Source organism: Catharus ustulatus, chromosome 3, assembly GCF_009819885.2.
Source record: "Catharus ustulatus isolate bCatUst1 chromosome 3, bCatUst1.pri.v2, whole genome shotgun sequence".
Classification (NCBI taxonomy): domain Eukaryota; kingdom Metazoa; phylum Chordata; class Aves; order Passeriformes; family Turdidae; genus Catharus; species Catharus ustulatus.
In genome coordinates this window covers 94,165,627-94,232,392 of record NC_046223.1, presented here as the reverse complement: position 1 = coordinate 94,232,392, position 66,766 = coordinate 94,165,627, and the positions used below count along the sequence as shown (strand labels likewise).

Below are 66,766 nucleotides of genomic sequence, written 5' to 3'. Positions count from 1 at the left end.
ATCACTTCTGTTCACCTAGAACAGGAACATGGAGCAGAGCAGCTGAAAATGCTGCTGCTTAGCAAAGTCAGTAGGAAACACCTGGGGCTTTCTTTCTATTCTGCATAGTCAAGGCTCTTAGACAGGTAGCCTTGTGAGAGGCCCGAGTCGTCTTAGGAGAGGCACTTAGCTGTTCTGTGTGACTGCTGAGAGGGCTGGGAAGGCTTCATCCTGCTGTCAAGGAACACAGTAACGTGGCTGCAGCTGGTCTAGCTGTCTCCTGTGCAATGCTGCTGTGTTTGGAGGGTTCACCCAGAAAACTGAAGACTTTAATTCAGTTGCATGCTCAGCCACCAACAGCCATTCCCAAGGAGCAAGCCCCAAGCATGGGCAAGGCTCCCAAGGCTGATCACTTGGAAAATCCTTTTTATATTTTTGCCTCTTGCAATGATTGGTTCCACAATTTACTTAGATGATTCAATCATGTTTATCCCCCAGACACCTATTTTCAGGAGAGCAATTTCTAAATTGTATTGTCTGCCTCATTATGAAATACCTTCAATTTTTCTGAAAAATCCCCTCTGGCCTTGCCATCTCTTGCTCTGTTTTATGGGTTTTGAGATTAGGCAGGAAGAATACTCACACCCCGCAATGTGTATTATTCAGAGGTTTACAAATATGCCCTGTTTTGTTCTCTGTGGTAGCAAAGTCCAATAAAAAGGCTGGAGAATTTCCATCCTTTCCTCTCTCTCCACTAGAGATTCTTTAAAAACTATGTTAAGGAACTGGTTTAGGTACTGTCTGTGGAGATTGCGTATGCGTAAAAAGTCAGAGGTAGCAGCATATCTCTGTTGGGTCTGACTGAGATACAGTTCACTTGTCCCTCCCTGAGCTGTGCTTTGCATTGGTAGCTGGAAGGGTGTTGATAACACACCAGTGTTTTGGCTACTGCTGAGTAGCACTGTCCCTGTAACATTCTTTCCCCTCCACCAAGGGGCTGGGAGTGGGCAAAATCCTGGGAGGGGATGCAACGAGGCTAACCGACCCAAATTAGCCAAAGGGATATTCCATACTATGTTGTCAGCTCAGCTATAAAAGCTAAGCAGGGGGAGGAGGAATGGGATGGGGCATTTGTTATTCTGCAATGTTTGCCTTCTAGAGCTCAATGTGCTGAAGTCCTGCTTCCTGGGAAGTGTCTGAAAGTTGCTTGCTGATAGGAAGTAGAGACTGACATTTCCCTTTGCTTATGCACGTGCAAACTTTTTTTCTTTTAAATTTATTTTTTTCTTTAGTAAACTGCCTATCTCAACATAGGAGTTCTTTTCCATCTTATTTTCTCTACCCTGTCCCACTGGGAAGGGGAGTCATAGAGTGGCTTGGTGGGCACCAAGGTCAAGCCAGTAGAGTATTTTTGGCAGCCTTGCTTCAGACAAGATAAAGGCAGTTATTTATTGCATGCTATAGTAAATAGTAGTTACTGAGTAGCAAGCTCCTGTGCAGGACATTGAGTTTGTCAGCTGCACTGCTTATCTTCTGTGGACGATGAGGGAGTACACCTCCTTCTCCCTGCCTGAGATTGATGTGAATGCTTTTGTAATGTAGTCTCCTATGGTCTTTGCTCATCCTTATGCAAGCTGCAATAATACTAGCTAATACTGTTAATCATACTAACTAATACTGTTGGTATGCTATGGGGTTCATGAAATCCAGCATCATCCTGGTGTAAGAGAAAACAATCTTTAGGTGAGGAGCTATTGAAATCTGCCCTGAGGCATCCAGTTCCTGGGTGGCAGGGTTTGTGGAAGGATTTGGGCAAGTTTTTAGGTGGTTATCACCTCCCATTACACACGATTTTACACCTGAACAGGTAATAAACTCTGACAAACTGATCTGTCAAATGATCGTGTCTAGCCCACACCAATGAAAACCAGCAGCTTCTTGCCCTGTACTGGGGCCTGGCATGTGCCTTTTGAGCAATTGCACAGTACTTTCAGAGGACTGTAGTTGGGGCAGGAACCCAAACTGCATTTGAGGACACTGTGGCTGAGTCAGGGACCCAGTATAGCAACTGCAGTAATTGCTCCAGCAGTGAAAACAAAAAATGGACAAAGTGAGTTACAGGCCCATATCACCAATTAGTAAGGGAGGAGGAGGATGAAGAAGCAGAGGAAAAAGCAGCAGAAGAAGAAGCAGAAGCAGAAGAAGAAGCAGAAGAAGAAGCAGAAGAAGAAACAATAGGAAAGGAGGAGTTAGATCAAGAGGCAGGTCCTTCAACAAAGAAATTGCCTTGAGGTAAATTAAACAGGAAACCACAATTACTCAGTCCTTGACCTCATCAGAACTGTAAAACTTGTGAAAAGATTACAGATACCAGCCAGGTGAGTGGATTTCTGCCTGGCTACTTTAATGCTGGGATAGTGGTGATAACAGTCAGCAGTTAGAAGGTCATGAAGCCCAAGAGCTGGGAACCCTTTCTAAAGATCAGGAAATTGAAAGAGGAATTGGAAAAGAAGGAGCAATTTGCTGCCTCTGTAGAAGGCTTCTCTCAAGCATGAGGGCAAGATATCCGTTTAAGGAAGGTCTTGTAAACTCCTTAGGGAAGTGGACCACTGCAGATGAAGGTATCCAGTACCTGAGAGAATTAGCAGTGCTGGAAGTTTTCTATAGTGATGTAAAAGGTTGCAGGTCCCTAAAGGATCAGAGGATGCTCCTTGCACAATGGCCATGTGAAGGAAGGTGCTTGAAAGTGCTGTTGTATCATATTCCAGGAGCTTGGTAGCAAATAAATACACCAGCCATAGCCATGGTGTCCTGGCTCTGAAATGTGGAATAAACTCTGGGTATTTCCTCATCCTGTCAAGCCCACACCCCAGCTTTTAGGGGCAGCCCAAGAGATCAGTCTTCTCCTGCCTGGTCAGAGGGAATGGAAGCACAGGCCATGTGGTGAGCAGGAGATTGGTAGCCTGAATGAAGTCAAGCCACCTCTGAGTGCTCTCTACCAGACATGTGGGAACTTCAATATGGGCTGGAGTCAAAGGCAACCAAGTGAGACACTGTAACTCCCATCCATGAACTAACTCATCGACTGGAGAGCCAAGGAGTGACCAGCAGGACCTGCTCACCCTTTAACAGTCCTATACAGCTGGTGCAAAAGTCTATTGGGGAATGGAGGCTGACAGATTATTGTGGCCTGAAAGAAGTCATGCTGCCTCTGAGCACTGCCATGACAAACATGTTGGAACTTCAGTGGGAGGTGGACTCAAAGGCAGCCAAATGGTGCCACAATTGATATCACTGGTGCATTTTTCTCAGTCCCTCTGGCAGCACAGTGCAGGCCACAATTTGCTTTCACTTGGAGGAGTGTCCAGTACACCTGGAACCAGCTGTCTTGACCAGCTAACAAGAAAGAAACAGAAGCTTTTCTAGGCCTTGTGGGGTTCTGGAGAATGCGTATTCCAGGTTATGGTCAGCTTGTGAGCCCCCTCTATTGAGTGACCCCAGAAGCAGAACCACTTTGAGTGGGGCCTTATAAAACAACAGGCCTTTGAGCAGATCAAACTGGAAATATGTCGTGTGGTAGCTCTTGGGCTGTTTGGACAAGACCAGCCATTCAAAATACACTCTACACTGCAGCTGGGGAGCAGGGCCTCACCTGGAGCCTCTGGCAAAGGACTTCAGCGGAAACACGAGGTTCACCATTAGGGTTTTGGAGCCAGAGTTATCGAGGACCAGAAGCCCACAATACTCGAGCTGAAAGAGCAACATTAACAGCCTGTAAGGGGGCTTGAGCTGCCTCAGAAGTTGTTGGGACAGAAGCATGTCACTTCTGGGGCATCCTACACTGGATGTTTTAAGGAAACATCCCCATAACACCTCACACAACCAGAGCTACATGGAGTAAGTGGGGTGACATTGATTACACAACAAGCTCAAATGGGAAAACCCTATTTCCCAGGAATCCTAGAAGAGCTTAGGACTGGCCAGAAGCCAGAGATTCTGGAGCATTGCCTGAGAAAGTGACTCATGCCCAAGAACCACCACCATGTAGCTTCCACTTTCTGAGAAGTGCCCTAACCATAAGGGTCTCATAATAACTTTGAAGCTAAGTCCCTCTTGAAAAATATAAAGTGACCACAAGTGCACTTGGTGGATAGTCTGTTGGACCTACACAGGTCGCTTGGTGCTCCCTTCTGTCTGGAGAGGTTTGTGCTGAGATACCTGGGAAACCTGGGAGGTCAAATGTGGGGGAAGTCTGGAGGTCAGACCCTTGTAGAGGACAACAAATGAGCAAGGATCTGATGCCTCAACCCGTTTTGGGAAAAAATGTCACCATAAAAGGACTTTTGTCACTCCTGATCTACACAACACATTGCTGTAAGTCTGCAAAAGCCTAAGTTCACATTAAGATCAGTGGCACAAGCAATGTAAAGCTTCACCTGCTGCCCCATGGCTCACAGCCATCAGCACAGTGAACGTTTGGCATGTTGGATCCAGCTGCTTCCCAGCTTCACCCTCTCTTCAACACCAAGTCCTGATGCTTTGACTGAGGCCCTTCCTGTTTTACCTCAGTGATGTTTCATTCTTTTTTGGTTTCTATCTGCCACACAGGAAGAAGCAAAAGGAGGATGGCACCCCCAGCTTTTCTTGGGAAAAAGGAATTGCTTGGCTTTCTTAGCCTAGAAAAGAGTTGCCAGCTGCATGTCCAAAACTGGTAGCCAGACACAGAGCAGTTCCTGCCTGCCTTGCTGTGTGCCAAAGCTAATGAGGTAAGAATATGAAAGCATTCTTTGGCAATCAGTTGAGGAAGGAGAATCTCAAAATTAGAGAAGTTTTTTTAAGATTTTCTTTTTAAGATAAAATTCTGCAAACATAAAAGGGCCTTCCATTCCAAATTACATGCCAGGCTTATCTTGCCTGGACCATCAGGTATCACAAACACTGCTAAACTCTCCCTGCTAGCCACATCTTTTCTGACTTTTTCCTGTTCTACCCACTCTTAGGTTGCCTCCTGACTATCACCTCACTTTATTAGGGTGGGTTAACCCTTTGGTAGGTTGTTTTCAGCTTCTCACCACTCCTATATGTCCTGCTGGTCTCAATTTCAGCTGTCTATTCTGAATAAAAGCAGAATTTCCTTTGCCTGTCTCCTTGCAGACAATTTGCAACTCACTCTCTACACCAGACCTGTCTTCTGCCCACATTGAAATCTGAGCTGCCAAATAAACTGGACTTGGACAAACTGGAGCTTCTTAGCACCTCCCTCTTTTCCTTCTACGTTTTTTTTTTTTTTTTCATTAAAAAAGCTTTTTTTCAACAAAAAAAACCACACACAAGCTTGTAACTTGTGCACTCTGTCCTCAAATCTAGGCTGCATAAGCCTTGCAGTTTTCCTTCATGATGTTAAATAATGAGGCATTTTAAGAGGACTTTGTGTGGCTCATGCCCATGTCCAGCTTGCCAGGCTTTTTGTGTATCACCACCTGGGTTGTGGAAGTAGACACAGCCTCCCACTTTGCATCCCATGGGTGTGGGGCTGCTGACATGGAGCTGCAGAGGGGCAGGCAGGCAGGGTAAAATCAGGAGGCAGAGCTTAGGAGCAAAAGGAGCAGTCAGTCAGGTAGGAGACTCGACCACGGAGATGTGCTGCCTGGGGAGAGGAGGGGGCAGGAAAGGTGTGGTCCTGAAGGAGAAGGTAAGGCTGGCAGAGAGGGAAGTAATGACGAAGCTCGCCTTTTTCCATGGAAGACATCTATGCAGTTCCTCTTGACTAGGTTTAGCTTTGCTTCTTTTTGCTTCTTCCCAGGAGCAGGCAGAGCTCCTGGGAACACTGGAACAGAGAAACTGGGATATGCTGGGTACATGTGATGCAGTTTTGTTTTCCCTTTCCTATCCCCACAGAAATCATCAGGCAAGTTTCAAAACTGGGAACTTGGTGCTACCTCAGTGTTTCCTGCCCCATTGAAAGAGTTTTTGAAAGTAGCTGCTAAATCACCAGTTCCTGTTGCAGGGCCTGTCATAGCTGCTGATCTCCAGCTGGAGGTATGCCATGAAGACACAGCAGTCATGTTCAGTGATTTCTGCAGTGTCTGTAACGTCCTCTTGGAGGCATGTGCCACCTGTGGTGTCCCAGGACACAGCCCAGAGGTGTTTTTTCATGACAGGTATTGGAGAATCTCCAGTCTGGCTGATTTTTGAGCCAGTGGGCTCCACCAGTAAAAGTTGTTTACAAGGAAGTAGCTAAGACAAACCGAGTTTATACACGTGCTGTATTTGTTGATTGGAAAACATAGGAAATGGGTGGGGAGGGCTCTATGTCATCTCCGTCAAGCTCTAGGCACAGCAAAGGAAAGGTTGTAAAGACAGTGCAGTTTGATTATAAAATTTATCATAATGCTTTACACTTTAATTGCAGTTAGAGTATCAATCACCACCTCACATCATCCTGTGGGCACTTTTAGATCCGCATTGTACCTTTGGTTGCCATATATCAGCTGTGAGGTGTTGTGGCATGTTGTGGCAACAGCAAATGTACTTAGCACCGAAGTTTTGACACACGACCAAACTCTGTTGGCTGCATCAGGACAAAAGGAGATAAACACTCCCTTTCAGGATGAAAGCAGAGCTGGAAGCAATTAACCATTTTACTGATGTCCTGACAACTGGTGTGCCTGGCAGATGATCCCCTCTGGACAGCATGGTCCTGGACAAAGTGTTCCTCTCCCCAGGACAGCATCTTGCTGTGGTATATCTTGAAAACTAATACAGAGTTTTGTACAAACATAGAAGGCACTCAGTGAGAAACACAGCAGCCTGCTGGGATTTTCCCTTGTTGCACAGTTGTAATCCTCTAAGTTTCCTTTCTGTTCTGTGGATTTTGATTTTCTAAGGCAGGATGAGAAATGTTTTGTCCTAGCACTGTGTTGGGGCTCAGGGCAAGCATCACACTTTATCAGTTAAAAGCAAGGCCAAACATGCCATGTTTCTGGAAGCCAGAGTCACAACTGGAGGGGCTGAAGTGGGATGCCTGGCTACCTTCTCCCTTCCTAACCATGCCACCTCTTTGAGTCCCTGTGGCCTGAGTGGGAATGGTCAGATACTGATGACACCACATACGCTGTGATGAGTGGAAGTGGAAAGTCAGAATTAATTTCCAGGGACATGTGGGCACTCCCTTCTGGAGCTCTGCATCTCTGGAAATGGCTGCATCCCTACCCCACAAGAAGTTGTGGGATGCGTGCCAGTTGGGCTGCACTGGAAGTAAAGGGAAAAATACAAATGTCTGAAATATGTTTTTTTGTGCCATTCTCTGAGGAGGCCCGGACAGATTTTTTTAAAAATAGTGAGTGAAGTTGTTGTCTAGAAAAGATTATTTTAAGAGCAAAAGCAAACTGCATTTAAAAGGGGAATTCACCTCTTCACCTCACAGGGTTGTTCAGGATGTGTCATGTCCGGAAGCACTGGAATGTTACATGTTTTAATTTGGACTATGGCAGTTTTACTCCCAGCAATTGTGTGGGAAAACCAAACTTTGGAAGGGGACACACTGGTCTGGACTACTCTTTAAACACACACAGAGGTCTGCCCTGCTTATGAGGCATCTACAGAGCACACCTGCCTGGAGGGCTCCTGGCTGGAATGTCGTAGGCAGCCCCACCACTGGCTTCAGCTGCCCTTTGCCCCTTCCCAGTGGGAATGCAGCAGGGATGGAGAGGAATTACCACTGCTCTGCTGTGTGACCCCACCGGGAGGAGTTCATGGGCTAAACCCACGAGTAGCAACTTGGGCATAAATCCACAGAGGATTTGGACCTGGAATACTGCTGCAGTTCTGGCTCCTTTTCCCCTTTATTCCACGGAGAACAGCTGTTTTCTCTCCCACCTCACTGCAATGCCTCTTACCTTAGGAGGACACCTAGGGCTGGTCCTGGGCTTAGCAATGAGCTTCGTCCAACCTCATCCCCACACCTTGAGCACACCCCAGCGAGGGCCCTGCCCGGCTGTCTGCTCTCTGTGCCAAGGTTATTTCATTTCGCTGGCAATGGTAATGCTGCCGAAGCCCAGGGATCACATCGGAGTTTATATTGCATTGCTCTGGTTCACCCTGCCAGGGTGAGAAATTACAGGCAGGAGTGGTTTGTGCTCAGTGGTCCAGTTTGTGTCTGAGACAGAGTACAACTGAGTACATCTCCTGCTCTCCACAGTCTGGGGGATCTGGAGAGCTGGCTGCCAACTTGGCCTGCCTCCACTAACATCCTATGCCATCCTCTGTCCTACTGCTCTTTAGAATCAGATGCCTGTAGCTGATGCCAGTGGGATGAATAACGCACAGGAACACTGCAGAGTGGGATGAAAGGTAGGAAATGTGGGTGATGCCAAGTCTTGCTTCCCCTCAGCAGAGAGGTATATTTTTTGCTGGAAGGCTTTCCTGTTTTTCAGTAGACAGCTGTGTGATGGTCTCTGGGCATGGAGTCCCAGTCCCTTGCAGTGCCAAGAAAAACACTCTAAGTTCTTGGCCTCCGAATGCCCATGTGGTGAGTAAGCTGGCAAGGATTAGATGTCCAGCTCTGCCTGTGCATGCACGGATGGGAACAGACAGGAAGGAATATAGGCCAATCTAGAAAATGGCTGAAGGGAAAGAAGAAACCTAATTGAAAAATGCTGGAGAACTCGAAGTTGTCTTGGCACAGATGCTTCCCCAGCACAAATCAAAGAGTAGGAAGAAAATGGAATCTCTCAGGATGGTAACAGGCTTCTCTCCTTCATTCTTTCCTCCTCCCTGCCCCCAGTCACTTCTTCTGAACATGATCTGCCAGAGCAACACACAGCAAGCAACTCCTTACTGCCACACAGACTGGCTGTAGTCAAGGCACTGGATAGTAAGGCACTCCTTAAGATCTTTCATCAAAATCTGTGTCATCACCCTGTACCATCAGATAAAAATCTACTGACTTTTGATCTAATTGCCTTTAATAGGAGCTTGGAATTTTTCCAGAGTAAGAAAAATTGTTGCTGCTTAAATATTTTATAAACTATAGCATTTTTCTGGCCAGAACACAAACTCTTAAAAGTCAATGATGAGGAGCCATCATGCACCAACACTTTTTTTTGAGCACAATGTGGCTCGCGGTATTACTTTAACTTTCCTTTACTGGGAAGTGAAGGAAAATTTACTTAATTTCTCACTGTCAGCATGATTTTAGTTTTCCCTTTGTGTCATGTCACAGGGGTGTAACTTTGGAGTAACTTTGAGATATGTAACTAAATTACATCACTAAATTAACATTGTTTTCAAAGACTGAGAGAAGTTCTTACAGCCATTTCTTGCTTAACATAAGCCATAGTACCTTGCCCAGTTGTTCAATTCATAGCTAGCATTTACAGTTCCCCTTTTCTTTGGGAAAGACATTGCTTTATTCAAAGGGAGACACAGTGCTGCTACACAAACTGCAGAAACTTGCATTTACTGTTCCCACTGCTCTGCAGAGTGAATCCTCATACTTGAGAGGGAATGGGCAGAAAGTGCTGTAGCCTGCAAAGCTTTCCTGACTTTACCTGTCTAGGAGAATCTTACAAGAAGGAGTTTCCCATTTCTGTCTTATTCCAGGGAACACTGTATTGGGTTCACACAGCCCTGTGTTGGTATTGGGCAGGCTATAGGGGTGGCTTCTGTGAAAAGCTGCTGGAAGCTTCCCCCATGTGCAATAGAGTCAATGACAGATGGCTCCAAGATGGACCTGACTCAGGCTGAGCCCATCATCAACAGTGGTGGTGCTTCTGGAATAGTATATTTAAGACACAGGGAAAAAACTGCACAACAGCACTCAGCTGGAAGAGGAGAGTGAGAATATGTGTGAGAAACAACTCTGCAGACACCAAGGTCAGAGAAAGAGGAGGGGGAGGTGGTGTTCCAGGTGACAGAGCTGAGATTTCCTGCAGCCCGTGGTGCAGCCCGTGGTGAGGCAGCTTGGCTCCTGCAGCCCATGAAGGTCCATGCAGAGATCCACCTGCAGCTCCTAGAAGAATCCCCAGCAAAGCAGATGAATGCGCAAAGGAGGCTGTGATCCTGTGGGAGATCCACAATGGCACAGACTCCTGGCAGGACCTGTGGCTCTGGGGAGAGAGGAACTGAGGCTGGAGCAGATTTGCACCACTCCCAGAAAGGCAAGCTGCTTGCAGAGCTCTGTGCACACACAAAGGAAACGCATTTTAAGGATGTAGGCCATGATAAAAGCGTGTCTGCAATAATCCAGAAACCAAGACATTTGACCATAAATAGTCTGACACAAGAGAAAACTGGCATCAGAGTTCACAGCATCAAGAGCTCTGGAGATCACAATGGGATCTCCTAGCTGAAAACTGAGTGGAAGGCATGAGACATGCTACTGGGGCTGAACTGTGTCCAACACAATGATCACTGAATGTGTCACAGTTAAAGTCTTTGGGCAAGGAATCAACCACAATTCACCTCGGGTGCCTGATACTTCTTCCCCTCCCTTTGCTCACATGATTGTTGGAAAGGTCATCATCTCCATGAAAGCACTTCATGACTGCAGAACTGAAAGTCCTGTATGCATAGCCCAAAGGAGCTCCTCACGCTGTCTGCAAAAGGTCGACCAGGGCTTGAGGCTTGCACTAGGGTTTGCTTCTCTACCTCAGAGTGGGCACAGACAGAACAGAGCCACCTCAAAGTTGTACTATTCAAAGATAGTGGCAAAGCTTGCCCCTGTACCTGCAGCAACTCTGGTTTGCGCTGACAGCCTTCCCCACACTGTAAAGAACAGGCTGGATCACATACCTGAACTCCTTATCTAGTGAATGTACAGTGCTTAGACATGCATGTCTCAGAAAACAACAGCAGCTCTGTCTTTGATCTCACTCATCCCTTCTGGAAACACATATACAAGAAGACAGGAGGGAAACTTCCAGCCACAACTTTTAAGGCATCATGACAAAATGTTCTCTAACTTACAGGACACATAGTTGGCCAGAAGGGTGTTTCAATGTTAACTGAAAGGGAATAAGGTATTGATGCTGTACCAGCAGAAAAGCATTCCAACCATTTTTAGGGGTCTTCCAAGCATAGTGGCTCATGCTGTTCAATCAGACAGATGCAACCTTGACAATAGCAAGGCCTGCTTTGCTGTAGAAATGTCAGACCATTTGTCTGAGTCCTGAGTAGCTTCATTGTGAACAAAATGAGTCTGGGTGAGTTGCACTTGCCAGGTACGTAGCTCCTCCTTTGCTGAATCTGAAAATGTGGGTTCAAGTCATGCAAGTGACCAACACATACTGCAAATTTTATTTTTATTTCCTTATTACAGAAACTAAATTAGCATATGCCTACATCTTAATTAAAACAAATTCACCACTGCAGGAAAAGAGTATTCTTTTTATTTTCTAAAGCACACCTGTGAACACAGAACAAAGTGTAATTCAGTACATAAAAGCTTCTTGGTGCACCTCTCACTGCAGTTTCTCCATTAGTTCTTTCAAAAAAATCATTACATCTTAGGTATTTATACAGGCTTCCTTTAAGCTTTGCATCTTCTACCCCTAATGCAATTCACCTTTAGAAATCAGTTAAGAAGTTAAATCAAAAAGGCCCTTAAGTTTGCTTTATTTACAGATGCAATGTCTGAATTTAAATAGTTTATAGTCACTCCCAGCACCGGCTTCCAATTCAAAGGATTAGTGCATTCCAAAATTTCTCTTTAAACTGTTTACTAGAGGGGATTAAGCTACAGCTATGTAGGTAACCCCAGCCACCTACATAAATTACCTTACAGAAAATAAACATACTGACAAAATTATTTATAATTAGCAAGATGACGAAATGAGAAACTCAACCTTCATGAAGAATGGGCAGAATTTTGGTTTTGTGCTACAGCTGTTACCAACTATAGGAACAGCAGCAATGTGGGAGAAGAGCAGTCGAACAGGCTGAAGTCCAGAGCAGGTGTCTCTGGTTCCTTTGTGAAGAGAGCTGTATGTCCAGCTCTATTTCCTCCTCTCTTTCGACACATCTCCCGTTACTACTTTTTTTGTGAAATCATCAGGCAGATTTCTGAACTGAGACAGCATACAGCTTATTTTAGAGGGGAAGAAATTAACTGTGCATCTGCAGGCAGGCTGACTTGCATTATCTGAATAAAGACAGATCTGTTCCTCTGAGTTTTACAGTTTACAAGTGGATGCAGGTCTTGTGGCAACTGAGAAACTGCTGTAAGATTAACAGCTGGGATGCACATGTATTTGTCTGTTCTAACATACTTTCAAAACCCAAATTGAAGGAAGAAGTATCTGTGATTCAGGTAGATCCAGAAGGATTTTTTTTTTCTTACACAATAAGGTAAATTACTCAGCACATTCCAGGTTAAAAAAATTACAGTAAACATTCAGTAACTGGAATGCATATAATATACAAGTACCATTACATTTACAAAGCTGTTCATGACAATTTTTCTTTCTATATTAAGCATAAAAAAGTTACAAGCTAATTCACAATAACCCTAGTTACAATGTTATTAAAATACATTGATGTTAATCATAAAAATATTTTACTATTTACATGTATATTGTATAAACCTTAACAATAAGAATATGCCTATTTTAGGATGCCTCAAACCAATATTTAGGCAGATTGGCCCATTTTATAGTGCAGTATCCCTGTTTTGGTCTTCACACCATGAAACTTTACCAGATTCACAGTATCTTTGCTAGTGCTTTGCTAAAAGGCTTAATCTTTTTATTATTTAAGAAGCATTCATTCATTTATTCATTACAAAGAGTCAGTTTTGTTTCCACTTTGTTTCTTATTAAATCCTACCCCTAATAGTTCAGGACACTCTGCTTGGCCTTGAGCAATTTGGTTGCATTTCCACATAAGGCTGTAATTAATTTCATCAGTTATCACACTGTCTTGCTTGTAGTCTGGATGCTGTGCGATGAATTCCCTCATCCATCGAGCAACTGTCATTAATTCTCCTGTGGGCAAGAGGAAATTAAATTTCACACTTTATACATCTATTTTAGCAGCAGAACACCTAGAGTTCTGTGCACTATAAACACAATTAATGAGTAGCCCATGCTTTCAGGACAAATGCATTCCTATACTTTTTTGTTTTCAAATACAGGTAAAGTGCAGGCATAGTTAAGCTGACATGTCCCTGATGGTCTAAAAGCCACTTATCTGGTGCAATTTTCCAACTTTCAGATGTTCCAATAACATAATGCAGAAAGAAGTAGCAACTGGAACAGGTGCTATCAACAGATTGTATAGCAAAAGGTCTTAAACACTTCATTTAACAAAGAATCTGGCTGAGATGAATCAAGAGACACCTCTGCACTACTAGATTTATATAAAAGAAGGTCATAATTGATCCATCCAACTGAGCTGCTAGTTTTGATCAGTCAACCTTGGCTTACTATTCTTTCTCATTCTGGCAGATACTTTAGCAAAAAATAGGTTCCCAAATATATCAACTTCTGGTTTGCTTCACTCTACAGTTCTTGGGCTGGTCAGCAGGTTCCTAAATGTCCCTGGCACATCTACACAAGGTTACTGAATGACACACACCACTTGCAGGAGGCTGGTATCCTCATGAAGTAGCAGCTGGGGGCTGTCTGGACACCAGTGTCTGGCTGTTGAATCTTGCTACTGAATGCAGCACATGCAAGCAAATCTTAACTACTGTAAGTTTAAGGTAACTCTGACAGTTAGGACATTAAGATGGGCTGATGGGATGCTTAAAGAGCCTAGAAAAACTTTCATGGCTAGCTACTGGAACATCAGCTTCATTGTGAGAGTGGAAAGAGTCAAGGGCTTCCACTACAGAAGTCTTTGGTTTAAGAATATTATAAAAAGCAAGAGAAATCAAGTTAGAGAAAGCATGAAGGAACACACAAATAAAAAAGTAGAAAGAATCCAACACTATTTAACAATATTCTAGCAGTGGTTTTGAATAGACGCACATGAAGACAAATCAGAAAAATTGCAGAAAGTACCAGAGGAAAAAAGAGAGTAACACAGGTTACTAGAAATCAAAATGTGCTTCAAAAACCAGAAGTAATGCTTTAAAGGAATGAGGCCAGAGTTTACACTTCTACATACGAGGGCAGAAAAAAATTACTCAAGAGGCTTTATTTGTTGAAGACACTAAAAACTCAACATGAAAACTTTCTGACGCTAATGAGATGCAGGGGGTCTGCAATAAAGTCAGTGGAGTCAGGAGATGAGTGGAGTGAAGCTTAAAAAGAGACGTTTGAAGTGCAAGCCGTGCAGGCATCAGTGCTGGAGCAGCTGGGGAGTGTCCAGTGCACACCAACACAGACACCTAGTGGCCAGGCAGCCCAGGCACTCCCCATCCTTGCCCCACCATATCCCTGCACACCTTCACTGGGAGCACAGCCTGCAACTCCTGAAAGTACGTACAGGAGTGTAGCACCACTGACTGACAAAAGGTGTGAGCCACCTTCCAGGCAAGGAGAGGCAAAGGGAATTTTAAATTCAGGAGCAACCATATACTGGAGAAGTCCACACAATTATGAGAAGTGAGTAGATAACATGATCCTACAACACAGGAACTAGAATCATGGAATAACTGTGTAGAGCATTTAAACATGAAAAACTACAGAATTATTTTTTTCAAAAAGCACATAATAGAACTTTGACATTTCTTATTGTATTACTTTAGGGGGACCAGAAGTGTAACTGCTTCAAGAAAGGTAAGGCAATGATAATGGAAATTACACCTGTGAATGCTGATCAAGCTCTCCAATTACTGTGCTGCAGGTGGCCAGGAGCCAGGAGAGCACACCAGGACAAGGACCACTTGATCCTGCCACCTCAGTACTGCTTTCATTAATATTTGGTGGTGGTCAGCAGCTGCTGCCTAGCAAGTCTCACTGAGTGGTGGCAGTCACACACCAGCTATACAGAGACCAGCAGGGTAATAATACCTTGCTGTGCTGCACGAGAAGAGGTGACTGAAGCTCAAATGCATTGTGCCAGGGCAAGGTTACAGCCACAGCAGCTAAGGTGTCAGTGGTCTTAACCCACGTGTTCATCATTTGAGAAATGTGAAATATGGCCACTCTTTGTGGATATGACTCATACTAAACAGGCTGCAGATCAAGAATGTTTGATTTAAGATCCAGAGTAAACTTGAATAATCCAAAGCTCACAACTGAGAAATATCATGGCACAATAATACAATACCTAAATGCTTTTTTACTGTGGATTCTAGTTCTTAAGAAGCCTCATTTTGAATTATTTTCAGTTCATAAGAGCTGAACTATAAACCCTATACTCTTATCTACCTTGCTCTCACAGATTTTAGGTCTGTGTAAATACAGGAGCTGACTTTTGCAATGACTGCAACTTTGCACCAGGTAGCAAAGTTTTGTTTGGTAGGGAACACCTGCAGCTGGGGTTGGACCCAGGTCACTAGGCCTTAGGGAGAAGAAAAAGACTCTGTTAGAGTTATGGATTCCTTGTTTTCTCAAGACCATTTCCCTGAAGGAAAAAAAAATAACTTAACCAACAGACAAGGCAATGTTTAAAAACATGTTACCATTCTAAAGAACTGTTAAAGTAGTGAATTACCAGATAAGACAAAATCCCGACTTCCACCTCAGCTTTAGAAAGGTTTTTACCTAGAAGATTCTACAGCAATCTTCAAGAATTAAAAAGGAATGCAACACTTCAGTTTAAAACTCGGGGTGGGGGAAAGAGAGGGGGAAGAAAAAAAATTCTTGACTTATGAGGCTAAAATTAACCATCTAGCTAAATTTACATCAATGCAGTTATACAGGGGGTTTACACAGAAAAAGTTTAAAAGCTGCTGCAGACTGAGCTAAGCTCACAGTTCTGAATTAAATTTAGCTTGCATCTTTTACTCATTATGCTGCTGCATTTTAAGAAGAAACATAAAAAGTCATTACACACCGGTCTTGAAAAACATTGCAACATGGGAAAGACAGTGGAAGAGCCTGCTCTGCCTTGAAGGAGTTCTGCTACTTACAGAAGGACTTTTGTATTAGTGAGCTAAAAATCTAGGTCCCATGGTCTAGCAGACCTGCGTTTAGACTTATGAATGCTTTGAAGTCACACCAGTAATATCAGGCAAGCTATCAGACCCAGCCTCAAATACTCTTACAACACTCAAGTGACAGGGCAAAGTGGAGTAGTGTTATGTTTAAACTATTCCAAAGTGGACAATACAGAGGAAAAAGCAGCAGTAAATGGTGCTGAAAAGCAAAATTGAGGACTGGATATATACTACCCTGTAAACCATGACTGTTACTCTTATCAGTTACTCCTAATTTAAGTTCTAAAATGGATCACTAAACACTAAAAATCAAAAATAGGACAAGATTTAAGCCAGAGAATACACTCCAGTCTCTTGCCCTAATGATTCCGTGGCTAATGAGACATCCACAGCTCCCATCGGTCTTATCCAACTGAAAGTAGAAAAAATGCCAAGAAAGTCAATGTCCAAAAATGTCAAACATACCAGAGGCTCTTTTTTTTATTAGCTTCAGATAGTTTAGGATGGTGCATCTTGTGTCCACATCCACTTCCATGTTTTCAAGATAGGAATTCAAAATGGGGATCAAACCAGGAAAAACTCCTTCCTGCGGAAGAGAACAGAATCAGCATAAAACATACTCAGTCTGGTTTCTGGGAGGGTAGAATAGAATGTGTCCCAGGTAGAAGAGGCTATGACCTTCCCATTGATAATTGTATCAATGCTCATTAAGGTGTACTCTTCTGTGTTGGTGCCTGTCCCATTCTGTGCAGAGCCACATCCATCCACAACAGCATTTCCACCTTCATGTGTGACAAAGGGAAAGAAAAAAAATGGTTAAAATGCAAGATATGTGCTAAATATCCACAACAGTGTTAGTCAGATTACTTGATGTGATACCTTTGCATATATCTTTTCTGAAGTAAAACATTCCCTGTCGTACAGCATCTCTCTTCTGGGCCTCCTTCATGTTTTCATCCACCTGGCAAAAGAATTATTTCAGAGATCTGTGACATTTTAGAAAAGTAGGATTCTACCAAAGTGGTACATTTGGATTTCATAAGTTGAAACATCTCGTATATTTCTTACTATTTAATCACAAAAGGTCAAGCTGTGAACCCACGAAAAGATGACATTTTATAAATCTGGGTCTCCAGTAGAATAGGTAATGGTATCATGTTAGAACATGCTATGCTAATTTGAATTTGGATGAAAACACAGGAACAGTTACGATTAACAGGTTGCATCCCTTCTGGGAGACTTCTTTGCATATTTAGATGCAATTTAAATAAGTACGGAAGAAGAAAATTTCAATTTCCCTAGCCATAATTTCCTGCTTTTATTAACAAAATCATCACTATCTTTAGAAGAATTATCACTGTATTAAACAAACTTTTAGAAAGAGCATTAAGTAAGTCTGTATGGAAATTGTATCTATTCCATTCCCAAATATCTGTTAGATACTTAAACTAAAATTTCTAGCAAAAAAGTTCTAAATTTCAGACTTCTCGACACTCCTCCAAACTATGTTTGCTCTGCAATAAGCATTGCTCTGTCTTTCTTGATGGAAGATTATGTCCCAGTTCTTCAGTTGATTAACATCATACAGCTTTTGGACATTAGCTTTACCATATTGTCTTCAGAAAAAGAGAGATAATTTGTTGAATTCTTTGTCTGATCTTTACCTAAAGGCTATGCAAAATCTTCACTTACTTCTTACCTTCCAAACCTTTATTTTTAATTCATTTTATATTATGAAACCTATTTACACAATAGGTTGTTTTGAAAGTTTGAAAGAACTCCAGTCCCAGCTGATGAGCATTCAACCGCATTCAATCAGACAGCCAAGATTAGTGTGAGATTAGCCCCATAACCCCCTATTATTTTACTTGAAAGAGGCAGGCTTACCAATGGTTGTGCAATTCTGTGTTGCATTACCTGCCAAATTGCTTGGCAAGCTCAAGCAATTTTAAGCCCCCCAGCCCTCCAATTCTGTTCAGGTTCTTTCAGCACCTGATCTCTTATTCACTCTTAACTGGTAGTTTAAAATTTTGTGCTTTTGAGACACTCAAATAACAATGTAATTATGTGTAATCTAAGTGATAAATTATTGCATTATTTATGCAGCCTGAACTCCCTGACATCTCCTTTTAGAAGTCATACCAAATCATACCATGTATGCATGGTATGATTACTGTAAATTTATGACTTCAGTATTTTTCTCCTTTTCAATTAAAAAGCTATGAAAAGCCACAGGATACTATGGCTATGTTGGATTTTTGAGCATAGTGTCAAAAGCCTTCTGCCCTACAAGATCTTTATAAAAGTTACCTGTAACATCACAGGAATATCCATATAAAAAGACATTTTTTGGTCAAGTGCCTCAGAAAGAGGACATGCAAGGACAGTTTCACACAAAACAGTTCAGCAATTGTAAGGGCAAGATTAAGGAAAAAGTACATTCTGCATGGCTTGTCTGTCTAAGGACAAGTCACAGCTGTGACCAGAATCAGCAGTATTTATTTCCATTCAAATACTGTGCAATGCTAAGCATGCTGAACTCCTCCTTTCTCTCCCCACCAGATACAAACAAAACAGAGTAAGAGCATGAAACACAGGCAACATTCATGTTAAGCTAAGTCTAAAGTTTTTATTCTGACTTCCACTGGTTATTTCCCCCTTGCATGTAAAATGGGGGAAACATACCCTTTCCCAGCCTCAAAACAGCCTTGTGACAATGGTTTATTTCTCAATGTTTCTGCAGCAGTTACACACTGCTAGGCATCACAGAAAATCCTACAGTACTTGTCTATGTTTAATTCTGTGAGACAGCAGTAAAATATTTGTTTAATATTGTAGAGTTTAATTCAAAGTACTGGTACAGACAAAAACTAACTGGAAGATAAAAATGACTGTTCCAAAAGTGGACAAGTATTATTTCCTAGCTTGCAAGGGATAAAAATCAGACTTGATGCAAATCCATTGCATTTAGCTCTAACAGATCTGATCTTTCACACCTACCTTGGACAAAGGAATGAGAAAATCCAGTTTATATGACAGAATCACTCTGGTTAGCAATACCACAAACACAACGTATGCAGAGTTTTCAAAGTCCGTTAACTGGACCTAGACATGAAAGGAGCAGAGATGCAATTACTTTAGTGGGAACACACTCATGCAAGGCCAGTCTGGACCAGTTTGACTCAGATGCTCATGCTGGTACTTGTGTTCACACACACTGTACTCTCCAAGGGGTGAAGCACACATGCAGTCACCAGCAGCGACTTCCAGCGCACAATGCACACACACGCTTCAACAAACTCAACCCTGCAATTCGATGCACAGCACACTTGTGTTTCCAAAGACAAATAACTGCACCTTCAGGCTCTCTGTCTAATTACGGAAGTATAGCAGCTTTTAAATTTCCACACTAAAAGGATTAAATTCAGAGAGCTTAGAAACAGACAGCGATAGGAAAAAAGCACTTGTGAAAAAAACAAAACTGTGACAGTGGAATTGTTCAGTACCAGGAAATGTACTGGAGAAATACAGTCTCTAGAAGCTAAATGGGGCTTTGTTTACTGCTGCTTTAATACAAGCCTAATTCCTTTCCCCATCACCCCAAATCCATTAGCATGCATTGATGGGCTGCAGTGGATTCTCCTGTCAGTTACATTCCCACAGTCCATGTCTGATTAAATACTGCTGTCCACTTCACTTGCATCTAGCAAATCAAAGGGAAGAAAACACATCACAAGTAATAGGAGTTTGATACTGGATGGCAGAATGCCTGGTACTTTTCCACTTAAAAGGAAATGTGCTCTTGTACATACTGATGTCTTCCTTACCTCCATAGGTCTAAATTCCACTCTCCATCCAATATCTGAATTTGGAGGTGGTGGCTTAAACCTCATTGTCTGCCAGTTTGTAGACTGAATATTCTGCAAAGCACATGAAATAATCTGTCACAACCAAGATACACATCTTTCTACAATATAATCGAAGAAAGATAAGCAGGTAACTACAGTCCTAAGGTTTTCTGTGGAACAGCATAGCAGGTTAGAGAAGTGGTTCCCAAATAAGTGCTGTAGCTTCCTAAAGTCCACAGTACAACTACCTGTCCTAGGACCAAATATGCTGTACTTTCTCACACTATTTTGTTTATTATGTACAAGACACTAAGGGACTGGCATGCAGCTGACTTTATTTTTTCATGAGGGGCTGACACATCCTGAACTAAAAAGGTCTAATATTACCACAGCTAATACCTCATAAAGCTGTAAATGATAGATTTCTACATAAATAAAATACAAACCAGTTTTCAGGAAGCCTTAAAAATTGACAGTTCCCCTTAGTTTTTATATACATCGCTATAATTTAGGCTCTTCTTATTTTATTTGGTTCAAAGTTTAAGCCATCAACTTCTAAATAAAAGATAAAACAAATAAATGAATGTGCTTATAACTGCAAAGTCATATATTAAAAACTACCTGAAGTGAAAAATTAATGAAAAATTCTTAGCTAAAACAGCCATCCTCCAATTAAGTAGTATTATTAAAATAAGCAATTATATATATTTATTAAATTCCTCTAAATCAGACGTAACCTCAAAATGGTCGGATTCATTTGCATCATCTAGATGTATTTTCTCCTCAAACAAAGTCAGTGGGTCTCGAATGAACAAGTGTGCAATATGCTGTGCCAAAAGGTGGTCAATACCTACAAGATGAAAATTCAAACAAACAATTCATATATATCAAAACAGGCTCTAGGAAATTATTTTTTTTACAAGACTGAAAATATCTAACACTGCAATGCTACCTCAACCCACCACATCCTGTTAAAGTGATGACTTCAGGAAGGAAGGAAATGATTAAAAAGAGAAAAAACCCCAAAACTAAACAGGTTCTTGTTTGGAAATGGCAGTTGAATATTGTTGTGGCTGCCATTCTTCCTGTTTTCTGATGTATTCATGTTTCCTAAAGCAGTTTGGCTCTCTACATAAAAATAAAACATTAATTCCAACTTGAGAAACTCAATTTGATGCATTAGGGACAGTTTTTGTTACAAATGAATCCTTTTTAAAAAAACTCTCAAGACCACTCTGCACAGATACTTCTTGAGTAGGAGTCACTCTGAGGGCTGCACAATGTAACAAACAAGAATAAAACCATAAAATATCCCCACACGCTGCAAACGTAATTCTTAACCTGCTCATAATGAAGCAAACACTTACCTTCCTTTATTAGCTGCTCGTAGATATCTTTGTCTATTGTCAAATCAATGTCATTGTATTTCTCACCACATTCAGATAGATAACTGTCTATGGAATCATATCTGGATTTACTGATTCTATAATGGTTGTTCTTCAGTGGCTATATAATTTAAGAATACAATATTTTAACAGCTTGTTAACAATGTTACCTAAGTTTTGATCACTAATGACACTTACGTTGAGAATTATTATCCTATTTAAAAAATCCTACAATCTCAATTAAAATGATTGAAAACACAAGTCTAAAATAGGCTCAATATAAAGTGATTCTGGAATTACGACTATTTTGTTTGCAGACATATATATCTGAGAAAAAATCAGCCATCAATCACACATGACTAGAATTCTCAAGAAGTAGAAATGTTTACCCCAAGCACCTAGAAAGCATTAAACACATACCAAAAATTTTACTATGTGCACACTGTTAGAGATGCCCTTAAAATAGGTAGTTCAATAAATAATTCAGGTAAATTTAAAAAATTATTTATGTAATTCTGTGAGTGCCTTGAACGGAAATTCCTGCTTAGAGACACTCTACAAGTTCTGACACCTGGCTCTCTTGATTTAGTTCTAGTTTATGCTACTCAGCAGCACCCACTATTTAATCTAGGGCAATTTTTGCCTTTTGAGCTCAAGCATAAATTACAAAGTTTCATCATGGGGACCCTTTTCAGCCAGCTGTGGAAGACTGGGATTCCATACCTAATTAAAAATAGGTATTTGTTAACACAAGCTGACCAACCAAGGTGAGTGTTTACACCATCTCTTCTGTATTTACCACAAATACCATTACATTTCCTCATTAGGGATTCTGAGGAGCACAAGCAAGATTTGATACTAAAGGAAATTTAACTTTTTTGCCTGAAAAAGTCCAGACAGCTACTAGGCAACACATCTTACCTCTAGGCCTCTCTCCTCCCGCGTTCGATCATCCACGGAAGCAGAGATCACTCCCCAGCGACAGTCAATGTCAGACACGTAGCCTCTGTAGAATGGAGATGCAGCACTCAAGGCCATCTAAAATGAAACAGCCTGCTATCAAAACAGAGGCCAGGCCAAGGAACCAAAAGCAAATACAATGCACTGGAAAGCGATCCAGAAGGAACCGAAGAATATATGCTTCAGTTTTATGTACAGCCAAAGTCAGTATAACCAGAAATATCTCGACTGCTACCTCTGAAAAACACCTGGGTCAAGGGTCAGCATTCCTGAAGTGGCATCTGTCGCCAAATGTTCTACCTCTACAGATCAGCATTTAAGGAACACAAAAATGGCAGAAGTACTTTTGAGACAAATCAGGAAGTATTCTGCTTGCTTACTTACAAAGTTCACCTGGCAATCATTTTATTTTGTTTATTTCTCTTTGGCCAAGCACCTTAGTAACACAGTTGGAACACACCTTACTCAGGGCAGGATCAACTCATCATCCACACCAGACAGATACTTTATTTTCGTAACTCCTGTCATAAACAGTTGTTTATGACAACATGCTTATAAAAGGGACAGATTTGAACAACTTAAGCTGAAACCCTCTGTAACACCAGAGGGTTTTCAACACCAGTTGAAAAATTAAAAATTATTTTAAGGAGCAAGCTTGCCTTGTTTTCATGAAAAACTGCCCAAATCTATTTCTAAAACTATTCAACAAGAGTCTCACATATGTGAGAGTAAGAGCAGAAGGGAAGAAACAGACACAAGGACCAAGAAGGAACAGATATTAATCTGTTTTGTGGTGTCATTTGCGCATTAAATAGTTTACATGACTCATGTGGCAACTTAGAGTTTTCTCCCAGAGTACCCAATTTGTGAGCTTGCAATTGGGTATTATTTCTTTAATATACAGTGGGTTTTGCCACTGAGGAAGAGTTCATCTGTCAGATGTCCATTACTTACCACAATGGGACAAATTGTAGCTAGCTGATCATAGAGATACCTTGCTTCGGAAATACTGCAAGCCTGAAATGTCACCTGTTGGAAGATGTACAGTTGCTATCAAATTTCTATAATCACACAACAAGCACGGTCTTCCTAGATTTAAAATCAAGTATATAATAAAACTAATTATATACTAAAAATTTTAGGGTTTTTTGTTTGGTTTTGTGTGGGGTTTTTTCCCCTGAGTCTTGGTGGACACTTTTCTGCCCCACCTATCAGTAGCATTTGTATTACAAGCTTCTTTCCATGCCATTTCTATGTTCATTAAAAGATTTCAGACCACAGTGCTTCTATGGTGAGGCTGAATATACAAACACTTGCCAGAATCAAAGAAAAGTGAGTTAACATCTAGAATACACATGTGGGTGAGTAATGCACCTTCAGGAAGTAAGCCAGGAACCTACTTACTTAGAACAACAGTCAGACTCTATTGTAGATTGAACATTTGTTTTATGTGACGCTAATCCTGTTTTAAAGAACATTTCAAGATGCCTTTGATCCTTAAAAACTATGGGGAAAAAGAATATCTGTGTGTCTACTCTAACTCTCATTTAAAAAAAAAAAGTTCCGCTTTTTCTGTACTGGAGGCCAGAACCCAGCAAGAAATGAAAAAAATATTATTTGCAGAAGGCATTAACACTTTGGAAGCCTGACCACAGATAGGCCACTGCAATAACTCCTTTGTAATATTTTTGTGAAATTTACTCACAGCAGCAACACAGAAGACATATTTCTAGTAGCAGACCTTACCCTCTAGACTTTGCAAACCAGCACTTTAGGAGCTTAATAACTGCATGGAGTGATCAGCCTCAAAACTCCCTTTGTCTTAGCAGTTTATGTATTCACACATCAGAGGAAAACTTAAGATGGGAATGTACCCCTGTACCACTATCATAACATTATACAACAGGCTTCAGTTCTAAATCAACATCTCTGCTTGTTGTCCTGAAAAAATTCCAGTTGTACACAGGCTTTCCTCTTCCAAGGATAGTAATTAGAGCATCCCATAAAACACAGATATTCTTCTCAGCTTGCCACTGGACCAAATTGCACCTCAAGTAAACCTTCAAAAAAAAACCCCAACCAATGAATCCCTCCAAAACTCCTGAGTTCACTGGTGCCTCAGTGATAGATTTTTTGGGAGTTTTGATGATGGTGGTGTAAGGGAAATATGTGATTTGTTTGTGTTTGTTTTGTCTTTTTAGATCTTCATCCATTATTCATTAAAACATCCCAAATTAGAAAACAGCTGTGCTGTGGAGAAAATATTCCTTCTGTGTCTATCCTTCAGGTGTTCTTTGGTCATGCCTAAAAGATGATCAAAGTGGAAGATGACCTTTCACATTCACAGAGTGCTGGAGTTTCAGGAAGAGGTGCTTGATCAAATGTGGTTTGACCAGTTCAAGAAATCCTCTCAGCAAGTCATCCAATTACATTTGAATATTAGCAGAAAAAAACATAATGCAAGCAAATAAACCTGGTGTATTGGATTGACCCTGGCTGGATGCCAGATACCCACCAAAGCCACTTAATCACTCCCCTTTTTTGCTGGACGGGAAGAGAAAATGTAACAAGGCTCAAGGATCAAGGTAAGGTCAGGTAGAGATCACAGAATCATTTAGACTAGAAAAGACCTGTGAGATCACTAAGTCCAGCCTTTGACTGAACATCATCTTGTCAACTAGACTGTGGCACTGAGTGCACATCCAGTATTTCCTTAAACACCTTCAGATACAGTGACTCCACTGCCTCCCTGGGCAGTCCATTCCAATATCTAATCACCCCTTCTGTGAAGAATTTCTTCCTGATGTCCAACCTAAACCTCCCTTGGCACAGCTTGTGCCCATTTCCTCTTGTCCTGGTTGCCTGAGAGAAGAGGCCACCCCCCACCTGGCTACAACCTCCTTTCAGGCACTTGTAGAGTGGTAAGGTCTCCCCTGAGCCTCCTTTTCTCCCTCAGCTGCTCCTCACAGGACTTGTGCTCCAGACCCTTCCACAGCTCCTTTGCCCTTCTCTGGACACAGTCTAGCATCTCAACATCCCTCCTAGACTGGGGGTCCAGAACTGGACAGGGCACTCAAGGTGCAGCCTCACCAGAACTGAGTACAGAGTGACAACCCCTGCCCTGCTCCTGCTAGCCACACTATTGCTCACACAGGCCAGGATGTCACTGGCCTTCCTGGCCACCTGGGCACACACTGGCTCTTGTTCAGCCCACTATCACCCAGCACCCCCATGTCCTTTTAGACCAGGCAGCTTTCCAGACACTCTGTCCCCAGCCTGTAGCTCTGCATGGGCTTGTGATGGCCAAAGGACGGGACCCAGCACTTCATCTTACTGAACCACACACAACTGGCCTTGTCCCATTGATCCAGCCTGTCCAGCTACCTCTGCAGAGCCTTCCTGCCTTACAGCAGATCAACACTGACTCACCTTGGTGCAGTGAGATCACTCACCAATTACTGACACAGGCAGAACAGGTCTAACTTGGGGAAATGAACTGAATTTATTACAAGTCAAATCAGAGTAGAATAATGAGAAATAAAAATGAAATCTTAAATTCCACTTCACTCCCAAATTCTCTACTTCCTCCCCTCCTGGCAGTGCAAGAGACTGAGGAATGGGGGCTGTGTTTGGTTCATCACACATTATCTCTGCTGCTCCTTCTTCCTCAGGGGGAGGACTCCTCACATTCCTGCTACAGTGTGGGGTCCCTGCCCTGGAACAGTTCTCCAATTAACATGTTCACTGCTCCAACATGAGAGTTTGTCTGGGCAGCAGCTGGGATAATTAATTTTGTTCCTAGTGGCTGGGCACAGTTCTGTGTTTTGGATTCAGTACGGGAATAATGTTGATAACACACTGATGTTTTAGTTCTTGCTGAGCAGGGCTTACTCTAAACTAAGGACTTCTGCTTCCCATGCTCTGCCAGCGAGACAGGTGCACAAGAAGCCAGGAGTGAGCACAGCTGGCACCTGAATTGGCCAAAGAGATATCCCATACCATATGTCATCATGCTCAGTACATAAACTGGGGGAGTTGGTTGGGAGAGGCCAATTGCTGCTCAGGGACAGACTGAGCATTTGTCAGCAGGTTGTGAGCAACTGTACTACTGAGCACCACTTTCTTGTTGAGTTTTATTACCCCCTGTCTAATTTTCATTACCATTATTATTTCATTTTATTTCAATTATTAAGCTATTTTTATCTCAACCCACAAGTCTCATCTTTTCCTGATTTGCCTCCTCATCCCACCAGAAGCAAAGGGGTATATGAGTGTGTGAGGGAGCAATGGCATGGTACTTATTTGCTGTCTGGGTTTAAACCACAACAGACCTTCTCATGGGCTACACTTAATCAACTGTTCCAGCATGGGTCCCTTCTACAGGGTTCAGTCTTTCAGGAACTGAGTGCTCCAGCATGGATACTGCATGGGGTGACAGGTCCTGCCTCCTTCATGCATCCACCTGTTTTGGTGTGGGGTCCTCCAGGGGCTGTAGGTGTATCTCTCCTCCAAGGCCAACCTCCTGCCTCACCGTGATCTTCACTGGACGCTCCATGGGAATCTCAGCTCTGTCACCTTGAACACCTCCCCGTGCTTCTTCACTGATGTTGGTGCCTGCAGAGCTGTTTCTCTTACATATTCCTATCTTCACCTGCAGTGCCACTGCACAATTTCTCCACCCCTTATTGTATGCACCTCTCAGGTGCTACCACTGTCACTGGTGGGCTCAGCTTTGGCCAGTGGTGGGTCTGTCTTGGAGCCAGCTGGCATTGGCTCTGTTGGACATGTGAGAAGTTTCCTTCTCAAGGAAGAAGCACCTTCTCACAGCAGCCACTCCTGCAGCCCCTCTGCTAGCAAAATCTGGCCACAAAACCCCAATATACTTGGATTTTAAACTAGAATACTAGACATATCACTTGTCTTTTATCTCCCCTTTTGCCACACTGATGGGCAATGCATCAGTTGAAGAAAGTGAAAGTAGACACAAGACAAGTCTTGAAAAGGGAAGTGTTTAGAGAGGACAATGTGCAGTAACATCTTGAAAGCAGATGCACTTTACCTGGAGACAACAGTTCCCCATTCCAAAACCCATAGCATCCATATATATGTAGTCTGGCTTAGCTGCCTTTGCCGCTTCTCCATCATCATTAGGAAATGTTTCAATGAAAGGTGATGGCGTGTTCTTATCTTTAAATACTGCATAGAAAATACAGGCACTCAGTAACTCAGAGCATGAGACTAAACAACTATTTTGAAAAAGAACAAAGATAACTGGATTTACTCACTTGGTACATTTATCACAACCTTCTCTCCCCTTCGGTGTCTAATGTTTCTGGTCAGCGTACTACAACAAAAGAAGTTTATTGAATTATATTAAATTTTCTCTTTATGCAAATATTTTCGCAGCTACTTTCTCAACAATTTTTAGTGTTTCAAAACTTCAACTTTCTATTTGTTCTGAGCACTCTCCTTCAGGATGCTTCTTTTCCTAGTTTTAAGATAAACTGCAAAAGATATCACACCGAATTTTTCTTCTGCAAGTTGGTCTTGTTTTGATGCATTTCACAGTACTGTACTGATAAAACAGTCAGAAATACAAGGTTACAGATCTGAAGAATACAAAGCCAAGTTAAAAGGTATGCCTAGTTTTTAAACAGAATGTTTTGTTCTCCAAAGTCTCAGTTTACAGTGAGAAGTACGTTGTCCTTTTCAGAGCAACTAGGGCAAGCTACTGAGTACAGAGATGTCATACCTAAGCAAGAACTGTGATAGAAGTATTTAGGTACAGGATTTCAAACTGGAAACAATTTTGCAGTAGCAAAATGAACACTTTTTGCCCCATAATAGTGTGGACTATTATATAAAGTTCCTTTAACTTAACTATTAATTTTCTTAAGACACTTTGAAAAGAAAATATGTGTCATTACAAGTATTTCTGTCTGAGTCCTTGTGATACCTGCAGCAACCAGTAACAGTGCCCTCTATTCCAGTAAAGAATTTGAAGATACGTCTATGATATTTAGGTCAAGACAAAATATTAGACTTCTCGAATTTCCCAAATACTCTTACCTAAATCTAGGATGTTTATTGATGGCTTCATCTGGAAAAAAGAGGGATTTTGAAGCTCCTCCTTCTACTGGTGTTGGCTTATAATCTGGCAGTGTAAACCCAGGACAGCCTAACCTATGTAACACAAAAATGAGATCCAAGCTGTAATGAAAACAGACTGTGATTTTAGAATGGTCAAATGATCAAAGATTAGGATTCTAGTAGACAACCAGCCAACCACCACCTTCCACAGTGGTTAACACAGCCTTTTTTTTAAAGAAACCCCACTAGTCTATCATTAGACAGCAATCATGGACATCTTCAGTGGCTGAAGCAGGAAACTTCAGTACAGTGTGGGGTACACACATTTTAGTGTGTTAGTGCTTGTTATTAATACTGACATGCAGCTGCATTTCATGCTTCAAAGTTTATCTCCAGGATACAGGTTGACTGCCAAAGTAATTTATCCAGGCCTACTCTTAACAATCTACCCCTTTTAAAATATATGCTTAACCAACTCTGTAAGAATTAGAGGTAATTTCAAGTGGTACACATATTCCAAGTCTTATAACACTTCTAGAAATCTGAAAAACCCCTATGAGATGAAAGTCATAAGCAAAGAAAAATTGCAGCTATTAGGTGTAAAATGCTGGGAGATATGCAAACTAATCAGAATACACCCCTCCCATTTGGGAAACTCCATTTTAAGTTTCAGAGTCACCTGAAACAAGAATAAGCTCTCAGTACAGCTGAGACAAAGGAACATTTGACAAGGTTGAGATAAAGTAGCAGATTAGTTTCTCCATGTTGCACAGTAAAAAGGGCAAAGATTATGTTGAAAGGTTCTAGTATTTGGATGGCTAAAAAAAAGTTAGCTGATAAAATTACAAACAAATTATTCAAATATCAGGAAACACACTTCTGAGAATATTATTTATGTTCAATATTGTTTCTTCTTTCTGGTTTCAGTAAGTTGTCCTACAACTTGTAAAGCTAGCCTCATCCCTTACCGAAGTGCTACCCTGGAAATTGCATCCCTCCAGTCCTCAAGAAATAACTTTCTGGTTGGGGCTCACAAATTTAGGAACTAGGGACACTCACTTGTATCTATGCTAGAATATTTTAATATTTAAGCATTTTCAAATCGTTCACTTTTGACTGAATTATTTTAATTTGAATAAGCTTACTTCTTTACCTTTCTTCTGTCGGCACTCTAACATGTTTTTTTTGTCTTTTCAAACGTACAGATTTTATTATATACACGTGTACATACCCAGATGCACACAGGCATATGTACGTGTCATTGTAGAGACAATGTGGCAAAAAACTTCAACCCCATGAAACCTCAGAAACACATGTTGGCAAGACTTCAGTCAAGCCAACAAGGACTTGAATAGCAAGATAGCAAAAGGCAGAAAAAATAAACTAAATTAGGCTAGCCTATAAAGAGCAATCTCAGAGGGATGAAAGTATGTTTGGAATGACCTGTAAGTCATAAACAAACTACATTTTATTATTTACTGGCTTTCACTGAAGTCCAATGTACTGCTCCTACAGTGATGTAAAAAGTATTTATCTGTATCAACAAAGGGATGAAGAACTCTTCTCCCTTTATTCCCTGCAAGTCCAGGTCCAAAACGTTTGTATGTAAAACTTATTAAATGACATAATGTACCTGGTAAGGCTGCAGGGGAAAAAAACCCACAATTCTCTAATACACTGAAACTACTTAACCACTGGACTTTAAATAAACTCTTATTACATCTAGTATAACTCTAATAAGGTGAAAATATATTTTGTAAACAGAGTGTTCTTGAAAGAGCATTCACAGGGCATTATGCAGATATTTTAGCACCACTGTTGCTAAAGAGTATTTTGTATTGTTCCTCCTCTCAGCAAGAATTTTGGGCTATCGCATTCTGTATTACACAAGAAACTAGCCAGTAAGGCCAGTCACTTCTACTGCAGAGCAACTTTTTTACCATTATAAGCACAACTATCTTCATTCACTTCACTGATCGGGCTAATTGCAACAAATGTAATAAACCTTTGCCTAGAATTATATTTCAAAATATATTTCAAAGGAAAATATATATTTCAAAGGAACATCACAAAATACAGTTTCTCCTAGATAATGAAGTTCATCCTAAATTTAATTTCTTCAAAAATTCCTTTACAACAATAAACAGGATGAAATCTATCTTTGTAAGGGTATTATTAACCCAGGAGACATGCTCTGCTTTCTAGATTCCGTAAGTACAGTATTGTATAATAGAAGTACTAAGTCCAGGTGCCCCAAACTATGAAAAGCTTGCATGTACTTTAGGGAAAAGTTAATATTAAAAATAGACCAGGTTAGCCATGTTTTGCACAACTACTACTTATAAAGATCACAGTTTACAAAAAAGGTTAAGAGAAACCTTTTTTATGTAATTTTTTTGTATCAACTCAAGGAGGTAGACTACTCTGTTAAAGACTTAACATTTTATGTTACAAATAGTCAATATTCTCTCCTAATACAAAATTATCACAGGTTAGAAGCAACCTAAAAATGTAAAAGATGTTTATTTGCTTGTCTCATTGCAATAAAAATTTTAGGAAATGTGACTGGAATATCAAGTCAAAGTAGTTTAATGAAATCTTATTTTTCTCTATTTCATTGAACAATTTAGCTCTATGCAGTAAGGAGAAAAAGTGTGTAAGGAGAACAGGAAACATGGCATTACTCTTCAACAACCATCTCACCTTGGAAATGATGTCACTGTGCAAACAGCCTCATTTTCTTTGAGTACAGAAGCAGCCTCTTGCCGTCTTTTCCTCATGTTGTCTTGCACAGTGTTGAAGTCAGACATGGTTCCCCCATACGGCCGTCCAGGCGTTCCTTCAATCATGTAACTTCCATATTCTGGTCTCCAGAGTGTTGGGTGACTATAATAAAAGAAGAGCTACATTTAAATATTTCTGCAGTTTCAAAAAAGATTAATTATTTGTGAGAATTTCAGAAATTAATATAACTTTCAAGAAAAATCTCCTATATTTGAATATTTGACAGAGGAACACAACATACCTTCCCAGGAACCTCATCAGGAAGTGGTGAAAAGAAAGCAAGGTGCAGTTTGGCTGTAATAATGCTGCTGTGTAGCATAATAAGCAGGATTTGCATACACCAAATTGCAGTCCCTATTAGCATCTGGCTCAAGCTTTGTTTCTTGGGGTTTTAACCAGAACCAGAAAACGCAGCTCACTACTGCTTTTCCACAGGAGAGGATAGGGAAAAGCTTCCCTACCATTCATACATCCACACTTCCAGTTCTTCCAAAAATGGGAGAGTGCTCCTACAGAAAACAGGCATCCCCTATACAGCCCTCACTTGCTCCTGTCATCAAGAGATATAGGAGCAAGTACACATGCACATGTACTTTATGGGATGTGGATTACTGCATACACACAGACACAAAATCAGAGCAAGACAAAACAAGCATCCAAACTGCAACTTCTGTGGGCTCACCATTATTTCAACGCATAATATAAAAAGTGCATGGACTGCCTGCAAGCATGCTCAAGTTTTCACTTCCTGAACCCCAGATTTATCTGAAAACATCAGTATCTGTGGTTTACAGTTTTACCAATAGCAGACTTCAATGTTAAGCCAGGTTAGAATTTTGCACAGTATCATAAGAGGAGGATAAAAAAGAAACTGGAAACAGCTACTCACTTGGGGTTTACCTTCTCCCCCTTGTCTTGCAGTGTTTGAAGAACTTCCTCACCACAGAGCAGCAAACGCACTTTCTTATTTTCATGGTCAAATTTTACCAACATATATTCCACCTTGTAATTAATAAAAACAAAACAAACAGTTAAACAGTAAGGTTTTATTCAGACACAAACAAGTTGGCATGCAATTTTAAGCATGAAGTGAAAAAAAAAAGATATGTTACACTGAACTTTACGAAGGTTCAAAAACATTACTAACTACGAATGCAGTATGCAATACTGGCAAAGATGGCTGCAGGTTTATTTCATCTTGAATAAAGACTTAAAATTTCTTGAAATTTCTTTCCCTCCCTTTTTAACTGGAGACACTTCACCATAAAAATCCTGAGTTTGTACTTGCTTCCACATTTTTTCTAGACAAGAAAGAATTAAAACCCCATGCAAGTTATATGTGACCCACAAACATTTCACTGTCATCCCATCAGTTACAGTTTCTGCTGCTGACAAAAAAACCCCAAACAAACAAAAAACCTAAAAGTTATTCTGCAAGACATCCATTTACACCCACCACTTGTTGGAGCAAATAAAGACTAGCACTGTGTCTCATTTACACCACAGAAAGCCCACAGCTGTTGGTGACAGCATCAGTCCTGTCATTATGACACTCCAGCTCTTGGCATAGCACAATAGTTTTCACCCCCACTCGATTCAGCTTTGCTGCCACATTTTCTTCTCCTCATGCCCAGCAGTGTACCTTATCCCTAGAGCTCTCCCCTGTCCCTGCACCAAGCTGCAACCCACACTAGATCCAAGAAGCCACTCCTGACAGCACTGCTACATACCAGCAAGAGAGAATATGGTCCCCCAATAGACATGATCTGAAAGCAGCCAAACCTGGAACACCCTCATCTCAAATTTCCTGGTCTCCATGCACACTTGCTGCCAAAGCTCCTGCAAAGACTTTTAGAATGCTACCCAGCAGGGCAACCTAACAGCTGCTTGGATCTTCAATACTTATGGATACACACTATTTGCTAACACCTCTATGTCAGAGGATGCTTACCAATATTCTGGGAAGTGTAAAAAAACCATCCCCCAGGCACAATGTGTTGCCTACTGTGTAAAAACAGAAGTCACACATGGAAATGCATTACCAGGGACTGGCTTTCAAACTCCAGCTGGACCACTGGTGACAGGCAGTGCCTTTTGTTGGAGGCTCTTGAACCACTGCCTCCAAGACTTCCAAAAATCATCTAATTCAAACACCAATTTATAGTTAAAAATAAAAAGATTGCAATTTCAAAGCTAGAACTGTCAGAGGTGCACTGTGCTCCTCAGTTTCATTTTCCAACACTGTCTAGAGCCACATCCCTCTGTATTTAATAGATGTGACTGCTCCAGTCTCAGGAGTTCAAATTCACACAAGATGCTCATGTTAAAGTTGCAGCATACCAACTCATGGAAGTTTCTATTTTGTACAGAAGTACAATGAAAATAGGAAAGCAGTTTGCAAAAAGACAGGGAACTTGTGCCATGTTTTACAGCACACTGTAAGTAGATTTGTGGTCTTCATCACACTGCTTCAGTGTCCATGGAAGAGTTATTGCTTACTACTGTGACAAAAAATGTTAATCCTTGGTTGGGATTTGTGATTAAATCACAAGCGGTATTATCCAGGAGTGTTTGTAATTCTACAGAATCTGATCAAACTCTGGAGGGACTCATCTAGCAATTATACGCATTTGCTCTATGTTTTCTATGAACAAATTTTTACCTCCTAGAGAAAAAAATTATTTATAGTTTCTGTGCAGATCACACTTTCTTGCATGGCATTATTTTGTCAATTGCGTGTATGATGCCACAATAATCCACCTGAGATAACTACAGACTACAGTCAAACAGAACACAGTTGAGCACTGATTTAATTATTGTCCAGCACCAGCCTCTCCAGTGTCACTTGATCTTGAATGCTGGAAAGAAAAAGAAACTTCCAGTTCCCTACCACATTCAACATCAACTCCTGCTTTGTAAAACTATCATTCTCACTAGGAGTTGGCCTAATCTAGAGGGGGTAGAGTCCACATGTGAGTCATTCAGATGGACATGAAATGGGCATCAAGCTTGCCACATTGCCTGTGGGAATGGGTAGAAGGGAGAGCACAGGAACTGCAGCTGCTGTTGAGAGACCCAAAGCTGAACACTTGTCCACCTTTACATGAGTATGCTACTGTGATTCGCCTCCTGTCCTAGAAATCCCTCTCAAAATGTAGCTGTAATGAGCTGGTGGGAAGAACACTGTATTTCTCTATAAATCAAATTGTAAGCTTTAAAAAAAAAACAACAAAAAACAACCAAACAAAAGTGCAAAAAAACCACTAAGTCAAGAAGGCAAACCCAAAGAAATCAAAAAGTGTTTCATATCTCAAGTACAGTAGCGAATATATTGCATTTATGCATCTAGCTTTAGAAACAACTATTACTTTTGCCTCCAGAAACACTGACTAAATCTTCAAAGCTGTGTTAACACACAGATGATCTGCCATTAATTTTAATGAGAAAAGAAAAAACTTCAGACAGCTGCCAACAGTTCCAAGTAACCCACAGAGAATCTTGACAACAGAGACTGACTGAATGGGCATCCTTAAAGAATGCAATTTAGGCTCATCAAAAGATTTAGCCTAGAGCTACAAAGAAAGAAACAAATTCAGAGTTCACACATTTTTACATTCAACTTCAGGTCATCATTCACAGTCTTCTCACTTGTTTTTTATCCACAACAAAGTTCAGAGAAACACAGCCAAGCTGAGAGAATCAGAATGCCTGGCAGAGATTCCAGTCCAAAGGCCAAATATGAGGGGCTTCACCCAACATCCATAATTCATTATTTTGCTGAGCTTTGAGTTCACTTTTCTCTATAATTTTAACTAGGCTCCTTAGCAAGAAGCAAAATACACATCAGATCAAACTACTGATGCAGATGGCTGACCATCAGCCTTGCTTAGAGCCAGTGAGGCCAATACCCCCTGTCATGCCCACTTTGGACCCAAGTTTCTAGCCAGTGCTCTTATCGTGCAGCAAATCCTACGCACCCCTGTCTTCTGGCTGGCACATGCTGCCAGGCTGCTGAGGCCAAGAGCTGGCATCCCAGCTCCTCCCTGCAGACAGACAATGCTCTGCACAACCTCGGTGGATGAATCTCTCTGACCGTCCCTGTATGCCTGGGTCACTGAAGTTCTGTGGTACCTTACAGGCGCAAAGGAACAACAGTTTGGCCAGCATGGTTGCAAAGCAAAAGCTGCAAGTCCAACCCCCTGCCCCATTGTGAAAAACAGCAAGACTAAAACAAATTATTGTGCACAGTTAAATGCATTTAAAAAAGCAAATACAACCTTAGTTAAAGCAAATACTTGGAGTATCAGAACTATTTGTGAGCCACCACAAGGAAAAACTGGTCTTTAGAGGTTTCCTTTCTCTTAATTACTGGTTTGCAATGTAACTGTATCTACAGAGTACTTCCACGCCAGCTCTGCTCCGCTCTTATTGCCAAACCTTAAGAAGCACTATGCTCCATTGCCTTGCTAGCACCCAGAATGGTGCTACTTCACTCATTACAATCTTTTCTCACAGCTGGCTACCAAGAAATTTTCAGGCTTTTGAAAATTCTTTGATATCACCTCTGTAAATACAAGTGAGACCTTGAAGCCTCTCAACTGCAAAGAGCCACAACCACTCTACATTCATTAAATCAAACAGTTGTGCTGGACTTGTCTGGAGGCAAAATGAAAGATGACAGCTCTCTGGAAATGGGTAAGCATGTCTGAAATTGTTTGAATGACTGAGTTATTTGACCATAATTACACATACTATTTCTGCATAAGGAATGCTTCTTAAAAATGAAGGTGTATCAGAAACAACTTGTTAGCAGAAATTCTAAGGAACAAGGAGGACTGAAGTTGCCACCTATGCCACACTGCTGTCCCAAATGTGGGCTCGTTGCCCAGTGTGCAGTGCCAATGTACACATAAAGATGAGGTACTTCTATTTAATCACAGAATCTTCAAGGTTGGAAGAGACCTTAAAGACAAGCAAGTCCAACTGTCAACCCATCACTGCCACTGTAAGCCCTAAATGACTAAACCGTACCACAGAGCAAGACCTAAATGCCTCTTCAACATCTCCAGGGACGGTGACTTTATCACCTCCCTGGGTAACCTATCCCAAGGCCTGACCACCCTAATGGTGAAATTTTTTTTCCAATGTCTGATCTGAAACACCCATGTTTCAACTTAAGGCAGAACATTTCTTTATTCTAATTTGTGCAAAGCAAGGAGCTAGATGATAACCCACAAAATGCTGCTAGCTCCCCTATCATCTAAGCTTTGTACCATTTCTACATTTTAGCAAAGAAATCCAAGTTCACTGACTACAAGTTACACAGTTGTCTTATTAATTCTACCTTCTGTTGGTTAAATGATTCTCTTGTTTCTCATGCTAATTAGTCTGCATGCTCAGTACTTCTCTTGAGTTGGGGGGCTTCTTGAGTCAGCAGTCCATGGTGGTGGGAATCTCTCCCTGCCAGAATTACCTTTTACCCAGCTGGAACTGATCTCCGTGCAGTTGCCAAGTTGGCTCTGTTAGCTTCTTACTTATCTTGGGAGTTTTGCCAAATGTCCTTGTGGCCTGTAAATTCTGTGTCCTTTGTGCCCACTATCAATAATATATCCTTCTCCTCAAGCCTTGCTAACCTCTACCTCTAGTCCTAAGATCACTGAAGCATGTTAAGCCCTAAATCTTAACACAATTCTATCGACAAGTAATTTATATTTCTAATGCCTGGACAGCAACATATCATGATCCAAATACTTGCCTTGGTAGTGGTCTGCTTCCCAATATAAAACCTGCCCTTGCACAGTCAATTTAACACCATCATGCTAACTACACAGGGAACGAAACCTAATAGATGAGAGTAAAGCCTCTGCTGTAGTGTCAAACATTAAATTCCTTTTAAAACTCAAAGTATTTGCCATGAGGTACTTCTGCCTATGAAAACACTGCTAAGCATAGTCTGGACCTTAGTAAACTCAGAAGTAAGGTGCCAGCCTTGTACCACACTCCTGACCATCCATCTCAGATATGGATGTCCCCTGCCTGGAAGTGATCAAGGCCAGTTTGGATGGGTCTTTGAGCAACTTGGTGCAATGGAAGATGTCCTTGCCCAGGGCATGAAGTTTGACAAGATGATTTCCAAAGGTCCCTTACAAGGCAAGCCACTCTGTGATTCTAAATAAACCTGATGACTCACAGACCACTCAGCTTCTCAAGGACAATCTTAATGACAGCTTCTTTCTCCTCCCACTGGAGAGCTATTGCCACACATACCTGGAACAATTGTTAGCAGTCTCCACATATCAACTTCCTTCAGGACTGGAGCTTTAAGGGAAATTGAAAATTTTTCCTGAACATCCAGTGAGGTCTCATGGGTATTCACTGTTAACAAAAGCCACTACCAACATTTAAGTATTTTCATGCAGTTTGCCTCATATACTTAGGTATGCATTAGAAAATACCCTTTTCACTAGTTATTAAGCTGACTTACGAAAAAAAAAAGTAGTTTTTCCATATATTCATTCATCAGTTAATGCATCATTAAAATACCACTACCACTGAATGACAGTCTAGAGGAGAACAAAGTTTTAATAATTTGACTGTTTATTAAAGAACCTCTGCCACAAGTTTTCAGTGTTAGATGGAAAAAGCAGATTATTTTCTGTAGGTACAAATACTTCTGATGGATGTAGAACATAATATCCAAGGTGAGTTTTTTTGATACAGTTATATTCTTACCACTGCTGTGATAAAGCATGGAACCACAGAAATAAACAGCTGGTAATGCACCTTTAATGAAAGCTTTGCTGTCTTACAATAAGTCTAACACCTGAAGGAGCAAATTTCAGAGGAAAACAGGTCTGCAAGTGCCACAGAAGGGGCTGGTTACCCTGTTTCTAGCCAGCAAGCTGCTACCTAAGCACTGGCATGAGGCAAGGCATTTCCAGACTCATGAGATTACCATGGATGTTCTCTGCCACAGAAATAATTTCAAAAATCTGCAACAGGAGAACCAAAACTAAAACGCAATTCCCACCATGCTTATTTTTGATTAAGCAGATTTGAATTGGCAATCCAATTTAAAAAGCACCATCACCAGCTCTAAAGAAAATCAATTTACAGAAAGCATGTCCAAGAAAGAAAAGACAACTCATGTTTTACATTACATTGTAAATAATATATAATAATGAAATAGATCTATAATATATTAAAATATTAAAATTATAAAATATGAAATTAAATATATATAATAACGAAAAATTAATATATTCTATAGCATATTAAATATTATAATAAAACAAGGAGGATGCAGAGGGTCAACACAGCCAGCCCCAGCTAAGCATTCTTGCCTGCTCCCCCTCCCATATAACAACATCAGGGCTGCAGACTTTTTTCTGCATGACACAATGTGACTAGAGAACCTTCTGCACACACTACAAACCAGAAAGCTGGGTTATTGAAAATTAAAATTGAGAAGTTATAACCATTTGCATGACTCTAAAGAACTAAGATGTGGTGCATTACAGAAAGTGTCATCTTTGACTTCTGTACTATGTAACACCTAAGGCTAATATTATTAAAGACTAGGATCACGTTAACTTTAGATTTCTGCAGCAAAGACTTTATTTATTTACCTGTGAAACAAAATGCTGCAAGTTTCTAATCTGCCTTTTGTATCAGAAAGAAACATAAAAAATCTGGACAACTGAATATGCAACATCATCAATAAAATCATTCTTGTACTCATCCTTCTGATTCACCCCTTCTCATACTGTTAACTAAAATAAGGCATCTGCACAGCAAGAATAGGTCCTGAGGGAAAACAGGAATTGCAATAGAAAATATCCCATGATAAAACCACAGCAATCCACTTGATATCCACAGAAGGAAATACACAGTGAACAGAATATTTTGTTATCAAAAATAACAAAAAGTAGATAATTTAAGCTTCTCTTATTAAAATCTGAGATTGGGAAGGAGGAAATCAATGCTTACTATGGGAGTGGGTCAATATTTATGACCAACTGCAGCTTGCTTTGGGAAAAAACTCCTAAAAAACACCAACCAACCAACCACACACACCCAAAAAACCCTATGTAAAAATCCAAACAAAATCCCACACAAGAGAAACCCCCAAAACTTCCAAACTGGTTTTCAACGATTACAAAATTAAATTTGCAAAGAGCATCTCAGTATAAACTACAGTGAGTCTTGCACTGTCACATACCCAGTGCATCTGGCAGTACAGCTCTAGGGTAGGTCACTGCTGCTGTACAGCCCATACACATCACCCAGCCACTGGAAGAGCTTTGCAGAGGGAGATGAAGCAAAATTATCAGCCATCATGGGGTTAGCACACTGTGCATGTTTTGAGAGCTTGAGTGTTTAGTTAAGGTTTTCCCTGATGTCAGGATTAAAACCAGGCAGAAAAAGTAGTTCCATATCAGTCAGTCAAAATATCCAGGGAAGGAATAAACATGAAGACTTCAAGGGCACTTACCTTGCCCAAGTCAAGATTTAAAGAGTTATATTTTTGTGCATGAGTGTATTCCATTTAGAGGTTGCATTCATACATGCTCATGGCTGTCAAGCAGCATTACCTGATGCACTAACATCATACCTTCAGACCAAGAAACACTGCTACTTGAAACAGCAGGGATCCATACAAGAGATATTAAGGAAGCAGGAAGTCTATTTGTAAACAAATAATTCCACTGTCCCTTTATTTAGCCAGATAAAGGCCAGAGAGAAAGGGTGAATAAGCAGACACGTGACAAATAACGAAATCATTCACGAGTGCTGCTTCCCCCCAAGCGGCCAGCGAGTGAGCACATCGATTAAGACAGCTCCATTGAGATGCATCCGCACATGCCACATTTGGCAGAGGCCATCATGAGGAATTTCCACATTAAAAAAAAGAAAAAAAAAGCATTCTGTTTGGGGAATTTCACTGGGGGACAGGGAGACTAAAAGCATTTTATCTTAAAATAAAAGAATGCAAAAAAATTTGTAAGACTTCAGGCTACCGTTAGCTTTAATATAGACACAAGATTACTAAGAAAAGCTTTTTAAAAAGCAATTTCTGCACACTGGTATACTGCAGCAATTTGTACAAAGTGAGAATGTGACATCATCATATTACTGGTGATGAAGCTGTATAATGATTTGGATGAATTTTTTTTTAAAGACAATATATTACTGACATTCTGGAAAACGCAACAATATTTTTGCGATTCTGTTTTATTTATAACAAATAAAACAAAAAGTTAGTTAGAACGTTTCAGATAAATATTCAAGAAACCCCACAACTTGCTATACCATTATCTAAGAAGTTTGGATAGATGGTCAAACATCTTGCAGCATTTAAATTTAAAGAAACCATATATAAATAAACTGTTCTTGTTGTCCATATAAGTCAACGTCTATCTTGGCTTCAAAGCTATCATGTGGCATCTTGTTCCACAGGGCATCTAGGCTTTGTAAAGTAAGTAATTATCGTAAAGGGACATCTGCTCTTCTGGTCCATTAGGTTAGCCAAGTTTCTTGTAAAATGAGAAATGAACACTACCTTTCTGTGCACCCTGGTGCTCTCTGAACCTACTCCTTCATCAGTTCTGGTCCTTTCTTACCTCTTTCTGAACACTTTTATGCACGTTTATCTCTCACCAAGCCTCACTGGCTGTCTTTTTAGCATAGAGATGGCAAAAACTTCCTCTGTGTACATTAGGGATAGTGCCTGAACTCATTTCATGCAGCTGGTGAGCTAGATTCACCATTGCTAAAAAATGCCCTAGATTTTGTTACTGGTTTTAAACGGGTGACAGGCAAACTGGAGCCTCAAGCTGTGTGTATCTGAATCCAAATTCATTTCCCTAATACACAGCAATAGTTTCACCACTCTGAAGTTCTACAGACTGTAATTTAACATCTACAGGTTGCTACTGTCCTGAAAACACCCAAAACCAACAGGCTAGAAACTGCAACAAGACACTAATGCAATAGCTAGTTCCCTGGAAAGAATCACTAAAGAGGAAATTCAGCTCTTTTCACAGCCTAGCCTTTCATGAAGAAAAAATAAAGCTCTCAAGAGAGTCATGCATCTTCTAATCAGAAGCAACACCTTTGGGACATTCTGGTAAGAAACCTCTGGCCTCTTGTAGCTCCTGAGAAGGGTTGCTTTGCTTCTTGCTTGAGGAAGTGCTGATTAGCACATATTCGTTTTAGTTCTCATTTAACTTATTTACAAGATGTAATTAAAAAACTAAAGGATGAAGAGGGGAATGAATTGAGTGTACAGAAGAAAGATCAAAAGAAGCTTTAAAAGGGCTGATAAGGAGGTAGAAGAGAGAAAAGAAAACAAACAACTAAAACCAAACTAGAACTAACTCAGTAAGACTTCAACTTGCAGGCAGTGTGGTGGTACATTTTTCATGCTGCCTCATACACAGCATTATCAAATCTTTTCAAAGGCCTTCAAATTTCACTTCAAGTTTGCATTAAGAAATCAACTTTTAAAAAGCTGACAATGCTTATAGTGTGCTAGGTCCCCACACTGATTGGAACAAGACTCATATACAACAGAAGGGTGATTACGTCCAATTTCACTAAACAAGGCTGAGAAAGTCAGATTCCTACCTCATTCATATGTACTTTAAAATAAAACTGCCATGTTCTGCCCATGCTTGCTTTCTAAATCCCTTCATTCTGAGACCTCCTTCTGGCACACCTTTCTCAAAATCTTCTTAAGGTGAAACAGCTCCTTCTTAGTCTTTACAGACCACGGAAGACAAGTATTACATGTGCATATGAACGCATACACGGAAGACAAGTATTACACGTGCATATGAACGCATACATATACGTAGTTTGGTGTGAAATGCAGTGACTCTACACTTGTGTGCATGCTCAGCACAGAACAGCATCAGTGAGCCTTGCCAAGGGTCAGCCATGCCACTTGTCTGATCCCAGTGTCCACATTAAGCTCCAAAAGGAAATTTAAGCAACATTCATCAGTTAGAGGAATGCAATCAGCAGACAAGAGGTGCTTAGCAGCAAGGGAGACTAATAATGCACTGGCACAGCAGGGAGCTTTTTGGGATAGAAGCTGGGAAGCAGCAGAATAGGCTAGCATCTGCCAAGCTGCACAAACTACAGTAATTTCACGATTACAAGCCGCACTGAGTATAAGCCGCACTTCCAGGTACCAGCAACTTTCCATTCTTTGTCCATACATAAACCGCACCTGATTATAAGCCGCACGTTACAATAAAGAGTGTGATAAAAGGTATCTATTCTATCACCATCTGTTGAGGGTGGGGGCAGTGATCCTTATCTCAATGGGAGATATTCTGCTAATGGGCCATCCATTGAAACCAGGCAGGGCATTGTTCTTTATCTTTTCACAAACCATCCTTCCTCCAGCGAGTCATTTTCTGCTAATGGCCATTGAGTCCCACTGTGTGACTGATAAAATTACTGCATCCCATTGGAAGTTGCTCCAGCCAGGGGGAAGAGCCCAACATTTCTTACCAAGATAAAAACAGAGGTTTTGGGACACTAAGGGAGCCTCTTTCTCCACTGGATTCCAGAGGAAAACCAGATTTCTCCACATTACCACTGGACCTCCAGAGGGAAACTGCACCTTGTACAGGAGCACTGCTTCAACTGAATCACATCTGTCACTGCAGGAGGATGCAGCCACCATTTAATGGGACTGATACCAACACACTGCCAGACAGGGGGTCAGGTTGTACTCTGTCTTTGTCAGGGTTTGGAGTTTGTTTCTTTGTAGTACTGTATTTCTATTTTAATTTCCCTAGTAAAGAACTGTTATTCCTAATTCCCATATTTTTGCCTGAAAGCCCCTTGATTTCAAAATTGTAATAATTTGGAGGGAGGGGGTTTACATTCTCCATTTCAAAGAGAAGTTCCTGCCTTTCTCAGCAGACACCTGTCCTCCAAACTGAAACAGCAACTTTTTGTTCTTTGTCCATATATAAGCCACACCTAATTATAAGCTGCACTTTGGGTTTGGACCAAAATTTTGGTCAAAATGGTGCAGCTTATAATCGTGAAATTACTGTAATTGTTATAATCATGTAATTACTGTAATTGTTTCACATAGTTTTTGCTAGCTGTACTGGAGTTCTGAAACAGTACTGAAAAGTTGCAGGGTTTTGATTCTGCTGCACAAAAAAAACCCCAAAAAACCCCAAAACCAACCAAACAACAACAACAAAAAAAACCAAACAACGATCACAACTCTGCAACTCCAAGTATACATTATTGGATGGAAGAGGAAGATGAGAACACAAGGTGATTGTACTTGTTAGCATGACAAGGTCTCACTAGCAGATGTAACTGTTGCCCAAACAGTTGAGCATTAAGGCAATGATAGTAAGGTGGGGCTTGATAAGGGATAACGAGATAGTTCACTGTTTCGTATTCTCCACAGTCAGGAGAAGTCAAGCATAAACAGGGAGGTCAACTGACAGTTCTAAATGAGACAGAAGGATGACTAAGAGGCAGCGGACTTTTACCTGCAAATGCAAATTTTAGGAGACCTTTAGAAAGCTTTTTTTAGAGCAAGTGTTACTCTGTTACAGTCATATTTGGTAAGCTTTTTTTTTTGCCATTGCAAAAGTTTCATGGTTGTGAAAAATGGAGTCAAAAAGAACTTGACTCAAAATAGACAACAGCTCTTGGTTCTATTAACACTGCAATAAAAGAACTAACTTTTCAAAAGGCAGCAGAACCACTGTTTTGACCTTTCCAGCTCTTTACTCAGGAGAGGATGGGAGCACTAGGGAATGCTACCCTGCAATGTAAACTGTGATGCTGTCTCACTCTCTTCCAAACAGATGCCACCACCAGGCTCTGTTAGCCCTTAGCCTTAACACTTCTGTCTGACACTTGAGAAACAGTACCTGATGATTCCCTACAGTTTCATTCCCTTGGAACCCCAGGAAATGGGGTCCCCTAGGGGTTACAGGCATCCCAAGCGACCCCCACAGTTTTTTGTAATGAGTCTTACTACACATGCTGAGAAGTGGGAGTCCTAAGGAAAACCAAACCAAAGCAAAGGCTGGTATCTACACTCATGAGCAAACACAGTATTTCCTTTTCACAATGGCATCACCTAGCTGGGGAACAACCTTTCAACTATTCATACATACGCCCTGAAAGACAAACTCAGTAGTGCTACTGAAGTTGGGTTTTTTCTCATAAACATTCCTTTAAAAAATATTACAAAATACATTTTTCACTAAACATGGTTACAGAAACATCTCTTAAATACAAAAGTAATTTTGTTTATTCTGATTTTATCTCTGCCATTACATGAAGGCTGTCATCTTCATTCCTGATTTCTATCTTCAAGAAGTTTTAAAAACAATTAAACAGCCTCGGGCTGTGACTTCATACATGAAGGTCAAAGTGCAAAAGAGACTTTATGAAAACTGTCCAATTAGTCAGTTGATTCATCTCAGCTGCATAGAAAAGTGGTGCCACTTTCTAACAAGTAGATATCCGACAGGAAAAATGGAAAACAAATGTACTGCCTTCTGCATTAGTCTATCTACAGCACAGCTCAAGTAAATAACAGACCAAGGTATGATTTTGTGTTCGCATAAGAGCAGACTGGCTACAAGTACCTGGTCCATTAACACATTCCTAAATGTTGTGTTACATAAAAATATATAACTGCATAACACAGCAGAACAAAGTTGCCACACCTGAGTTTATTAGCGTTTGCTAAAATGAAGAGGTAGGCCAAGTGAGATGAACCAAGTTACCAGACCTTCTCTGAATGTTCACAGACATTTCTAATGCAGCTCTCAGCTCCTTAGCAAAATCATGTCTGCAATGATACTACTCTTAAAATCCTGCCTCTTGCCATGCTGGGGGCATGGTAGAAGAAAACTCTGAATCTCCTTTAACATAACACTCAGCTTTTTATTGAGCACAAACACTTTGTTAGGAATGGTCTCCAGGCCAAAGGAATAACGAGGCTCCCAGAGTGCAGTCTCACCATACATCTAAGATTACCAAGTGATCAGCTGCAGGTGCTGCAGGGGCTTGGTTGTACTCGACCCTTTTCTCCACACACTGCTGGTACTTCCCTCACATTAAGCAAAGCTTGTTTGGTCTACCTATGAAAGAGCTGAAGCTCTGCGGAGAAAACCAATCACTCTAAAAAACTGAATGGAAGAGTTTTCTACTGGGTTAACTTTTTGAACTCAGCTGGCCATAACAACACAAGGCAGGCAGCAGAAATAGAAGCCTGGAACACGGAGGGAAGCTGAACCAGCCTGCTAGTGGATTAGGCTTAGCTATCTTGTGAAATCTCACTCTGAGAAAGCAAGGACAACTAAAATCTAACACCCATTGAAAAATGAGTACCATCTCTTAAAGATTAATGAGAAAACCCTCAAGCTACGTCTGAGAGCAACAGGAAGACTGTCTATATTCGTGGACTCAAGACTGTGAGTCTCTTTTGTCAGTGTAACTTCAGTCATACCAGACATGTGGGAACACAAACGTCAGACACAGATAGATAAAAGTATATTTAAACTTTCTGAGTTCACACCACTCTAGCTGCAACATCCTGTGGTGTAGACTACACATACTTTCATTAAACAGATTTTAGTGGCCAAGCCCCTGCTCACTCATGGAAGTAGTTTCTGTACACTGATGCTTGCCCTGCCATTATAAAAGGGGTTCATTAAAAGAAAAACTGACTTCAAGAGACGAGTTCTCTCAAGGTGCACATGGTGAACAGCATTCTCTTCTGGCATCTGTGAACAGGTGCTATTACTTGAATAAAGTTTTCTCACAGCCTTTGCTGCTCAGAAAGCAAACTGTGCATGAGACAGAGATGCAATGGCCAAGTCTACTCTCCTCTTCCAACTTCCCTGCAGCCGCATCTGGGACACCTCCAAGTGACCAACAGCACGGACAAGGACAGTGCAGCACATGTGAAGCTGTTCCCTGTGTTCTGGGGAACTGATCAATAGAGGCAGCCTTTGCTCCTTTACAGAGCGCTGTCAGGCTGTGGCACAACTGAGCGCAGGTTTACAAGGCAGCACACCCAGGACCTCTAACTAAAGTTACGGTCCTCGGGCAAAAAGCACCTGCAACAAAGTTCAAGTCATTACCCGAGAGATCATCCTGGTCCTTGTTGAGAAGGCAGGCTGACACTTGCCAAACGCCCAGGAAACTCCGCGGTGAAGCAGGGCTCGGCAGGTCCCTTTCCCACGGGGATCCAGGAGGAACGCGGTGCGCGGACAGAGGGCTGCCACCGCAGAGCCGCCCGCCCATCCCCGCTCCCGCTTCCCTCACTTTCTTCCCAAAAACTGAGTCTAACTCCCAGCAGGCACTACCTTGGACTCGAAAAGCACAGACACGCTTTACTCAGATTCAACGAGAGCGCATAAACAAACTGCGGAGAAGGAGCGGGTGCTGCCGAGCATCGCCGCCCGGGGGATACACCTCCCGAGGGGCTGCCCGGGCAACCGGCTGGTGCCAGGCGGAAACACTCAAAGTTGTTGTAGCGTGTCAGAGCCGCGGAAACAGCGGGGCAGCCGTGCTGCGCAACGAGATGCGGCGGGCGCGCGTGTGTGCGCGAGGTAAACAAAGCCCCGCCGGGCAGCCCGCAACGTCCCCACCCGCCCAGCACCGCGGCCGAGCGGCCGGGCCCGCTCCGGGCAGCACGGCCCGGCCCCAACGGCACCTGCGCCCGCCACGGGGGGCGGCGGAGGCCGCGCCCGCAGGGCTCTCACCCACCTCGTCGCCCCACTTGAGCACGTCCTTGTGGCGGTCGCGCAGGGCGCGGTAGATGTGGAGGAACTGGAGGATGCCGTGCCGCCGCACGTGCTCCGCGTACCGCCGCGTCTCCTCCCAGCTCAGCGGCGAGCCCTGCGACAGCAGCCCCATGCCGGCCGGGAGGAAGGCAGGGAGGCCGAGGAAGCGAGCGGAGCCGGAGCGGAGCGGGTGCGCCCGTGCGCGGTGCGCTCTGTGTCGCGGGTGCGCTCGGTGCCGCGGCGGCGGGACCGAGCCCGGCGCCGCACGTGACAGCGGCCGCGCGTCAGGCCGTGACTCAGCACTTTCCGCCGGCAGGCGCCGCCCCCGGCGCGGGGCTGAGCGCGGCCTGGCGGCCCAGCGGCGCTTCGAGCGTGGAGCCGCCGGGCAAGGAGCGAGCGAGCGGCCCCAGGCAGGCAAAGCCGGCCGCCGGCAGTGACCGTGAGCGCCGCTGCTCGGTGCCCGCGGCCCACGGCCCGGGCGCGGGGAGGAGGCGCCGCTCGCCCGCGCCAGGCGACATGGCGGCGGGAGGGTGTCCCCCGCAGGACGGGGCGCGTCTGGCCGCGCTGGTGTTTCTGAGGGAAAGGCACCCTTGTGGGGCTGAGAACGCCAAAATAAAGGTGCTGACTGAAAGGCCCCAAAGCGCCGGCAGCGTGCGAACGCTGCTGTAGATTTTACAGATCAGAGCACTGGGGGAAAGCGTGATGCTCGGAGGGGGTGGAGTGAAATGCAGAGAGGTCACACCTCGTCCCCCGTAGATCCTCCTGGGCAGCTCCGGCTGCGGAGCCCACAGGCCGGGGTGTCAAGCGCAAGCCCAGGCCCTGAAGATGTTGAAAATGAGTTTGTTACCTGGGTGTTGTTCTGGAGGGAATTGCAACAGCATTGTCTGAGGAAAGAGGATACGGTGGCGTGTCAAGGTGTGTGTTTTACATTTGAGAAAACGCAGAAGGAGGCTATTAGTGTAAAGTCTTTGCTAAATGAGGAGACAAAAGGCTGAACGTTAACACAAGGGCAAGTTTCTCGCTGCTGAGAAGCAGAAATTCATTGCTCTTGGACCCTCGTTGATACATTCACAAAGCTGATCATAGGCCGCAGGGACAAGCAGGGCTGGTATATGATAAACCAATGCTTTGAGAAGCAGTAAGGTACTTAATGGATGAACTGTATTATTAGATATTTCATTAACGGAATGACTATACTTACAAGAATAGCTTAATTGTCTTTATTCCAGGATATGGGGTGCCTAAGGATAGAATAAGCTCCCAAGATAATAGAATAACAAAACTAAAATGCATTAGTGGACGATACCAAATATTAAAGTAAAATAACTCTGAAGTATTTTAATGACATAAGTTTCTACACAAAGGGCAGCACTGACAGAACAAGCAGTAATCGTTAGAATTAAAATTACAAACAATTTATAATGAGCTGGATTTTAGGAGTTCATGATTTTTAGGGGAAAAAATCCTCATGGTTTTGGCTGAAATTGTACAGGCTGGCCTGATTGAAAGCAGTGATGTTGTTGGTACTATAGTAGATCTGGAGATGGCTGGTTGACTTAGTTTTGGGGACAATAAAGCAATCTTTTATTCTAGCTAAAAAATCCCACAGCCTTTTTAATTTTTGAGACATGGGAGACCAAAAGTGTCACACTTGGCAATGGCAGTCTGATGAGGCATATCCCTCATGTGAAAGCCAAGTTGTACTTTATTTCAGATCTAAGGGGACAAAGCCTTGCGTACTTGAGAGCAATTGCACCGAAATATCAAGATTGTATGTTGGTGCCTTCATGCTGCCATGCAGTCTCAGCTTTTCCACTGCTTTGAGTTAGAGCTGAAGGACCTGAGGAGTCCTGGCCTGACAAGTAGCACCTGATAGCCAACAGCTGTGTTAGCCCCTTTCTGGCCCTTGGGGCAGTGAGCCTGGGTCTGGAGCAAATCTTGTTGTATCAAATCAAAGTCAACATTGTCATCTTATGAATCTGAGCCAACCTGTTGTTGTTGAGGGTCCATGCTCTCAGTTCATTTGGCTGACAGCAAGAGCTTTGTGTTACCTTTCTGGAAGAATTGGGTATTTGGTATAATCTCAGCTGCTTTGAGTGTGCTGGTGTATAATGCACTGTAAATATTTCCAGCAACATACGCAAATTTTTGAAATTAAGATCAGTTTTATTATATTGCTGGCTGCTATTATGCAGTCTGTACTCTTCAGCTGACCACTAATGCTACTCTTTGAACCTGCAATTCAAGAGCACATTTTCAGTGTCTTGTCTTTCTCAGTATTGAAGCTCAGCTAATTTTTCTGTTATTTTAGTGCCAATATTTGCTTTATTTCCAGTCCTGTGTTCTTAGTCTCATCAACTGTAGAGCTAATACATTGTTTATAACAGAAAATCAAGGTATTTTCCTTTTGCACCAGTAAAACTGGTGAATATGTAAACTCTCTTCTCGCAGTGCAGTCTCTAGTACAACAGTGTGACAAGTCAGCTCTATTTGTGAAGTGCTCACCACCTTTAGCTGAAGCTTTTCCCTCTCTAGTTCTAATGTATGTGTTCTGGCAGTGTGGGGTGATCAATAGCGGAGGACTAAGCCATTCTAGAGTTGACAGCATCACATGCAGGAATGTTCATTTGCACATCACCTAAAATACGACTTCAAGACAAACCACCATTGTATGATGTCTGCCCACATGCTTGATGTTGTATAATTATTTCCAGTACACTGAGTATCATGTATAATTACTTCCAGTACACTTAATATGATAAAAAGCTACTCTGAACATACAGGCAGTACTTTGGATGACCTTTTTAGTTTACTCTGTACCCATATCATCAGCCCCAAGGCTTAACTACTTTTTTCTGAGCAGTCCAAAGGAAATCATTGAGGGAAAAGGCTGATGCACCTGTAATTTGGTAGGTTGATCTGGTAGGAGGAGAATATATGAATTGCAACCTGCACAGCAAGGAGCTGTTTGACATATTCCTGCCTTCCTCCACAGAGGATAACTCACTTTGTGTTTTGTATAGCTGCAAAGCTATTCAAATCCGCTGCCACTAAACCTAAATACAGTACCTTGGCTCTTTGAGAATATACCCGCTGGGAGAGATGAAAGATATGTAGGCTCATAGGTGAGGCCACTCCTACAGAATCCTTTCTTTTACTGGCTGTCATTAAAAGTAATAAGTAACGAGCAGACGTCTTGTGATGAGGCTGTTATTAGAAAGAAGAAAGAAAGATTTGTTTTACTTCATGAATCATCTGCAAAAAAATTTTAAAGATTGTTGAGCTGGCATTACTGTGTATTGTGTTGTTCTCTGAGTAAAATGAGAAGAACTCAAATGAAACAATCCACTTCCAAAGTTTTGAAATTATATGTTTGGTAGAAGAAAAAAAACAAATTTTTTAATCAAATTTTTATGCTTCCAAGTCTATAATTTATGATATGCACTTATGTCCAGTATAATTGACTCAGGTGAGGAGCAGATGCAATAACTGCATCCTTTTGAGTGAAGAGGCCTCCAGACGTTTCCTGAGGCACTAGAGAGATCTGTGCTCAGTCAATTATTTCTTGATGCAGAAAGTCTTGCTGACTAGCAACTTGGATTAAATGATCTATCTGGGGGGAGAAGGAAGTCAGGACACTGAAAAGATTCAAGGGAAGGATCTTCTGATATATGTTCTGGTTAAAGTCTTCCTGCTCTACCTTGAGGAATATGACTAATGGGGAATTCTTCTGGTCTAACTAAATGTGCTTTTTCCTCTCCAAGCCAACTTCTCAATTAGTGTATGAGAGACACTTCTGTGACTCCTCAGTATTGCTTTAAAATTTCTTTTTCTTACTGTTGCCTGATGTAGAAATGACTGTAGTAGCATTAAGTTATGTCATGAGCCTAAATGGTGCATTTCTAGGATGTTTTTTGGTGAATTTTTATTGATAACCATTGATTTTGAGGGTTGAAGTTTTTTACTTCAGTAAGGGTGAATTGTGCATTTCAGTCTATTAAGTTTCATGCGTTTGTGTAAAAAGGGAATATAATCACATTGTTTCACCATTTGGTCTGTATTAGCATGTTCCTTTTGCCAGGAGCTTGAATTTCTCATTTCTGAGTAGCCCACATATTCTTTTGCTGTGTCTGTGGACAGGACATGATTACAGTGCCTTGACTGATTTGGGCATATCTAATCATACTGCTGCTGGCAGTAATAGCAGTTGTAATGTGTGAATTATTCTGTGTGCACATTGCTGAGCTGCTCCATCTCAGAGTGGTCTGGCATGGTGGCTGATGCCTGTTGCATCTTGTTCACCTTTGTCTCCTGCCACCACCAGTTCCCTTGGAAGTGCACTCTCCTATCAGTTCAGCTGTCACTGTGTCCAGATTGTCCTAAAGAGGCTCGTTGATGAAGTCCACAAGATACAAAGTATTCCAAAGAAAGCAAGAACTTCCAAATTATTTTCCAGTTTATTTTCTGTCCAGCATCTTCTAAGATGGAGACCTTTTATTATAGGATTATCTTTATATTCTTTTCCATAGGCTGACCTGTGGGGCTGTTTTTTCTTAGCAGATAACTGTGTAATATAAAATAAAATAATGCCAGGTGCTCAACAGCAAAGCTGAAGGCCGCCTTCTCATCCTATCTGCATGTTGAGTTGTTGTCTTTAATGCATCACTTAATTCATTGTATCAGAAGCAGTGAAATTCTTCTTTAGACATAAGAAAGACAGCGGCTGAGTGCAAAGTCCTTCCAAAGATTCTGTTGATGATTAAGCTTTACAAAAACCTGAATTCAGAGTGTGCATCTTAACAAAGTGACTGAGTTCCTTGGTTACTTGAATTCCCACCACAGGCAGGACTGTAGGTGTGTGCACTTTTCTTGCACACATGTATCCTCTTGAAGGACAATATACCAAAAAGTCCTAATTCCATCATCCACATCTCCTGAAAAGAATCCACAAGCCCACAAATATTAGTTGAATGTGGGTTGGAGCATTCAAAAGTTAGTTGAAAAGCAGAATAAATAAATAACATTTTTCTCTTTAGCAGCTGTCTCGTCTTTCTTGCCACACTCAAGCTGTAGCATATTTTTTATATAAAGTTTAGCAGCTAAGAATAAAATACTGATCCTTAGTGAAAAGAAAATGTAGAATTCACTGCAGTATAAGTTATAGTTCCTGGTGGGAGTGGTCAATATTTACAAGATTGCTCATCCTGTAGGCTTTTGGTCAGGTAACGATGAACCAAATGCAAATAATCCTCTTGTATTTTAAAGGGCCATATCTCCAAATCTTTAAATACAAAGTATTTTCGTTTCTTCTACTTCATATTGTGTATTTGATTTTATATGGAGTATTAAGTTCTATTGAAAACTTAAAAATTACTGGGAATGCCTTCCTCTTGTCTCTATGAATGAAATTGGTTGGTTGGTGGTTTTTAAAAGAATTTAGACTGAGATGAGTGCCAAATCAAAACAGTAAGAAGAAACCTTGGCAAAAGGGAGCATTTAGAGTGAAACTCAGTATTTGCTATGACATACTCTTTGAAGGTTACTGTTAACACCATTCATACCTCCTAGGTGTTTCCACCGGAGACTCCATTTCAAAGACAAATCAAACATGATAGTGAAAATACCTCTTGTGAAATTTCTTTAAGTGGACTAATTTATACAGTTTTAAAAGTTGGTCTAGTACTTAGTTACAGCGTTTTGTAATATGTTGCTGTTATTTATTACACCCCAGAGGAACAGGCAAGTGGTCTTATGTACAGGTAGACAAGCAGAGGATCAGAGATGTCAGGCTGCTTTGTGAGGGACGCAGAAGGCTTAATTTAAATACCTGAAGTAATTATTGCTTACCTTACCTTTAGGCCCCCAGCTCTAGGAGTTGATGCAGTTGTCTTTGAGTAAGACCCTCAGTTTCCCGTAAAGCCTTCCATGGAATTACTGCATAAGAAACAATAGTGACAGCCTGCCGGGGATGCTGGCAGTGGAGAGTGACACACCTGCCTGTGAGGAGAGGCAGCCTGCAGGTTGCAGAGGGCTTTGCAGGCAGGTACACAGCTTCCCTCCATGCTGTGCCCCACTGCTGTGCCCTGCTTCCAGCAGGGACCCCCAGGCAGTGAACTGGGCAATGGTTTATTAGGTATGGTTCTTGTCCTGCTCTCTCTCATCTAACTGCTTTCATCTGTGTCACTAGAAGGAGCCAGGAACTGGTTAGTGGCATCCCTGCCCTATGGCAGCACTCATGAAACAGCATAATTGGTGGGCTAGAGGCCTGAAAGGCATTTAATACAGGAACACCAGTGCCTGAGAAGTGGAGGGGAGAGCACTGGGTCAAAGAAGACTGTTGAGAAGCTCAGGGCTGCTGAGAGAAGTGTTGGTCTGAGCTGTATTTTCCCTGGCAAACTCCTGATCTCAGGCTCAGAGATGGATGGTGATCTACTTATTTCCCTGTGCAGCAGGTCAGAGGAGCTGGTAGATGAAGTGTGTCTGTGTCCTCACCTCTTAGACTTATTTCCTTGGGAGGGTTGACAAACTATATTCTTCTGGCCGTTCACCAGCTGATATTAAATCTATGATGATAAAGTAAGAAATATACGTAAAAGGCTTTTAAAATAGTGATACATCTTCATATAATCTAGTATATATTTCTAACCTTGCTTTGCACAAGGTTCATGATTCAGTTGCTTATATTCCCTGTTTCAACTCAAGATCTCCAATATATAATAATAATAATAATAATAAATATGCATGGAGGAAGATTTTTACTTCAAGTATGAAGAAATAGTTAAACCCGAGCAGGTGAGGTAAGAGTTGGAACCCAAACCATGCTTCGCATTACCAAATTCCCCAAGGCTCCATTGTTCTAGTATTTGAGGTTTATAGAAAATAACTGCCAGGTTTCTTTCCTATGCCTGTAAATGATTATATGCCTCACATTTTTAAGCTCTTCTAATACTGCCAGTAACAGCAGTACAGCCTGCATGTGGTAACCGAGTTGTTCACATCCGTAACTCCTTTAATCTTTGTCCAAATTCCCATTTCTGCCAAAGAATGTATCAGGCACCAAGATAAGACTCAGGGAAATGTAACCCTTGCCCCAAATAACCTGTCATGAACTGTAATGTTTTATCACAAGAACTGTACTTTGCACAGTTGTGTAAAAGAGCAACCATCTGCCTGCCAAACCTGCAGCTCTCCCACACTCTGTCATGCTGACACCAGGATTCCCAGGTTATGCCTGTTGGATTAGCTGCTTCCAGCTGGTTCTTTCCAAAGCCATGGCTATTGGGTAGCAGCACCAAGGCAGCATTGTTGGGTTTGTGCCCTGCACAGATCCGTGCTTGGTACAAAGGGGCAGAGAAGGCTGCAAGGTTCCCTCAGTGCAGGCTGTTGGGGGCATACAGCAGCAGAGCAAGAAGGAAGAACAGATTCCAAAAGATTCCACACTTAAAATAATTCAGTCTAAGCTGGTTATAACCTCCCTTTTAGTGTACATATGTACTGGTTTTGGTCATATGGATCACTTCCTGAGAAACCTTTGTTCTTCTCACATTTCTCACTACTCCAGTCTGCTTTAGTCTTCTTTTTCATAAGATCTCTGTAATTCTGTGGCACTCCACCAAGGAAAAAGCTTTAACTATATCATGAAAGGGTTGTTCAAAATCCCAAGAAGAAACCTGCGTATTACTACATGTAACAGAAGATTGAATTTATTACTAAGCCTAAACATGTTCCAGGCATCTTGAGTAAAACACGCTATTAGCTAGCTCAGCAAATACTAGTGAGGCTGAGCTGCCAATTTGCAAATAGACTGGCTGTATCAAGAAGGATGACATTGGCCTTCCATTGAATAGTTCAGGTATTTTAATAATTTTACATTTCAGTTTTATCTTTCTTTGGCAGCTTGTATTTCTGGATAGAGCTGCAGGTACTGAGAAATGTGTGGAATATAAGCTGAATAGATCTACTTTTTCCCAGTGAGAAACTGAGTTACGTGAGGGAACAGCTCCCAGGTGCTGTCTCACTACTGCTTCCGCATGCTGCATAAACACCACTATTGGAAGTAGCTATGGATCATGGGCTGCAGGGTCTTTGGTGTGTTACCACACTTGTTTCTCAGCCTTTGTTGCAGAAAGAAAGATGTGGTCCTAAATGAGATTGTTGGGAGGTAAGGGATAGATTCTCAAAGACAAAAATGCTACAACTAAACAGATGTGCAGCTCTTAAGGGATGGATAAGTGCTTTGGAAACACCACAGATACTACTCGACATTTTAGGCCTCTAAACGTATTGAAAAGGCAGCTGTCTCTTGGACTTCTTCATGTTCACCTTATCATGTTATTGGTCAATCCTTTGAGCCAGGCTGTATAATTACTGTCAGGCTGCAGATGGCTATTAGGAAAAGCCTGCAGGACACAAACCAAAGAATTAAAATGTCTGCAGCAAAGCTGCACAGGTAAAGTTACACGTTTGGGCTTGAGATTGTCTAACAACTCATTTCCATATAAAGAGGTTCTGTGCCCTTCTCCCTGTCCTCCTTCTGCCTTGGCCTACCTCCCCTTACATGCACTGGCTTGTGTTTTCTGACCCTGCACCAAGCCTATTCTAATTACTGGAATTGAGAAGAATATTAAACTGGAAAAAAGGTGAATTGTTTGTGATAGCGTATGGAGTTGACTCAAAGCATGAATGTACTGATGAGCACAAAGCTAATGTAAAGAATGTGATGGATCTGGGTCTAGGAAAAGGAAGAGGAGAAAAACTGACAAGAACTTTATAGCAATGGAAATCGGGTTAATGTTCTTTGTGATAAAGTGCCGCTACTCCTGAATAAAAAATGGCCAAATTCTCTCCATGCACAGTTCAGCATCATCCTGCATATTCATATTATCTTTGTTTTTCTATATGGTTTTGTCTTTCACAGTGTGGGTATAAGTGGATAAAGCTGGGATTGCAGTATGACAGATCAGTGAGATATCAGCAACACAGCTTTGCTCTGAGGGAGGTGGTAGTGGCATATTTTATAAACTTGCCCTCAGTTCTCCCTAGGAGACAACAATCTGTCTTGCCAGCTCCCTGGGGCTAAGGTAGGGTTTCTTTCTCTTTTTTACCCCCCATTTTTTAGCTATTTTTTCCCCTGTCATAAATTCTGGAAACAGATCAGCTTTCCATCTTCCTCTGAAAAATCTATAGAAAAACAAGACAGCAAATAACTAAACAGCAATGAAATGTACTGTTGGAGAAGAAGGAGGGAAGTTAATGGTTGGCAGCAACTAGTAATCATTCCAGCATTTCAAAGTTTTTCCAGATTAACTGAAGACATTTTCTGTTTTTGTTGAAGTGAAAGACAATATTTCCATTGGCTGCAGTTGGGACGGTTTTAATTCCTTACGTTTTGAACCATCCTGCTTTTCAATCTAAAATAATAAAATATTATATTCTTTCAAAACTGGATCAGTTATCTGATGTGTGGATTAATCATTCATTTTGCCTCTTACCTGATTATATCCTCATTCTTCTACTAAGGTTAGTTTAAAAGAAAAGGCACCTCCCAAGCTATCCTCCATTGAAATGTCAACTGAGGCTTTCTTGTTCACTTTTTAAGCTCTGTGGGAAGTACAGCTTCAGGCTTCTTATAAACAAAACACAGCAAGAACCTGTTTTCCTCACGCAACAATGTTTTGAGGTGAACATAGCAATGACTCACTGTTGCCTCTGGCACCCTGCTTTGGCTGGGCAGGTGCAGTGGCAGGAACATGGGAGCATCAGTTGCATGGCAGCACAAGGGCAATTCATGCCAAAACATGGACAGCCTCGCGTGCTGGGGAACAAGGCAGATGCCTGGACATAAACTGCAGAGAATGGCCAGGACACCCACACAGGGCTGAAGGTACAACACAGGATTTACTGGACCTCTTTGCCCTCTGCCTTGGTGGCTGGAGGCTGGGTGGGATGTGCCAGGCACTCAAGAGGGCATCTGCATGTGAAAACCTGCATCTTTAAGTTCCCCTAGAGCTGATGTGTTAAAAGTCACGGTGAAAGAGCTAACCCACACAGAGAACATACTTGCTGGTTTTCCTTAATGTATTCTCCTCTGAAACCTTTAAATGCATTATGGTTTCCACTTTTTTTTTTTTTTTTCCCAAACAAATGGGCTATTGATGCTGGCTTTTTTCTTTGGCATAGCATATTGGAGCTCTTGGCAGCCTGAAGATCAAGGTTCCCATGCTGTGAGTTGCCACTGCCTTACAGGCAGCTCTCAGCCCTGTGCTTCTGGTTGCACAAATATATCCCACATGTTTTGTCTCCTGGAAAACTGGATGAATGGTCCACCTTCAAGTGAACAGATTAACCAAAACTCAAGGAAAAATATATCTTCCAGGTGCATAGATTTCCTTTGAAGGAAGGAGTTCTTTTCTTCTTTGTCTGTGCATGTAGGCACTGGATACAGTGATCTGTCCTAGCATAGATCAGAGGGAATTTCAAGCTTTCAACTTCATATTTCCCTATGATACCTTCAGGTATTCTCTGTAGTCTGTACTGTGCAAACATACCCTACAGTCAGTTAGTCAGCCTGAGGACATTGGTGTAACTGTGCCCAGTGAGAGTAAAAAATGTGTATTTTCTGGGGTTGAGCTGAAATACGCTGCTCTCTGAAATACCAGCTTTTAGGGTTGAGTGAAGAACTTTGAAGGAGGGTAGGAGTACTGCCACAGTAAATGCAGCTGGACATGGCTATCTCACACAGCCTGTGGACACAAGACATGAAAACTGTTCTCACAGCTTGCTTAGTCTACAATTTTTAGTTTACTGTCTTGGATTACTGAGTCATAGAACACAGTTGCAGTTGATTTGAACTTTGAGAATAATTACATAAAAGATTACATTTTTCATTTCCTATTCAGAGTTTTACTGGGAGTGAGTTCAGTAAACAAAAAAGAGTGTAGAAGATCAATGTTAATAAAAATCCTTCCTAGAATCTCATTAAGAAATCTCATCTGGTTCCTGTGTACTGAATGAAGTAGGGATTTCTTGAAAGAAGCACAATGCAGTTTATCATGAAAGAAGTATATCATAATATGTGCACAACAGGATGTCACATTAGGCAAGCTTAATTCTGGCATTTCATGACCTTAAAGGTATTGACTTTGCAATAGCAATTTTCTTTCAGTGTAGGGCTACTTTTACTTGGGTTGTGTGCATGAAAAACCTCATAGTTTCACAAAACTGGGAACGTGAAAATGCAGGCCTCCTATGAATACACCACTCATGTTGTTATTTATGCATTCCTCAGCAAGTTAGGATGCTTTTGATTTATAACACATCCTCTGCCCTTTGAACTGCACTCAGAGACAGGCTGCCCTTCCCAGGGAGTCAGTGCCAAAATGGTGCTAAGACATCTCTGTTCTCATTGCCTTTGACACATTATATGCTAGTAAATGAAACTTGCTTATTCCCAGCTGCAGAAGAACCTAACACGAACTGAGCACAGAACCGTCTGTTATTTGCTTTTCATAATTTCTCTGTGATAAATGTATGTCTTGTGCTGATCCATTGGCTCCATGTGCTGATCCTTGCCTTGGAGTCTTCACAAGAGCATAAGGCTGGCCCAGGCTGAGCAACTGCAGCGTTGCTGTGTGGGGATGGCACATCTGCCAGTCCCTGCTTGGTTCATAAACCTCCACAGACTGGAGGAGCAGGGCTCCCTCAGCACTTCCAACCCATATTTATTGTGTCCTTGGAATTTGAGGAGTTTCTCATATCATGCAACCCTCACCTTTCCACGTGGGAAATTCTTCATCAAATTCATAGCTACCAAAGAGCTTCCCAAGAGACCAATTGTAGTCTTGTCAATCTAGGGAACAGCATGCTTCCCACCTGGTCATGCTCTCCACAGTGACTGAACCTCTCCATAAAGAAGGTATATTTTATGTCTTTTCTTGTTCTCGGTAATGACAGCTGATTTTGTCAACATTTTCTAATGACAGGCACTCTTAGTGATGCCAAGAGTAAAAATTTTCAGCTGAAAGGAAGTCTTGCGAAGTCAAATTTGGGTGAGAACTACGGGACACTTTTTCCTTTAAACACTGATGCTGGATTTGTATATGGTACCAATCAGAAAACACTACATTATTTATCTATGTCCTGATTTTATCATTCCTTAAGAAATAGAACATAATTTTGCCCACTGAAAAATAAAGGCAACAGCTGCTATTCAGTTTCATATTGTACTTGTGAAGGAAGCAAGTTTCTGCATCTCAGATTTCTGCATTTGTTTAGCTGTCCCACTTGCACACTGACTTCTTCAACACCTACAGAGCCGCTCAGTAGCAGAATCCAAACCAGAATTAAACCTGAGAGAGGAATCAGAAGATAGAAACTGTCCTAGTTGATGGGGAAATATTTGATTGACTGCACTAAGGATGTAGTTTATTTTAAATATTCTCATCCTTTTAAAATACTAAGAGATCTAAAAGTAGATCTGCAAAGTAGATGTTGCAACTTTGAAATGCAACATTGCTATTTCTGGGGATGGTACCAAAAGTAAATGTAATTGTCAAAAATACTCAGAAATATTTAGTTGCTGTTCAGCAAGCACTGAAATAGAGAAGCTCCCCTGGACCAAGCTGTATGTTAATTAGTGACCCATCACTAGGAAAACACCTCCTATTGATTATATATAACCACAGTATGACCAAACAACAATGCAAAGAAATGCATCCACAAATTTTAATTGTTTTCAACTCCAATCTCTGCTCTCTGCTTAGACTTTAGGCTACTTGGAGTTGAAAACAATTAAAATTTGTGGATGCGTTTCTTAGCATTGTTGTTTGGTCATACTGTGGTTATATATAATCAATAGGAGGTGTTTTCCATGGTAAGTTACATCAATATGAAAATCAGGTTTCCATTTCCTCAGTAGTCAGGAATTTCTGACTCAATATGATGCTATTTGAAATAATCTAAAAGGATCAAATATTCTGTAAGAAAATAAATGAACAAATAATTTTTATAAATTAATTTTGGTTTTTTGTTGATATATCACCAAATGAATCCAGAAAGATAAGGAATTCTTTTTTTCAGAGAAAATGAATAAATTTCTTATCTTCGGAAAAATTTGGCTGGTCTCTATCCTTGTGTAAGGTCATATTATTTCTCTGAGCTAATAAAAAAGACCAGTGACTCAGCATCTCTAGCTTATAATTCAATCTCAGGTGAAAAGTTTGAATAGCATGCCGATATTTCATCTTAATGTATTATCTTCATGAGAGACTAAAGAGAGCCTTCTGGAATGCAAAAAAAAATGAGTACATTTAGCCATAATTATTTTTAAGTCCTCTGGGGGTTTTTTTGTTTTGGTTTTTTTGGTTTGTTTTTTGTTTTTCCCCGGGTGGCACTTGTTATTCCTACATGATTTTAATTCCTCATTTGGATTGACGGATCAAATTTGCCATCAACTCTCCCACTTTCCTACCAAAATTGGTAGGAAACATACTAAAACATGAAAAGGGATAATTACAGCAAGAAGTATTTTCTCTTCTGGCTGGTGAGTTGGTTTATTTTAATCTTCAGCACTATCACTCATTTCCAAAAGCTTCAAGTGGAAAATGCAGATATAAACAGAATTTTGGTACTCCACAGAGCACAGCTTGAAGAGGACTTTCAAGAGAAAAAGTTGTTTCAGGAATTAAACTCAGGTACTTTCTTTTTAATTGCACTTCAAAGTTATGGCAAGAAGGGGGGTGCACAGAGAGAGGAGGCAGCCTCAAAGTATTTGTGGGGCGGTCACTGTGCAGCAGCAATGTTTTGCATGAGTTCACCAACACAGGGCCAGGCTGGTTCAGGAGCCCTCTTGGAGCAAGAGCACCTTGTCTGGGTCTCTCTTGCCTGTGTCAATGGGCAACATCACACGTGTCGTGGTCTGATACAGCTCAAACCAACATTCTTTTTGCAGAGGGGAGAACAAAGGTTTGTCCAGTTACTTAGTCACTAGTAAATAGAAACATAATTAAAATAATTACACAAAAAGCTCTATATACTGTGTCCTGAGGGTTGCCACGAGGTTTTCATGCAATGCAGGCAGCTGACTGCTTTGTTTAGCTTTTCACAAACGTGGTGACTTGTCTGAAGCAAATGCTTTCAGAGCCTCCTCCCCTGGCACTTCCAACTTGCATTCCAGTTCTAACAGCAGCTGCTCTTTGTGGGCTCTATGACTTGTGTGGCCCAGTTGCAGAAGCAGATGTGCCCTCCTCATTCTTGGAGAGAAGACTGAAAAGGATTACTCTGCTAGGGCTGAGAAGTTGGCTCAGGGATAGGAATTGTATTTTTAAGCTAACATTTGCCAGAATTGGTGCTAAAAGATACAGTGGTGCCTCCCTCCTGCTCATTCCTATGCTCTCCCTTGAGTTTGCACAAGCCTGGTCTGAACAACAAAGGAATAAATCCAGTTGAAGTCTCAGCCAATGGGAACAAAATCACAGCTGTAATCTGGCTTGGGGTTGTGATGTGGTTTCCATCCAGCCATGTGCACATGTGTGTGGAGCTGGAGGGGAGGGAGACAGCTGTCTTCAGGGAACCAGGGAGGAGGATGCAGGGTGGTCTCAGGGAGCTTGTGCTTCCTCACAGAGTGAGGTTACATGGGATGGCTGAGCCTGGGGGTGGTTGTTAACCTGGGGACAGTGACACTGACCTTCAGCAGAGCTCTGTGAGCCCTTGTGAAATTTTTCTGATCCCTAATTCCCTGGGGTGGTGCACACGTGAGCACCAAACCCCATGCCACAGCATGCCACAAGCAGGATGGAAGTGCTGGAGCTGCAGGCATGAGCAGGAGCACTCTGACAGCATTCCCCAGGCATTCACGAAAAATTGCAGGGATGGGCATGTGGCAATCTAGGATGAGTGTGCAAAATGGTGTGAGGGACATGCTGGGAGATGCCCCCAGCCCAGCTGTCCTAGAATTTCCCTCACAAGGTAAGTCATAAGCATGTATTGTACAACTGTGTGTTCAGGGTGGCTTTTCACAATGAAGTTGCATAAAATTGACTTATTTGTGTGTTGAGAAACCAAGTCAGAGTTGAGGAGCACCTCTACATCTACACGCTAGCCCATAGTAGGGATTTTGCAGGCCAGCTCTGGGGTTGGATAAAGAGGCAGCGGAAACTCAGGTTGTCCTCAAAAGAGGGCATTGCAAGAAAAAGTTTCAAGGTCCTTTACTAGTAAATGGTTGTTTTTTCTGTTTTGCAATACAGAACAACTAAATATTCTGATCTTGTTGGAACCAATATATCTTGTGTGACTTCCCTTTCATCTTCTTTCATCACCTTCTTTCTTTATCTCTGACTAGAAAAATATACATTAATTCCTGGAAAAGTTTACAAAAACCAAAAAGGTAAGTGAACTAATTTCACCTTTGTGGAAGAGGGCAAATTGTTGGTGCTTGCTGTCAATGTGCATTGATTTTACCTGGTGGGAAGATGGTGGTGACACCAGCATTGAGGTGTCTTGCTCTAACAACTCACACATGTACAGGGGCTGTTGAGCAGATGGAGATAACTCAAAAAAGCAGTAGAAAATGTAGCATCTTCCTCTGTGAAAATATCCACAAATATATTTTTGTTTTTTCACTCTTTCCATTGGGAAGATTTTTTGATTTTTCAGCCCAGCATTCAGATGAAGGAAGACTCAGTGATCAGAGTGTCCATCCATCTGTCCCACTCTAAAAGCTTTTAAACCAGCCACCACTCTTTATCATCATGAAGTGACACAGAGCTCAAAAGAATTAATGTAAGATTCATTTCACCTAAGTTTAAACTTCTGTAGTACCAATGTCTTCATCTGAGATAATCCCTTTGGTTGTCCTTGCAGTTAGTGGAGACCAGTTGGCATGTTTAACCTTGATTCAAATGACCTGATTTAGATGTCTATTTTGGGATAGGATGAATCATGGAGTAAGAGTGCCCTTCTCTCTTTCCTGCTTAGTTAGGATGGCCATATGAGATGAATAGTGGGATTTTCTACATGACTTCTGAAGACCATCTCTACATAAGAAAGGAAATTTATTGAGGCAAAGCTGAAGTGTGTGCTCACCAACAGTGGTAGGGCCACTCACCGTGAGTGACACAAGACAGAACATGCCCCTTGTCAGGGAGCCCTTCATTTAGATGGTATGAGAAGAAACAAGTTGAGGTGAGGAGAAGGTCATAAAGAGCTTTAGAAAAAGTTATTGTGTTGGGCGGGTAAGAAAATAAAACAGGAGATCAAAATAAACCAGGCTGCACCAGGCTTACTGCTTGCAGAATTAAATTATTATTCCCAGGAACTCACCACAACTCTGTGTGCTGTGACTGCTCAGATAAATCAACTTCTAAAATAACCCTTTCAGTATTTAGAGGTCAAGCCCTACCTCTGATCAGCATAGTAATTTTCTGTTTCCAATTCGATAATTTTCAAATATGTGCTTTTGATGCTTTTTCCAAGAAGCACTCTCTTTTCTCTGAAAAAGTCACTGTAAACACCTCATAGCCACCTAATTATTATCTCTGAAAGTCCTCAGGCCCACTAAACACTTGATGATAGTTGGGTGGTTGCTATACTGAAATTGCTGCTTCAGATTGATTGTTTCTGTTTCCTGTTACTTTCTACCTCATGGCTCTGAGTCCAAGGGCTTCTATTCAGACCTTTTCTTCTTTGAGCACAGTAAAAGTCTTAGTCAACACACCAGCTGTGTCTATAAAATTTATGGTAATACGAGTAGATAAATGTGAATACATTACTGTACTAGTTCTGCCCTGAATGTGTGAATGTTAGTGGTGTTTCTTCTAAACTGAAGGGTCTGGAAGTTGTTATGACAATGTTTCTAAAACATGCTCAGCCCTGCAAAGTTGCCTGATTAAGCTCGGCACTCAGTTGTTTGTGGAAGGAGACTGAGAAGTAGGATTGTGCTGTACCTGCACAGACAACAAGAAAAGGAGGAAATAAAATTGAAGAATGTACCACATATCATTTACTGATAAAAGAGTCACTATCTCCTTAATAAACTTGGTAGCAATTTGTGCTTTGTCATGGTGACTCTCAGCCTTTTGTAAGGCAGGGTGTTATCCAAGACTGGCCTCAGTGAAAATGCAGTTGCTCCCACAAGCATATTCTTGTCTTAGGATCACTTGTTAATGCATATTTATTTAGTAATTTACTTCCTGGAAACAATTCCATTCATGTTCACTTTTTCATTATCAGCAAAGTGTAACTCATTACTATGTTTTTCAGAAGGCACGAGTGCGATACCAAGTAAGCTAATTGCTAGCTTAAAGCCATGGAGTGGGTCAGTGAGTCACCAATGGAGCAGTTTGAATGTCAGACAAGTTTTGTTTTGTGTTTCATTCCAGCAAAAACAAAATAATGCAGCTGGGAGAAAAACTTCAAGACAAATGAACTAACTGGACCAATCACTCCCAAGCTGATCTTGACCAGAATTTGGTCCAAAGTCCAATGCTTAATGATGATCAGTGAATGCCAGATGCTCATTTCATCCTCAAAAGCTTTGTTCCCCATAAAACTCTGGCAAGGTTGCTGTCTGCTGTCCATAATACCTCTGTTTGGGTATCCTTATCTTCCTCATGGCACAGTGGAAGGAAGCATGGCCCATGCGACATCCTTGTTGCCATCCTCTTGCAGAGGGAGCAGAGGCCTTCTGGTCATGATATAAATGAACAATTCATCCCTTAGCATTTTCCAGTCCGACTGCTTCTATGCATGTCCTTGGTTATTAATACTGGCCATTCCTTTAAACTCATTTTACTGTTTTTTCTGATATTCTTAACCTGTGTCACCCATAACTCCCTGTAAGTACAATTTCTGTCCCCGTACGCTAAAGGAGGGCCACAGGGCTGCCTTCCAGGGATTTTCTTGCAAAATACAAATAAGCCAGATTAGGAAAAGTTTGAATGCAGTCTCTAAACACTGAGCTACCTGTGTGCACATATATTTGTTCTGCACCAGCCTGTTAAGGCTTAAGAATGTGAACTGTTGATAGACATATTTCAGATGAGTGAAACAATACGTGAGAGCTTCTAAAATTAAAAGACATGACAGCTTTAAAACATAAGGGAAACCCATGTCCTTTTGGGATGGCTGGATGCCAGACAGGACACCCTCCCAGCGCACAGGCAGTGCTGGATATTTATGTGTGAATCTTGTCTCAAGCCAATATAGTCAGTAAAATCTAAGGAGTAACTTGGGTTATCCTACAGTAGGACTTGTGGGTAACTGAATAAATCACTTTATATGCCTGCATTGGCTGATAGTGTACCTTTGACTGTACTGCCTGTAAGTGAAGGTTTAATATCTAGTGCATATATAAATGTCTAAACTTTTGTGTTCTGACCTTGGTTGTCCTCAGTGATTCAAAGGACCAGTAGCAGATATGAAAGCATTTAGCTTACACAGCAGCTAATGCCTGCAACTCCTCAGTTCATGACTTGCATGACTGATCTGGCCTTTTTAAGTGGTCTGCCCTTCCAAAGAGATATGATCCTATGGGAATTCTTTGAACACTTCTCATATGAACAGATCCCACTTCTGAGTAGTGACCTAAACTGACATATCCTGCTCTGCTTCTGCTGCATGAACCAGTCTCTTTCTGTGACTTCCTGCAACAATTTCCATCCAGGAGACAGGTGCATCTTTTGTTTCAAAGGATTGTGTGAGAAGAATTCAAGCTGCTGCTAACATCTTAGGGTGTTATTACTCACATAACACCTTAAGAGAGCTCTGCTTTGAGTTTTAATACATGATTTATAATCTTCACTTACATTTTTCAGCTTTGTAGGATTCCTTGGCAGTCTAAGTGATTTGCAGTTCACCTGACCTGCCACATCTGTTCCTCCTTCAGAAGAGCTGATGTGTTACTTCTGACAATGTGGCCAAGGTGTCCTTTTGCCAGAGCTTGTTTGACACCAGCAATGAAGCAAAGGGACCCTGAAATGTCACTGACAGCCATTTTGGCTGCTTCAGTGCATTTACTGTCGTTCCACCAAGTGTGAGCTAATGGAAAGCAAAATATTCTTATTATAGCAAACCATAATTCACTGGCTGAACTCTCAAGTGTATGGTGTATGCAGTGACCAGCATAACAGCTTTAGAGCAGCAGCTGGGCCAGGAATCTGTTGGCTGCACCATTCTCCCAGCAGCATAGGAAATAACTGTTTTTCCCATCTGCTAAATGTCAGTAATTTAAAAAATGTGTTCATACTGCACTGGGATGAAAGCAAAATATGTTCTTGCATGAACTTGTCCTAAGCTATCAGCATTTAGCAGACAGGCTTGGGAAGCTGAAAAGAAAAGTATTCTTTACCCTGCAAGGGTGGTAAATATTAAGTTATGTATTTAAACTGGAACAGTTCTGACAGAGGAGACTGAAAAGCTTTCAGATAGATTGATGGTAAGATCGTGTATCTGCAACATGCAAACCAAGTCCCTGGTGTGAGCCAAAAACATGAAAGATGTATGTCCTCCCCAGTCAAGGCTATGTCCTTTTCCCTGTGAAAGTGGGGATGGAACTCTCTTGCAGTGACCTGAAATTCATTCCAAATCCAAGAAATATTTCCCTGATGCCAATATTGTCAAACTTCATGCACCGTTGTGCACTTTGGTTTTAATAAATAGGAATTTTTTCAGCTCATCCTTGTTGAATTGCACTCTGCTTTTTTAGGATCATGCAACCAGCCTGTTGGGATCGTCTGGAGGTACAAATCTTTTCTCCCAGGATGCTGACGGACAATAGATGGACATGAGAGAAGGGACAGTGGACAGACCACTGCTGAAATGCACATTTTTACACGTGTAAACATTTTTACATGTGTTACACTGTGCACATTTTTACATGAGTAT

The 66,766-nt window shown here is 41.6% G+C and overlaps 1 protein-coding gene across 1 annotated transcript; it reads right to left on the bottom strand.

Annotated features, from left to right (window-relative positions):
- Positions 1 to 11,265: 11,265 nt before the first annotated feature.
- On the bottom strand, positions 11,266 to 47,124 carry GCLC (glutamate-cysteine ligase catalytic subunit). The gene is made up of 16 exons (XM_033056135.1): positions 46,872 to 47,124; positions 31,984 to 32,096; positions 31,014 to 31,196; positions 28,290 to 28,403; positions 27,506 to 27,564; positions 27,280 to 27,416; positions 23,175 to 23,249; positions 22,182 to 22,298; positions 21,243 to 21,381; positions 20,613 to 20,725; positions 19,855 to 19,947; positions 19,028 to 19,132; positions 16,907 to 16,988; positions 16,706 to 16,809; positions 16,493 to 16,613; positions 11,266 to 12,962 (listed from the first exon to the last, which is right to left on the bottom strand). Exons 1-16 carry the CDS (start codon positions 47,019 to 47,021, stop codon positions 12,757 to 12,759), a joined length of 1,911 nt encoding a protein of 636 aa, XP_032912026.1. The 5' UTR covers positions 47,022 to 47,124; the 3' UTR covers positions 11,266 to 12,756.
- Between the last annotated feature and the right edge of the window lie 19,642 nt (positions 47,125 to 66,766).

What these genes read in the sequence shown, in the direction of transcription:
- GCLC (XM_033056135.1), bottom strand. Translation starts at nt 47,021, where the DNA reads ATGGGGCTGCTGTCGCAGGGCTCGCCGCTGAGCTGGGAGGAGACGCGG. An exon ending in ACAGTGACATCATTTCCAAG is followed by an intron (nt 28,404 to 31,013) that starts GTGAGATGGTTG and finishes TGTGTTACATAG; the next exon opens with GTTAGGCTGTCCTGGGTTTA. An exon ending in TTCTCATTCCTTTGTCCAAG is followed by an intron (nt 16,989 to 19,027) that starts GTAGGTGTGAAA and finishes TTCTTTTGCCAG; the next exon opens with GTGGATGAAAACATGAAGGA.